This window comes from Papio anubis, chromosome X (genome assembly GCF_008728515.1).
Source record: "Papio anubis isolate 15944 chromosome X, Panubis1.0, whole genome shotgun sequence".
Lineage (NCBI taxonomy): Eukaryota > Metazoa > Chordata > Mammalia > Primates > Cercopithecidae > Papio > Papio anubis.
Genome location: NC_044996.1, coordinates 82,229,273 through 82,301,361, shown reverse-complemented (window position 1 = coordinate 82,301,361; position 72,089 = coordinate 82,229,273). Strand labels below are relative to the sequence as shown.

The window sequence follows — 72,089 nt, the reverse complement described above, 5'->3', positions numbered from 1 at the left end:
TCTCTTGTGGGCATTTAGTGCTATAAGTTTCCGTCTACACATTGCTTTAAATGTGCCCCAGAGATTCTGGTACGTTGTGTCTTTGTTCTCATTGGTTTCAAAGAACATCTTTATTTCTGCCTTCATTTCATTATTTACCCAGTAGTCATTCAAGAGCAGGTTGTTCAGTTTCCATGTAGTTGTGTGGTTTTGTGTGAGTTTCTTAATCCTGAGTTCTAATTTGATTGCACTGTGGTATGAGAGACAGTTTGTTGTGATTTCTATTCTTTTACATTTGCTGAGGAGTACTTTACTTCCAACTATGTGGTCAATTTTGGAATAAGTGCGATGTGGTGTTAAGAAGAATGTATATTCTGTTGATTTGGGGTGGAGAGTTCTGTAGATGTCTATTAGGTCTGCTTGTTGCAGAGCTGAGTTCAAGTCCTGGATATCCTTGTTAACCTTCTATCTCGTTCATCTGTCTAATATTGACAGTGGGGTGTTAAAGTCTCCCATTATTATTGTGTGGGAGTCTAAGTCTCTTTGTAGGTCTCTCAGGACTTGTTTTCTGAATCTGGGTGCTCCTGTATTGGGTGCATATATATCTAGGATAGTTAGCTCTTCTTGTTGAATTGATCCCTTTACCATTATGTAATGGCTTTCTTTGTCTCTTTTGATCTTTGTTGGTTTAAAGTCTGTTTCATCAGAGACTAGGATTGCAACCCCTGCTTTTTTTTTTTTTTGGCTTTCCATTTGCTTGGTAGATCTTCCTCCATCCCTTTATTTTGAGCCTATGTGTATCTCTGCATGTGGGATTGTCTCCTGAATACAGCACATGGATGGGTCTTGACTCTTTATCCAATTTTCCAGTCTGTGTCTTTTAATTGTGGCATTTAGCCCATTTACATTTAAGGTTAATACTGTTATATATGAACTTGATCCTGTCATTATGATGTCAGCTGGTTATTTTGCCCATTAGTTGATGCAGTTCCTTCCTAGCATCGATGGTCTTTACAATTTGGCATGGTTTTGCAGTGGCTGGTACTGCTTGTTCCTTTCCATGTTTAGTGCTTCTTTCAGGAGCTCTTGTAAGGCAGGCCTGGTGGTGACAAAATCTCTCAGCATTTACTTGTCTGTAAAGGATTTTATTTCTCCTTCACTTATGAAGCTTAGTTTGGCTGGATGTGAAATTCTGGGTTGAAAATTCTTTTCTTTAAGAATGCTGAATATTGGCCCCCACTCTCTTCTGGCTTGTAGGGTTTCTGCCGAGAGATCTGTTGTTAGTCTGATGGGCTTCCCTTTGTGGGTAACCCGACCTTTCTCTCTGGCTGCCCTTATCATTTTTTCCTTCATTTCAACCTTAGTGAATCTGACAATTATATGTCTTGGGGTTGCTCTTCTCGAGGAGTATCTTTGTGGTGTTCTCTGTATTTCCTGAATTTGAATGTTGGCCTGCCTTGCTAGGTTGGGGAACTTATCCTGGATAATATCCTGAAGGCTGTTTTCCAGCTTGGTTCCATCCTCCCCTTCACTTTCAGGTACACCATCAAACATAGATTTGGTCTTTTCACATAGTCCCATATTTCTTGGAGGCTTTGTTTGTTTATTTTTACTCTTTTTTCTCTAAACTTGTCTTCTCACTTCATTTCATTAATCTGATCTTCAATCACTGATACACTTTCTTCCACTTGGTCGAATCGGCTACTGAAGATTGTGCATGCATCATGTAGTTCTCGTGCCATGGTTTTCAGTTCCATCAGGTCATTTAAGATCTTCTCTACACTGTTTATTCTAGTTAGCCATTCGTCTAGTCTTTTCTCGAGGTTTTTAGCTTCCTTGTGATGGGTTTGAACATCCTCCTTTAACTCAGAGAAGTTTGTTATTACCGACCTTCTGAAGCCTACTGCTGTCAACTCATCAAAGTCATTCTCCATCCAGCTTTGTTCCATTGCTGGCGAGGAGCTGTGATCCTTTGGAGGAGAAGGAGTGCTCTGGTTTTTAGAATTTTCATATTTTCTGCTCTGGTTTCTCCCCATCTTTGTGGTTTTATCTGCCTTTGGTCTTTGATGTTGGTGACCTACAGATGGGATTTTGGTGTGGATATCCTTTTTGTTGATAGTGATGCTATTCCTTTATGTTTGTTAGTTTTCCTTCTAACAGTCACGTCTCTCAGCTGCAGGTCTGTTGGAGTTTGCTGGAGGTCCACTCCAGACCCTGTTTGCCTGGGTATTACCAGCAGAGGCTGCAGAACAGCCAATATTGCAGAACAGAAAATATTGCTGCCTGACCCTTCTTCTGAAAGCTTCATCTCAGAGGGGCACCCAACTGTATGAGGTGTCAGTCAGCCCCTACTGGGAGGTGTCTCCAAGTTAGGCTACATGGGGGTCAGAGACCCACTTGAGGAGGCGGTCTGTCCTTTCTCAGAGCTCAAACACCATGCTGGGAGAACCACTGCTCTCTTCAGAGCTGTCAGACAGGGACATTTAAATCTGCAGAAGTTTCTGATGCCTTTTGTTCAGCTATGCCCTACCCCCAGAGGTGGAGTCTACAGAGGCAGGCAGGCCTCATTGAGCTGCAGTGGGTTCCATGCAGTTTGAGCTTCCCAGCTGCTTTGTTAACCTACTCAAGTCTCAGCAATGGCAGACGCCCCTCCCCCAGTCAGGCTTGCCACCTCGCAGTTAGATCTCAGACTAGCGGTGAGCAAGGCTCCATGGACATGGGACCCGCTGAGCCAGGTGCGGGATATAATCTCCTGGTGTGCCATTTGCTAAGACCATTGGAAAAGCACAGTGTTTAGGTGGCAATGTCCCGATTTTCCCTGTACAGTCTGTCATGGCTTCCCTTGGCTAGGAAAGGGAAATTCCCTGATCCCTTGCATTTCCCGGGTTAGGTGATGCTCCGCCCTGCTTTGGCTTGCCCTCGATGGGCTGCACCCACTTTCCAACCAGTCCCAATGAGATGAACCAGGTAGCTCAGTTGTAAATGCAGAAATCACCCCTCTTCTGCATGGATCACACTGGGAGCTGCAGACCAGAACTGTTCCTATTCGGCCATCTTGGAACAGACCCTGCTATTTCTTTTTTTTTTTTTTTTTTTTTTTTTGAGAGACAGAGTCTCGCTCTGTCACTCAGGTTGGAGTGCAGTGTCATGATCCTGGCTCACTGCAACCTCTGCCTCTTGGGTTCAAGCAATCCTCCCACCTCAGCCTCCCGAGTAGATAAGATTACTGGCATGTACCATCATGCCTGGCTAATTTCTTTTTTGTGTGTATAGTTTTAGTAGAGATGGTGTTTCACCATGTTGGCCAGGCTGGTCTCGAACTCCTCACCTCAAGTGATCTGCCCGCCTTAGTCTCCCAAAGTGCTGGGATTACAGGTGTGAGCCACTGCACCCAGCCTGGTATTGCTATCGACAATTGAATACTTTTTCACCATTATATTTTCTGATCTTTATTATTGGTATATATGAACCTACTGAGGCAGGGATAAATAAATAAGATTGCATATATATACATATATACATATATATACATATATATATATGCATTTATACACACAGCCATACACAGACACATGCACACACATACATACACACAGTCCACTAAAACAGAAACTTTCAAAACTTGGGACTACTTTCTCCTCAGCAGATCCAGTCTCCTGTTACTTCCTTCCATGATCATATTTCTCCAGATGAGGGAATTATCTCAAGTAGGAAAGGGAACTATTAACAGTCAAGAGTACCAATGCAGTAGGTTAAGAGAAAGGGCTCTACGGTCAGACTTCTGGGGTCAAATTCAAGCTCCACCACTTTCTAACTGTGTGGCATTGGACAAGTAACTTGGTATCCCCATGCTATACTTACCCCGTATGTAAATGGAGTGATAATAATAGCATTTACCTCATAGAATTGTTGCCAACATTACATAAACTAATATAGACAAAGCAACCAAAATAGTGCCTTGGAATAGTTAATATTACCTATGACTAAAATTATCTTGAACATCTCCTCAATCCGTCACCATTCATACCATATAACTTCATGAGTTTTTTCTTTAATTTGTCATATACAAAGTTTTATATACAATCAGTGCATTGTAACAGTTTATATTGAAAATCAATCAATTTTATTTCAAATGTTACCTAGCTATATGTGGCACATATGACATTACTGCCCACATAAGAAGGGAAAACAAATGGATTTACAATAACTTTTGGCTGTTTTGTACTCTGAAAGTGTTCATATACTTACCCTTTTAAACCAAGTGCATCTTTAAAAAATGTTTCCAGAGCATGTTGTTTAGGTTTTTACATATAATCTTACCATTAATATTATTACTACAAACACAATACTGACTTTAAAAAGGAGGGGGAGAAATAAAAAGTATCTACTAAAATATTCAATAGCGAAAGGAGACTAATGGAATTAAGTGGCCCCTTTCTTTATTTTACATTCTAAACAACCATGCTACCAAGACAAACCATTAAAAGGTGTTACTACACTGAGTCATTGTCTTAGTCCATTTGTGTTGCCACAAAGGAATACCTGAGGCTAACTAGTTTATATAGAAAGAGGTTTATTCGGCTCATGGCTCTGCAGGCTGTAGGAGAAGCATGGTGCCAGCAACTGCTTCTAGCGAGGACCTCACTTTGTTTCCACATGATAGAAGATGAAGGGGAACTGGCATATGCAAAGATCACGTGTGAGAAAGGAAGCAAATGGTGGGGGAAGGTGCCAGGCTCCTCTAAACAATCAGCTCTCACAGAACTAATAGAGCAAGAACTTTGTCATTACCATGAGGAAAGCACTAAGTCATTCATGAGGGATCTGCCCCTCATGACCCAAACACCTTCCATTAGGCCCGACTCCCAACATTGAGGATCATGTTTCCACATGAGATTTGGAGGGAGTCAAATATTCAAACCACAGCAGTCTTATAACATAGCTTGCAAATCATGACATTCTAAAGCCACTAAGGCAATAAAAGAAATTTAGCTCGTGCCAGAGTATGATTTCCTCCTCCTACTATCTGTTTTCTCTAGGCAGCCAGGAATCACTAAGAGGAATAGGGAAGATGGGCAGAAATGCCCTCTCTCAGAAGGGAGAGCTGTTAGGGCAGTGATACAGCTCTATACTGGGAAGTTCTATGACCAGAAAGTTTCGAGTTTGTAGCTAACAGCAACAATCCTGCATGGGTGTTAGGCCAAAGTCTAAATACAACCTTGCTTAGCAGAGGCTAAGCAGTTAACTCAGAAGGCTTTGAATTCTTGTTCCAAGACCTACCTTCCTTCCTTCTTTCCTTCCTTCCTTCCTTCCTTCCTTCTTTTCTTTCTTCCATCTTCCCTTCCTCAACAAATATTTATTGAGCACTTACTACATGTCAGGCACTATGTCAGGCACTGGGGATAAAGCAGTGACCCAGAGGTAATAATCTTGATCTTTGTGGAGATTACATTTGAGTAGAAGAGAGTAGACAGTAAACAAGCAAACTAATAAGCAAGATAACTTCAGATAGTGATAACTGCTAAGGAGAATATTAAGAAAGGGGAGGAGGCAGAGGAAGATAGCTGAATAGAAGCCTCCACTAATCGTCTTCTCTGCAGAGACACCAAATTTAACATCTATACAAAAAAACACCTTACAAGAACCAAAAATCGGGCAAGTGATCAGAGTACCTGGTTTTAACTTAATTATCACTGAAAGAATTACTGAAGAGGGTAGGAAAGATAGTCTTGAATTGCTGACATACTGCCCTTCCCCCATGCCCCAGCAGCAGCCACATGGCATGGAGAGCATCTGTGCATTTGGGAGAGGAAGAGCACGGCAATTGTGAGACATTGCATTGAACTCAGTGATGCTCTGTCACAGCAGAAAGCAAAACCAGGCTGAACTTAGCTGATGCTCACCCACAGAGGGTGTATTTAAACCAGATCTAGCCAGAGGGGAATCACCCATCCCAGTGGTCAGAACCTGAGTTTTGGCAAGCCTCACCACTGTGGGCTAAAGTACTCTGGAGTTCTAAATAAACTTAAAAGGCAGTCTAGGCCACAAGGACTGCAACTCCAAGGTAAATTGTAGTGCTGTGCTGGCCTTGGAGCCAGTGGACTTTGGGGGCATGTGACCCAGTGAGACACCAGCTTGGGCAGCAAAGAGAATGCTTGCATTACCATTTCCCCAACCCCAGGCAGTGCAGTTCACAGCTCTGAAAGAGACTCCTTCCTTCCACTTGAGGAGAGGAGAGGAAAGAGGAAAGAGGACTTTGTTTTGCAAATTGGATATCATATAAACCAAAGTAGGATAGGGCATACCCTGGGCCAGAAGGGAAGCTGCTGCCTTGAAGGGAAGGACCTTGTCTTGGCAGTTTTCATCACTTGCTAACTGAAGAGCCTGTAGGTCCTGAATAATCAACAGTAGTAGCCAGGCAGTACACACTGTGGGCCTTGGGTGAGACTCTGAGACATGCTGACTTCAGGTGTGACCCAGCACATTTCCAGCTGTGGTGCTTATGAGGAGAGACTCCTTCTGATTGAGAAAAGCAGAGGGAAGAATAAAGGGGAATTTGTCTTACAGCACAGGTCCCAGCTCTGCCACAGTGGGATAGAGCACCAAGTGGGCTCTTAGGGTCCCCATTTCCAAGCCTTGGTTCTTGGGTGGCATTTCTGGACCTACCCTGGGCCAGAGAGGAGTCCACTTCCCTGAAGGGTGGGTCTCAGACCTGACAGCATTCACCACAAGCTGACTGAAGAGCTCTTGGGCCTTAAGTGAACATCAGTGATAGCCTCTCAGTACCCTCCATAGACCTGAGGCTGTAGTGGCCATGGGGAGAGACTCCTCTGCTTGTAGAAAGGGGAGAGAAGAGTAGGAAGGACTTTGACTTGTGGCTTGGGTGACAGCGCAGCCATAGTAAGACAGAGCAGCAGGTAGATTCCTAAGGTTTTTGACTCTAGGCCTTTGCACCTGGATGGCATATATGGGCCCACCTGGGGCCTTGGGGAACTCACCAGTCTGAAGGGAAGGACATAAGCCTAGCTAGCTTTGCTACCTGCTGATTGTAGAGCCCTAGGGCCTTGAGGGAACATAGGTGGTAGTCAGGTAGTGGTTATAGCAAGCCTCGGGTAAGACCCAGTGCGGTGCTGGCTTCAGGTCTGATTCAGTGCAGTCCTAGTGGTGGTGGCCACAAGAGTGCTTGTGTCAACTCTTCCCCAGAAGGGAGACTGCTGCCTTGAAGGGAAGGACCCAGTCCTGGTAGTTTTCATCACCTGCTAACTGAAGAGCCTGTGATGCAGTAGTAGCCAGGCAGTACACACTGTGGGTCTTGGGTGAGACTCTGAGATGCGCTGGCTTCAGTTGTTATTGGACTTGGGGTGCCCCCTAATGCAGACACAACTGCGGTAACCAAAAACTTAGATCACAATACTCAAGTCTCTTAATAACAGACTGATCAAGCAGAAGAAAGAATTAGTGAGCTTGAAGACAGGCTATTTGAAAATACAGTCTGAGGAGACAAAATAAAAAAGAATGAAGCATGCCCACAAAATCTAGAAAATAACCTCAAAATGGCAAATCTAAGAGTTATTGGCCTTAAAAAGGGAGGTAGAGAAAGAGATAGAGGTAGAAAGCTTATTCAAATGGATAATAACAGAGAATTCTCCAAGCTTAGAGAAAGATATCAATATCCAGGTACAAGAAGGTTATAGAACACCAAGGAGATTTTGTTTTTTTTAAGTTCTGGGATACATGAGCAGGACGTGCAGGTTTGTTACATAGGTAAACATGTGCCATAGTGGTTTGCTGCACCTATCAACCCATCACCTTGGTATTAAACCCCACATGCATTATCTGTTTATCCTGATGGTCTCCCTCCCTCTGCCCCTCTAACAGGCCCCAGTGTATGTTGTTCCCCTCCCTGCGTCCATATGTTCTCATTGTTCAGCTCCCACTTATAAGAGAGAACATGTGGTGTTTGGTTTTCTGTTCCTGTGTTAGTTTGCTCAGGATAATGACCTCCAGCTCCATCCATGTCCCTGCAAAGGGCATGATCTCAGTCCTTTTTATGGCTGCATAGTATTCCATGGTGTATATGTACCACATTTTCTTTATCCAGTCTATCATTGATGGGCATTTGGGTTGATTCCATCATGCAGATTTAACCCAAAGAAGACTACCTCATGGCATTTAATAATCAAACTACAAAAAGTGAAGGATTAAGAAAGGATCCTAAAATCAACAAGAGAAAAAAATAAATAACACAAAGCAGAGCTTCAATACATCTGGCAGCAGACTTTTCAGTGGAAACTGTACAGGCCGGAAGAGAATGGCACGACATCTTTAAAGTGCTGAAGAAAAAATATTTTACCGTCGAACAGTATATCTGTCAAATATATTCTTTAAACATGAAGGAGAAATAAAGACTTTCCCAGAGAAACAAAAGGTGAGGGATTTCATCAACACCAGATCTGTCCTGCAAGAGATGCTAAAGGGAGTACTTTAATCAGAAAGAAAAGGAAATGTATGTAACAAACCTGCACGTTGTGCACATGTACCCTAGAACTTAAAGTATAATAAAAAAAAAAAGAAAGAAAAGGAAATCAATGAGCAATAAGACATCATGTGAAGGTACAAAACTCACTTGCAATAGTGAATACACAGAAAAACACAGAATGTTATAACAACGTAACTGTGGTGTGTAAACTACTCTTACGTAGAAAGACTAAAAGATGAACTAATAAAAATAATAACTACAACTATGTTTCAAGACATAGGCAGTAAAATAAGATATAAATAGAAACAATGAAAAGTTCACTTGGGAGGGACATTATTTCAAATGTAAGTTTATTAGTTTTTCTTTTTGCTCATTCAATTTGTTTATGCAATCAGTGTTAAGTTGTCATGGAAATTTAAAATATGGAAGTTGAAAAATATGTTCCTGAACAACCAATTAGATCAATGAAAATTAGAAGAGGCTTGAAAATTTATTGACTAAATGATAATGGAAACACAGCATATCAAAGCCAATGGGATACAGCAAAAGCAGTACTAACAGAGAAGTTTATAGCTATAAGTGCCTGAACAACCAATTAGATTCAATAGAAAAGATGAAACAAACTGAAAATTTATTGACACAAATGATAATGGAAACACAGCATACCAAAGCCAATGGGATACAGCAAAAGCAGTACTAACAGAGAAGTTTATAGCTATAAGTGCCTACATAAAAAAATAGAAAAACTTTAAATAAACAATCTAATGATGCATCCTAAAGAACTAGAAAAGCAAGAGCAAACCAAACCCAAAATTAGTAGAAGAAATAATAAAATGAGAGCAGAAATAAATGAAACTGAAATGAAGTAAACAATATAATAGATAAATGAAATAGTCAATGTTTTGAAAAGTTAAACAAAACTGAAAAACCTTTAGTCCGACTAAGAAAAAAATAGAGAAGCCCAAATAAAATCAGAGACGAAAAAGGAGACATTACAACTGATACCACAAAAATTCAGAGGATTATCAGTAGCTACTATGAGCAACTATCTGCCAATACATTGGAAAACTTAGAAGAAATTGGCAAACTCCTAGACACATACACTACCAAGATTAAACCATGAAGAAATCCAAAACATGAACAGACCAATAACTGTTAATAAGATCAAAGGTATAATAAAACATCTCCCAGTAAAGAAAAGCATGGGACCTGATAGCTTCACTGCTGAATTTTACCAAACACTTAAAGAACTAATACCAATCCTACTCAAACTATTCCAAAAAAATAGAGGAGGAGGGAATACTTACAAACTCATTCCATGAGACCAAAACCAGAAAAAGATACACATATAAAAGAAAACTACAGGCCAACATCCCCGATGAACATTGGTGCAAAAATTATCAATACAATACTAACAAACTGAATTCAACAATAAATTAAAAAGATCACTCATCCTGACCAAGTGTGATTTATCCCAGGAATGGAAGGGTAGTTCAACATACACAAGTCATTCAGTGTGATACATTATATCAACAGAGTGAAGGACAAAAAACATATGATCATTTCAATTGATGCTGAAAAAGAATTTGATAAAATTCCACATGCCTTTATGATAAAACCCTAAAAAAACTAGATATAGAAGGAACATACTTCAACATAATAAAAGCCACATATGACAGACTCACAGCTAGTATCATACTGAATGGGGAAAAACTGAAAGCCTTTTACCTAAGATCTGGAACATGACAAGTATGCCCACTATCACCACTGTTATTTGACATAGTACTGGAAATCCTAGCTAGAGCCACCAGACAAATTGCTCTAGCTAGGACTCCCAGTATTATGTTGAATAAAAGGGTAACTTGACTTCTTCCTTTCCCATTTGGTTGCCTCAAGCAAATAAGAGGCAACCAAATGGGAAAGGAGGATGTCAAGTTATCCTTTTTCGCAAATTATATGATCTTATATTAGGAAAAACCTAAAGACTCCACCAAAAAAAACTATTAGAACTGATAAACAAATTCAGTAAAGTTGCAGGATACAAATCAACATATAAAAATCAGTAGCATTTCTATATGTCAACAGTGAACAACCTGAAAAAGAAATCAAAAAAGGAATCCCATTTACAATACCTACAAATAAAATAAAATATCTAGGAACTAACCAAAAAAGTGAAAGATCTCTACAATGAAAAGTATAAAACATTGATGCGAGCAATTAAAAAGGACACCAAAAAATGGAAAGATATTCCATGTTCAAGGACTGGAAGAATCAATATTGTTAAAAAGTCCATACTACCCAAGGCAATCTACAGATTCAATGCAATCCCTGCCAAAATACTAATGACATTCTTCACAGAAATAGCAAAAAGAAAAGCAAAATCCTAAAATTTATATGGGACCACAGAAGACCCAGAATAGCCAAAGCTATTCTGAACAAAAAGAACAAAACTAGAGGAATCACATCACCTGACTTCAAATTATATTACAGAGTTATAGTAACCCAAACAGCATAGCACTGGCATAAAAGCAGACACATAGACCAATGGAACAGTATAGAGAACCTAAAAACAAATCCATACACCTGCAGTGAACTCATTTTCAGTAGAGGTGCCAAGAAGTTACAATGGGGAAAGGACAATCTCTTCAATAAATATTGCTGGGAAAACTGGATATCTGTTCACAGAAGAATGAACTAGACCTCTATCTCTCACCATATACAAAAATCAAAGGAAAATGGAGTAAAACTTATATCTAAGACCTCAAACTATGAAACTGCTAAAAGAAAACATTGGAGAATGATATGGTTTGTCTCTGTGACCCCATCCAAATCTCACCTCATCTCAAATTGTAATCCTCACATGTCAAGGGAGGGACCTGGTGGGAGGTGACTTGATCTTGGGGGCAGTTTCCCCCATGCTGTTCTCATGACAGTGAGTAAGTTTTCATGAGATCTGATGGTTCAAAAGTGTTTGGCAATTCCCACCCCCACTCTCCTGTCCCTGTGTAAGACGTGCCTTGCTTCCCCTTCCTCTTCCACCATGATTGTAAGTTTCCTGAGGCCTCCCCAGCCATGTGGAAATATGAGTCAATTAAACCTCTTTCTTTATAAAGTGCCCAGTTTCAGGTAGTTCTTTACAGCAGTGTGAAAATGGACTAATGCAGAGAAACGCTCTAGGTCATCAATCTGGGCAAACATCTTTTGAGGAATACACCACAAGCACAGGCAACCAAAGCAAAAATGGACAAACGGGATCACTTCAAGTTAAAAAGCTTCTTCACAGCAAAGGAAATAATCAGCAAAGTGACAAGACAACCCACAGAATGGGGGAAAATATTTGCAAACTACTCAGCTGACAAGGGATTAATAACCAGAATATATAAGGAGCTCAAACAGCTCTATAGAAAAAAAATCTAATAATCCAATTTAAAAATGGGCAAAAGATTTGAATAGAGATTTCTCAAAAGAAGACATACAAATGGCAAACAGGTATATGAAAAGGTGCTCAACATCACTGACCATCAGAGATATGCAAATAAAAAACTACAGTAAGATATCATCTCACCCCAGTTAAAATGGCTTTCACCCAAAAGACAGGCAATAACAAATGCTGGCAAGGATGTGGAGAAAAGAGAACCTTCATACACTGTTGGTGGGAATGTAAATTAGTAGAGTCACTATGGAGAATGGTTTGGAGGTTCCTCAAAAAACTAAAAATATAACTACCATAGGATCCAGTAATATCACTGCTAGGTATATGCCCAAAAGGAATGAAATTGGTATATCGAAGAGATATCTGCACTCCCATGTTTATTGCAGCACTACTCACCATAGCCAAGATTTGGAAGGAGCCTGTGTCCACTCACTGATGAATCGATAAAGAAAATGTTACATGTATACAATTGAGTATTAGTCAGCCATAAAAAGAATGAAATCTACCAAGCATGGTGGCTTATCCCTGTACTCCCAGCACATTGGGAGTCCAAGGTAGGAGTATTGTTTGAGCCCAGGAGTCTGAGATCAGCCTGGGCAACATGGTGAGACTCCACCTCTACAAAAAATAAAATAAAATAAAATTAGCCTGGTGTGGTGGCATGCTCCTGTAGTTCCAGCTACTCAGGGGCTGAGGTGGGAGAATTGCTTGATCCTGGGAGGTTGAGGCTGCAGTGAGCTGTGATCACACCACTGCACTTCAGCCTGGGCCACAGAGAGAGATCCTCTCTCAAAAAAAAAAACATTGTGTTAAGTGAAATAAGCCAGGCATAGAAAGACAAGCTTCACATGTTCTTATTCATGGGGGCTAAAAATTAAAACACTCAACCACATGGACATAGGGAGTAGGAGGGTGATTACCAGAGGCTGGGAAGGGTAGTGAAAGTGGGAGTGGAAAATAGGAATGGTTAATGGGTACAAAAAATAGAAAGAATGAATCAGATCTAGTATTTGATAGCACAACAGGGCAACTATAGTCAATAATTTAATTGTATATTTAAAAATAATTAAAAGACTATAGCTGGATTTTGTAACATGAAGGACAAATGTCCGAGGGGATGGATACCCCATTTACCCTGATGTGATTATTACACATTGTATGCCTGTATCAAAACATATATATGTTTTATGTGTGTGTATATATATATATCAAAACATATATATACACCTACTATGTACTCACAAAATTAAAAATTAATAAAGAGAATATTAAGCAAGGGGAAGTGATAGAGAGTGGCTGAGGGCTTACTTAGTGTGCTCAAAGAAGGCCTATCTTACAGAGCCGATACTTGAGTTGAAATATTGCAAAGGTACAGAAGATTATTCCAGAAAGTGCAAAGGCCCTGAGGTAGAAATGAGAAGAGCATGTTGAAGAAACAGAAAGGCCAGTATGGCTAAGATTCCTGCCACAATGTCATTCCAGAGGTTCATTTGTGTGGTCAGTAAAAAGTCTGAATGTAGTCCATAGGGACTTGTTGTGGTTTCATACATAACATGACATTCCTCCACCTGTACCACATGATACCCCAGTGCCTGAATTCAAAGCCTGGTCCAGATGTCTTGAATGACTGCTATGTTTAACCCAGAATCCTTTGATTTCAATAATAAGAGATGCCATTGCTGTCCCTTCCCTGTACTTTGCATCACCACTTGGTCACTGCCTTGAGAACTGCCAGGCTGCCCTGCAGGATGCACCTGTGATGGATGCAGGCTGTACCTCTGCTGACAAACAGAGCTCATTAAGGTATAGGGTGCAAAACATTTAGGGAACGTGGTCTCGCTCTCCTCCTGACCCACCTGCCCTAGCCAATCCTAATATAACTAAAGAAGTTATTACTGGCCCCATTCCAAGTCTCTGAAATTATTAACCACCCCTCCCAACTGCCTCAACATTACTATGTAAGTATATTTCAGATGGTTGTCTGTGCTTCTATTGAGAACGCTGCTCCTTGCTGCACTTCACTACTACAAATTACTTATATTACAGCTTTTACTTTTTTATTTTCTGTCTTTCCTAACTAGAACGTAAATTCCATGAGACAAGGGATTTGTTTCTAATTTGCTGCTATATTTCCAGTGCCTACCACATAGCTGGTGCTTCATAAACATTTGTTGAACGAATTCTAATTATAGCTTCTCTCTCTCTCTCTCTCTCTCTCTCTCTCTCTCTCTCTCTCTCTCTCTGACAGTGTTTTGCTCTTGTTGCCCAGGCTGGAGTGCAATGGCACGATCTCGGCTCACCGCAAAATCTGCCTCCCTAGTTCAAGCGATTCTCGTGCCTCAGCCTCCTGAGTAGCTGGGATTACAGGCATGCACCACCATGCCCAGCTAATTTTTGTATTATTAGTAGAGACGGGGCTTCTCCATGTTGGTCACGCTGGTCTCCAACTCCCAACCTCAGGTGATCTGCCCACCTCGGCCTCCCAAACTTTCTTGGTTTTATTTTATTGTTGCCTTTCGAACTTCTTAAGTTGGGCACTTAATATATAAATGCTCATTCTTTCTTATTTTCAAATAAAAGCATTTAAGGCTATAAGTATCTAAGTATAATCTTCCTTTGCTGCACCCTGTAGATTTTGATGTGAGATACTTTTATTAGCATTCAGTCATAAATATTTTCTAATTTACATTATAGTTAGTTCTTTGACCCATGAGTTAATTGGATGTGTGTTTTCAAATCTGTCTCTCTATATATTTAAGTTGGGTTTTCTTTTTCTACTGACTTCTTAGTTACATAGTGACCAAAGAATACGGTCTTTATATTTCATGTGTGTCTTTTATAACAACATATAACTAGATTTGTGTCTTTTTTTTTTTTTTTTTTTGAGACGGAGTCTCGCTTTGCCAGCCTGCCAGCCTGAAGTGCAGTGACACGATCCTAGCTCACTTCAACTTCCGCCTCCGGGGTGCAAGTGATTCTCCCACCTCAGCTTCCCAAGTAGCTGGGATTACAGGCGCGGGCTACCATGCCCAGCTAATTTTTGTATTTTTAGAAAAAACGTGGTTTCCCTATGTTGGCCAGGCTGGTCTCAAACTCCTGACCTCAAGTGATCTGCCTGCCTCGACCTCCCAAAGTGCTGGGATTACAGGCATAAGCCACTGTGCCCGGCCCATGTAACTAGATTTTTTTAAACTCAACTTACAATTCCAGTATTTTAACTGGTAGATTTCATCCAATTACATTTATTTTGATCATTGACATATTTTCTGTTAAATATTCTCTTTCTGATATTACACATAAACCATATTAAAATGCCTTTCAATAAGTAAAAGTCGCCATTTTTAGATACAAGGAATTCTAATTAGATTGGCATAGTTAAAACCACAAATATAAGTAAATGTTGCTACCTTATCTTCAGACCTTGCTTTAAGAGGCTAATGAACACAAAACACAGATGAGTCTCACTTGGCTCTGAAACAGTGAAGGGATTCCCCAGTATTTAAATATATTCATGTAACCATTTATATAAATTTGAATATAAAACCAATCTCCACTAGTGTTTAAGATTGAAAAGTTGAACATTACTATTCAAATCTAATCATACCTTCAGAAGGGGAAGTCAGTGATAGCATTTACTGAATTCGAATTACTATTAAAATAAAAAAAATCACCTTCATTTAACTCCAAGCCAGTGTTAGTTAAATCAGGACTTCCCAACGAAAATATTCTGTCAGTCATTCGTGATCTGAATTCTGGTGTCTGACATCTATTAAATTATGGTACACATAAAAAAAATTCATGAGATCTGTCAGTAAAAATGAGGTAGTGGCCAATTATTTTTATTTTTTTAAATTATACTTTAAGTTCTAGGGTACATGTGCACAACGTGCAGGTTTGTTACATAGGTATACATGTGCCATGTTGGTTTGCTGCACCCATCAACTAGTCATTTACATTAGGTATTTCCTCTAAGGCTATCCCTCCCCCAGGCCCTCACCCAAAGACAGGCCCTGGTGTGTGATGTTCCCCACCCTGTGTCCATGTGTTCTCACTGTTCAACTCCCGCTTATGAATGAGAACATGAGGTGTTTGGTTTTCTGTCCTTGTGATAGTTTGCTGAGAATGATGGTTTCCAGCTTCATCCATGTCCCTAAAAAGGACATGAACTCATCCTTTTTTTTATGGCTGCATTGTATTCCATGGTGTATATGTGCCACATTTTCTTAATCCAGTCTGTCATTGGTTGACATTGGGATTGGGTCCAAGCCTTTGCTATTGCAAATAGTGCCACAATAAACATACGTGTGCATGTGTTTTTATACTAGCGTGATTTATAATCCTTTAGGTATACACCCAGTAATGGGATCTCTGGATCAAATGGTATTTCTAGTTCCAGATCCTTGAGGAATCGCCACACTGTCTTTCACAATGGTTGAACTCGTTTACACTCCCACCAACAGTGTAAAAGCATTCCTATTTCTCCACATCCTCTCCAGCACCTGTTGTTTCCTGACTTTTTAATGATCACCATTCCAACTGGTGTGAGATGGTATCTCATTGTGGTTTTGATTTGCATTTCTCTGATGACCCATGATGATGAGCATTTTTTCACACGTCTGTTGGCTGCATAAATGTCATCTTTTGAGAAGTGTCTGTTCATATCCTTTGCCCACTTTTTGATGGGGTTGTTTGATTTTTTTTCTTGTAAATTTGTTTAAGTTCTTTGTACATTCTGGATATTAGCCTTTTGTCAGATGGGTAGACTGCAAAAATTTTCTCCCATTCTGTAGGTGGCCTGCTCACTCTGATGATAGTTTCTTTTGCTGTGCAGAAGCTCTTTAGTTTAATTAGATCCCATTTGTCTATTTCGGCGTTTGTTGCCATTGCTTTTGGTGTTTTAGTCATGAACTCTTTGCCCATGCCTATGTACTGAATGGTATTGCCTAGGTTTTCTTCTAGGGTTTTAATGGTGTTAGGTCTTACATTTAAGTCTTTAATCCATCTTGAGTTAATTTTTGTATACAGTGTAAGGAAGGGATCCAGTTTCAGCTTTCTACATATGGCTAGCCAGTTTTCCCAGCACCATTTATTAAATAGGAAATCCTTTCCCCATTGCTTGTTTCTGTCAGGTTTGTCAAAGATCAGATGGTTATAGATGTGTGGTGTTATTTCTGAGGCTTCTGTTCTGTTCCATTGATCTGTATCTCTGTTTTGGTACCAGTACCATGCTGTTTTGGTTAATGTAGCCTTATAGTATAGTTTGAAGTCAGGTAGCATGATGCCTCCAGCTTTGTTCTTTTGGCTTATTGTCTTGGCTATGTGGGCCCTTTCTTGGTTCCATATGAACTTTAAAGTCGTTTTTCCCAATTCTGTGAAGAAAGTCAGTGGAAGCTTGATGGGGATAGCATTGAATCTATAAATTACCTTGGACAGTATGGCCATTTTCCCGATATTGATTCTTCCTATCCATGAGCATGGAATGTTCTTCTATTTGTTTGTGTGCTCTTTTATTTTGTTGAGCAGTGGTTTGTATTCTGCTTGAAGAGGTCCTTCACATCCCTTGTCAGTTGGATTCCTAGGTATTTTATTCTCTTTGTAGTAATTGTGAATGGGAGTTCACTCATGATTTGGCTCTCTGTTTGTCTCTTAATGGTGTATAGGAATGCTTGTGATTTTTGCACATTGATTTTGTATCTTGAGTCTTTGCTGAAGTTGCTTATCAGCTTAAGGAGATTTTGGGCTGAGACAATGAGGCTTTTGAAACATACAATCATGTCATCTGCAAACAGGGACAATTTGACTTCCTCTTTTCTTAATTGAATATCCTTTATTTCTTTTTCTTGCCTGATTGCCCTAGCCAGAACTTCCAACATTATGTTGAATAGGAGTGGTGAGAGAGGGCATCCTTGTCTTGTTCCGGTTTTCACAGGGAATGCTTCCAGTTTTTGCCCATTCAGTATGATATTGGCTGTGGGTTTGTCATAAATAGCTCTTATTATTTTGAGACACATTCCATCAAGACCTAGTTTATTGAGAGTTTTTAGCATGAAGGTCTGTTTGCCATCATCCTGATACCAAAGCCTGACACAACAAAAAAAAGCAGAGACACAACAAAAAAAGAGAATTTTAGGCCAATATCCCTGAAGAACATCGATGTGAAAATCCTCAATAAAATACTGGCAAACCGAATCCAGCAGCACATCAAAAAGTTTATCCACCATGATCAAGTCGGCTTCATCCCTGGGATGCAAGGCTGGTTCAACATATGCAAATCAATAAACATAATCCGTTACATAAACAGAACCAATGACAAAAACTACATGATTATCTCAATAGATGCAGAAAAGACCTTCGGTAGTGGCCAGTTATTACTCATTAGTAGCATTTTTGAGATAAGCTTAGAAGTCTGCCCTTTCTGCCTTCTTGATGCCAGTGAAGATCATTTTTGTTCCAGGAATGTACTTCTTGGGATTCTCCAAATACTCCATCAGTGTATCCTCTCCCCAGGTGATGCCTTTGTTCTTATTGGCATCTGTGTAAGAGAATTCAACAGCCTGACCTGTCTTCTACCCAAAGAGGTCATGGAGGTCTGGCCCAGGCTTGTGCTTGACTCCCTCTTCCACAGTGTGGCACTGGGCACACTTTTGAGCAAAAATCTTCTTGCCTTTCTCAACATCACCCACATTTAATTCTCTCTTTCATTGCTGGCACTATGAAGTTTCCCGCTGGGAAGCCAGATGTCCTGCCCTTTCTCTGACATACTATTCATTTAGTCATATCATGTACTTTAATGCTTTATATTTACCTTGATTTTTATCTTTTTTTCATTTTTTCTGTTTTCTTTGCAAGTACTTTAGTTTTTGTTTTTCTATTTCTCCTTCTACTGTTTTATATGTTTTATGCTTTATCCATTCTTTAAAAATTTTTAAATTTACAATAGACAAATAACATAATAAAATTAAAAAATTTTAATTTACAGTTGACACATAATAGTTGCACATATTTATAGGTTATAATGTGATGTTTCAATGCATATATACATAGTATAGTGATCAAATTGGTAATTACCATATCCATCACTTTAAACATATTTATAATTTCTGATAAGTATTAACAACATTCAAAATCTTCTCTTCTAGCTATCTTTTTAATTTTTAATTTTAATTTTTATAGATTTAGCAGGCACAAGTGCAGTTTTGTTACATGGATATATTACCTAACGGTGAAGTCTGTGTTTTTTGTGTAACCATCATCCAAATAGTGTACATTGTACCTATTAATTTCTAGCTATCTTAAAAATTACAATACATTGTTATTTGCTATAGTCGTCGTGCTGTGTAACAGAACAACAGAACTTTTCTTCCTGTCTAACTATAACTTTGTGCCCATCGACCAGCCTCTTCTAGTTTCCCCCACCCCCAACCCCTGTCTCCTCTCCCCAGCTCCAGGTAACCACTATTCTACTCTCTACGTCCATTAAATCATTCTTTTTTTTTTTAGATTCCACATATGAGTGAGATCATGCAGTTTTTGTCTTTCTGTCTCTGACTCTTTTTCATTTCATGTTATGTCTTCCAGGTTCATCCATGTTGTCACAAATGACGAGATATCATTTTGTTTCATAGTTGAATAGTGTGTGTGTCGGGGGTGAGTGTGTGTGTAACATTTTTTTTTTATCCACTCATCATCAAGTGGGCAGTTAGGTTGATTCCATATTTTGGCTATTGTGAATAGTGCTGCAATAAACATGGGTGTACAGATATCTTTGTTTGACATACTGATTCTATTTCCTTTGTATGTATACTCAGTAATGGGATTGCTGGATCATATTGTAGCTCTATTTTTAATTTTTTAAGAAACTTTCATACTGTTTTCCATGGTCGCTGTACTAATTTACATTTCTACCAGCAGTGTATGAGTTCCCTTTTCTTCGCATCCTCACCAGCATTTGTTAATTTTTGTCTTTTTAACTACAGCCATTCTAGCTAGGGTGAGGTGATATCTCATTATGGTTTTGATTTTAATTTATCTGTGATAATTAGTGATGTTGAGCATTTTTTCATGTATCTGTTGGCCATTTGTAGGTCTTCTTTTGAGAGATGTTTATTAAAGTCTTTTGCCATTTTTTAATCTCATTATTTGTTTTTTGCTATTGAGCTGAGTTCCTTTTTTTTTTTTAAATTTATTTATTATTATTATACTTCAAGTTGTAGGGTACATGCATAACATGCAGGTTTGTTACATATGTATACTTTTAAAGCATGTTAGTCTGTGCTGCACCCATCAACTCTGGCCATTTACATCAGGTATAACTCCCAGTGCAATCCCTCCCCCATCCCCCTCCCCATGATAGGCCCCGTGTGTGTGATGTCTCTTCCTGGAGTCCAAGTGATCTCGTTGTTCAGTTCCTGCCCAAGGAGTGAGAACATGCGTGTTTGGTTTTCTGCCCTGTGGATAGCTCGCTAAGAATGATGGTTTCCAGCTGCATCCATGTCCCCACAAAGGACGAACTCATCCTTTTTATGGCTGTGCATAGTATTCATGGTGTATATGTGCCACATTTTCTTAATCCAATCTGTCACTGATGGACATTTGCTGATTCCAAGTCTTTGCTATTAGAATAGTGCTGCAATAAACATACGGTGCATGTGTCTTTTATAGCAGCATAATTTATAATCCTTGCATATATCCCCTCAGTAATGGGATGGTTAACATATGGTACATCTATAGTTTTAGATCCTTGAGGAACGCCACTGTTTTCCATAATGGTTGAACTAGTTTACAATCCCACCAACAGTGTAAAAGTGTTCCTATTTCTCCACATCCCAGCACCTGTTGCTTCCGACTTTGAATGATCGCCATTCGGGAACTGGTGAGATGGTATCTCATTGTGGTTTTGATTTGCATTTCTCTGATGGCCAGTGATGATGAGCATTTTCATATGTCTGTTGGCTGCATGAATGTTCTTTTGAGTGTCGTCTGTTCATATCCTTTTGCCCACTTTTGATGGGGTTGTTTGTTTTTCTTGTAACTGTTTGAGTTCTTTGTAGGTTCTGGATATTAGTCTTTGTCAGATGAGTAGATTGCAAAAAAAATTTCTCCCATTTGTAGGTTGCCTGTTCACTTGATGGTAGTTTCTTTTATTGTGCAGAAGCCTTTAGTTTAATTAGGATCCCATTGTCAATTTTAGCTTTTGCTGTCGCTGCTTTTTGTGTTTTAATATGAAGTCTTGCCCACATGCCTATGTCCTGGAATGTGCCTACCTAGGTTTTCCTCTAGGATTTTTATGGTATTAGGGTCTAACATTTTAAGTCTCTAATCCATCTTGAATTAATTCTTCGTATAAGGAGTAAGGAAAGGATCCAAGTTTCAGCTTTCTACTTATGGCTAGCCAATTTCCTAGCACTATTTATTAAATATTAGGGAATCCTTTTCCCATTTCTTGTTTTTCTCAGGTTTGTCAAAGATCAGATGGCTGTAGATGTGTGTGGTATTATTTCTGAGGACTCTTGTCTGTTCCATTGGTCTATATCTCTGTTTTGGTACCAGTACCGCTGTTTGGTTACTGTAGCCTTAGAAAAGTAGTTTGAAGTCAGGTAGCTGATGCCTCCAGCTTTGTTCTTTTGACTTTAGGATTGTCTGAGATGCGGGCTCTTGTTCCATATGAACTTTAAAGCAGTTTTTCCAATTCTGTGAAGAAACTCATTGGTAGCTTGATGGGGATGGCATTGAATCTATGTAACTACCTTAAAGTAAAAGGGCCATTTTCATCGATATTGATTCTTCCTATCCATGAGCATGTATGTTCTTCCATTTGTTTGTGTCCTCTTTATTTCACTGAGCAGTGGTTTGTAGTTCTCCTTGAAGAGGTCCTTTACATCCCTTGTAAGTTGGATCTCTAGGGTATTTTATTCTCTTTTGAAGCAATTGTGAATGGAAGTTCATTCATGATTTGGCTCTGTGTTTGTCTGTTATTGCGTGTATAAGAATGCTTGTGATTTTGCAATATTTAATTTTGTATCCTGGAGACTTTGTTGAAGGTTTTATCAGCTTAAGGGAGATTTTGGGCTGAGACACAATGGGTTTTCTAAATATACAATCATAAATATCTGCAAACAGGGACAATTGATTCTTCTTTTCCTAACTGAATACCTTTGATTTCTTTCTCTTGCCTAATTGCCCTAGCCAGAACTTCCAAGTAACACTATGTTGAATAGGAGTGGTGAGAGAGGGCATCCCCGTCTTGTGCCAGTTTTCAAAGGAATTTTCCAGCTTTTGCCCATTCAGTATGATGATATTGGCTGTGGGTTTGTCATAAATAGCTCTTATTATTTTGAGGTAATGCCCATCAATTTAATTTATTGAGTATTTTAGCATGAAGGGCTGTTGAATTTTGTCAAGCCTTTCTGCATCTATTGAGATAATCATGTGGTTCTTGTCTTTGGTTCTGTTTTATATGTGCTGGATTATGTTTATTGATTTGCTTAATGTTGAACCAGCCTTGCATCCCAGGGATGAAGCCCACTTTGATCATGGTGGATAAGCTTTTGATGTTGTTGAACTGGTTTGCCAGTATTTTATTGAGGATTTTTGCATCGATGTTCATCAGGGATATTGGTCTAAATTCTCTTTTTGTTGTGTCTCTGCCAGGCTTTGGTATCAGGATGATGCTGGCCCCATAAAATTATGCTAGGGAGGATTCCCTTTCTATTGGATTGAATAGTTTCAGAAGGAATGGTACCAACTCCTCCTTATACCTCTGGTAGAATTCAGCTGTGAATCCATCTGGTCCTGGACTTTTTTGCTGGTAGGCTATTAATTATTGCCTCAATTTCAGAGCCTAGCCACATGTCTATTCAGGATCTCAACTTCTTCCTGGTTTAGTCTTGAAGAGTGTAAGTGTCCAGAAATTATCCATTCTTCTAGGTTTTCCGTTTATTTATGAGGTGCTTATAGTATTCCCTGATGGTAGTTTGTATTTCTGTGGGTCGGTGGTGATATCCCCTTTATCATTTTAATCATACATTTGATTCTCTTTCTCTTTCTTCTTTATTGTCTGCTAGTGGTCTGTCAATTTTGTTGATCTTTTCAAAAACCAACTCCTGGATTCATTGATTTTGAGGGTTTTTTATGTCTCTATCTCCTTCAGTCTCTGCTCTGATCTTAGTTATTTCTTTTGCCTTCTTGCTAGCTTTGAATGTGTTTGCTCTTGCTTCTCTAGTTCTTTTTAATCATGATGTTAGAGGCCAATTTTTGATCTTTTCCGCTTTCTCTCTTGTGGGCATTTAGTTATAAATTTCCTCTGCAATTTTTCTTTAAATGTGTCCCAGAGATTCTGTATGTTGTATCTTTGTTCTCATTGGTTTCAAAGAACGTCTTTACTTCTGCCTTCATTTCTGCTGGTGTACCCAGTAGCCACCTCAGGAGCAAGGTTGTTCAGCTTCCATGTAGTTGAGCGGTTTTGATTGAGTTTCTCTTAGTCCTGAGTTCTAGTTTGATTGCACTGTGGTCTGAGAGACAGTTTTGTTATAATTTCTGTTCTTGTACATTTGCTGAGGAGTGCGCTTTACTTTCACCTATATGGTCAATTTTGAGTAAGTAATGATGTGGTGCTGAGAAGAATGTATATTCTGTTGATTTGGGGTGTGGAGTTCTATAGATGTTCATTAGGTCTGCTTGCTGCAGAGATGAGTTCACCTCCTGGACATCCTTGTTAACTTTCTTTCTGTCTCTGCTGATCTGGTCTAATGTTGACAGTGGAGCGTTGAAGTCTCCCATTATTATTGTATGGAGTCAAAGTCTCTTTTGTAAGTCTCTAAGGACTTGCTTTTATGAATCTGGGTGCTCCTGTATTGGGTGCATATATATTTAGGATAGTTAGCTCTTCCTGTTGAATTCATCCTTTACCATTATGTAATGGCCTTCTTTGTCTCTTTTGATCTTTGATGGTTTAAAGTCTGTTTTATCAGAGACTAGGATTGCAACCCCTGCTTTTTGTTCTCCATTTGCTTGGTGTAAATCTTCCTCCATCCCTTTATTTTGAGCCTATGTGGCTGTCTCTGCATGAGATGGGTCTCCTGAATACAGCAGACTGATGGTCTTGACTCTTTATCCAGTTTGCCAGTCTGTGTCTTTTCATTGAGCATTTAGTCCATTTACATTTAAGGTTAAGATTGTTATGTGAAACTTGATCTCCGCCATTAAGGATATTAACTGGTTATTTTACCAAGTTAGTTGATGCAGTTTCTTCCTAGCCTCGATGGTCTTACATTTTGCATGCTTTTGCAATGGCTGGTACCGGGTTGTTCTTTTCCATGTTGAGGCCCCTTTTCCAGGGTCTCTTTGTGGCAGGCCTAGTGGTGACAAAATCTCTAAGCATTTGCTTATCTGTAAAGGATTTTATTTCTCCTTCACTTATGAAACTTAGTTGAGCTGAGTTCCTTATATATTCTGGGTAGTAACTCCCTGCCAGATGCATAGTTTGCAAATACTTTCTCTCATTCTGTAGACTGTTTTTTTTTTTTCACTTTATTGACTGTTTCCTTTGCTGTGCAGAAGCTTTTAAGTTTGATGTAATCCCATTTGTCTATGTTTGCTTTTGTTGCTTGTGCTTTTGAGGTCTTATTTAAAAAATCCATGCCCAGTCCAATGTCTGGGCTTAAGTGCTTCCCCTACATTTTCTTCTAGTAGTTTCATAACTTGGGGAGCCTACATTTAAATATTTAATCCATTTAGAGTTGATTTTTGTATATGGTGAGAGATAGAGGTTTAGTTTCACACTTCTGTATGTGTATGTCCAGTTTTCCCAACACCATTTATTGAAGATACTGCCCTTTCCCCAATGTGTGTTCTTGAAGCCTTTGCCAAAAATCAATGAGCTATAAATGCATGGGTTCATTTCTGGGTTCTCTATTCTGTTCCATTGGTTTATATGTCTGTTTTTATGCCAGTACTGGGCTATTTTGGTTACTATAGCTTTGTAGTATATTTTGAAGTCAGATATTGTAATACCTCCAGCTTTGTTCCTTTTTGCTTGAAATTGCTTTGGCTATTGGGGGTCTTCTGTCTTTCCATATAAATTTTAAGATTGTTTTTCTATTTTTGTGAATAATCTCATTGGTATTTTTATAGGTATTGCATTGAGTCTGTTACTTCTATTCTTTTAATAGCTACCTTTAAATTTTACCATTTATACTTAAACCAAGTTTAATCAATATCTCTAGCTTCCTCCTAAGTGATACAAAGACCTTCTAATGCTTTAATGTCCATCACTACCACCTCTTCCCCACTTACTTATTATTTTTAATAAGTAATTTAGTTCCACCCTTTTATAAATTCCCCCAACTTAGTCACTATTTTTAGTGTTTCATATAGGTAATGGTTGTTTATGCTTATCTAAATTTCACAAATTTCTTTGCCCACTATTTTTTCTTTCATCTAATTCTTCCTTCTGGAGATTATTCTAAAAAATCCTTTAGTGAGGATCTGATTTTACATTTCTGAAAATGTCTTTATTTGGCTCTTATTGTTAAATATTAGTTTGTCAAACACTAATCTTCTAGTTTGCCATATTTTCCTTTGGCACTTTGAAAGTATGATTCACAGGATCTAGAACTAGAAATACCATTTGACCCAGCCATCCCATTACTGGGGATATACCCAAAGGATTATAAATCATGCTGCTATAAAGACACATGCACACGTATGTTTATTGCAGCACTATTCACAATAGCAAAGACTTGGAACCAACCCAAATGTCCATCAATGACAGACTGGATTAAGAAAATGTGGCACATATACACCAGGGAATACTATGCAGCCATAAAAAAGGATGAGTTTGTGTCCTTTGTAGGGACATGGATGCAGCTGGAAACCACCATTCTCAGCAAACTATTGCAAGAACAGAAAACCAAACACTGCATGTTCTTGCTCATAGGTGGGAATTGAACAATGAGAACACTTGGACACAGGAAGGGGAGCATCACACACTGGGGCCTGTTGTGGGGTGGTGGGAGGGGGAGAGGGGTAGCATTCGGAGATATACCTAACGTAAATGACGAGTTAATGGGTGCAGTACACCAACATGGCACAAGTATACATATGTAACAAACCTGCACGTTGTGCACATGTACCCTAGAACATAAAGTATAATGAAAGAAAAACTTCAAATAAAGAAAGAAAGTATTATTCTCTTATCTTCTGACTTTGTGAAGACTTCTCAAGACTACAAGAGCAGTCTTGAGAAGTCTTCACAAAGGCAGAAGAGCAGTCTTGAGAAGTCTTCTCTTTGTTTATGAGTCATTCCTTTGGAGGTAATCCATCATCTTTGTCTGGCTTCTTTTCAGATATTCTCTATCTTTTTTATCACCATATGTCTATGTGAGGCTTTCTTTGTATTTGTGCTGCCTGGGATTGGCAGGGCAGTTGTAATTCTTGAATCTAAGGATTCATGTCATTCATCAACAACAACAAAAAATTATCAGCCATTATTCTTTGGATCTTGCTTCTCTCTCATTTTCTCCATTCTCTCCATCTAGAAATGCAATTATATCTTCTCATTCTGTCTTCCATATCTTCAAATTTCTCCTTTACAATTCCTATCTCTTTCTCTGCTGCTGCTGCATTCTGAGCAGTTTCTTCAGCTATGCATTTCAGATAATGAATTTTCTCTTTATTTCCATCTAATTTGCTACTTAACCCTTCCATTAAATTTTAACATCAATAATTACATTTTTTATTAATGGAAAACTTACTTGGTTCTTTAAAACATTTTATCTAGACTTCCAGTTGAGGAATGATAGTGTAGATTCATTCATTCATCCATTCTCTCCCTGCTGGATGCAACTATAATCCTAGAAACAATGCAAGAGGCAACCAAAAGAGAGCTATGCAAGGTGAAAAGAGGATGATGAACTAGTTTGGGACCTAAGGACTTGAGGAAAGATGCAGCAGGGTATCTAACAATCCCCCACCCAACAGAAGAAGTAGACCCAGGCCTATCAGCAATTGACCTCAACCTAGCAACAGGTATCCCAGGTAGATTCATTTCTTTCCCAGATGGAACAGGATTCCCAACGACAACCCCAGGTGAACTTGGCAGCACTGGCAAGGGGGATCAGTGGGGATTCCCTCTGACAATATGTGGACAGTGGAAGCCTCTCCTGCTTCACCATGTCCAAGAACCCCCTCTTTCAGGGAGAGACAATGGGCAACTGGAAGCACCAGCAAGGGGGACCATATCATATCAAACAACCTGGAACTGGAAACCTCTTTGTCTCCATGATCTGAGACTCCCCTGCCCCACCAAGAGATATGGTCCAGGGGCATCAACAGGGAAAATTCCACTGCAACAACCTGTCTGGAGCTGGAGGAACTCTCAGTCTCTCGCAGACAGGGAAATCATGCTGCAAGAAGCACTGGGCCGGGAAACACTGTTCTTCTCCACAGGGCAAGAGATTCCCTTTCATACCAAGCAGCAGGTGGCACTGGTAGCCAGGAGGATCCCACCATAACGAGAGCCTTCTCCCAGATATTGTGCTAGGTTGTAAACATAAAAGAAATATTATATTATTTTAAGTTCTAAACATAAAAGAAAAATTACTAACTTGTACTTAATCTGAATCTAAACTTTCTGCTCCTCAAAAGACATCATTAAGAAAATTTAAAAGTTAGCCACAAACTAGGAGAAAATGTTCACAAAACAGATATCTAACAAAGGACTTGTATCCTGAATATATAAATCTTTATAAATCAGTGGTTCTCAACTGGGGGTGATTTTTGTTCCCTGGGGACAGTTGACAATGTTTAAAGACATTTTTGATTGTCACAACTGGAGGGGGTATTTTCCTAGTAGAATCTAGTAGGCAGAGGCCAGGGATGCTGTTTAAAGCCCTACAATGCACAGGACAGACCCCCACAACGAAGAATTATCTGGCCCAAAATGTCAATAGTATTATATTGAGAAACCCTGTTATATAAATCAGTAACAAAAAGACAGACAACCCAATTTTTTAATGGGCAAAAAACTTGAACAGATACTTCACAGAAAAACATACATAAATGGCCAATAAGCAGATAAAGGGTGTTCAACATCTTTGGTCTGAAGAAATGCAAATTAAAACCACAAGAAACCACCAAGCAACAACCAGAATGGTAAATAAAAAGTTTACTAATACCACATGTTAGGGAAGATGTGAAACAACTGGATCTTTCATACATGGTAGCAGATACAACAATTTGAAAAGGAGTTTGGAATTTTCCTGTGAAGTTCAACGTACACCTACTCTATGACCCAGCTATTCTACTCTTGTATATTTACCCCAAAAATATAAAAATTTATGTCCACAATAAGACTTCTACAAGAATGTTTATAGCATCTTTATTCATAATAGTCCTAAATTAAAAACATCCCAAATGTCCATAATCAACAGGAGAATAAATAAATTGTAGTATGTCCATACAATGAAATACTATTCAGCAATAAAAAAGGGAAAGAAATTCAAAACCATAATGAGGTATTACTTCACAACCATAGGGTGGCCATAATCAAAAAGTCAGATATTAACAAGTGTTGGTGAGGATGTGGAGAAATCAGAACTTCATATGCTTCTGTTGGGCCTCAAAATGGTGCAGCCACTTGGAAAAGAGTTTGGCAGTGCCTCAAGAAGTTAAACACAGACTCACCACATGATCCAGCAATTCCACTCCTAGGTATATATCCAAGAGAAATGAAAATATATGTCCATGCAAAGACTTGTACATGATTATTTATAGCAGCATTATGCATATTAGTCAAAAGTGGAAACAAAATGTGGTATATCCCTACAATGGCATATTATTCGGCCATAAAAAGGAATCAAGTATTGATACATGCTACAACATGGATGAACCTTCAAAACATTATGCTAGGTGAAAGAAATCTCAACCACAAAAGACCATATGTTATATGATTCCATTTATATGAAGTGTCTATAATAGGCAAATCTATAGAGACAAAAAGTAGATTGATTGGTGGTTGCTTAGGCGTGGAGACAGGGGTTGTGGCTGGAGGTTGATGACTAAGGGGTATAGAGTTTCATTTTGGGATGATAAAAACTTTCTAAAATCAATTGTTGTGAAGGTTCTAGAATTCTGTGAATATACTGTACTAGAAATCATTGAATTGTACACTTATATGGGTGAATTGTGTGGTATGTAAATCACATCTCAATGTAGCTGTTAGCAAAAAAAGAGAATGAAGTATGTGATAAACAAACGTGTAGAATATAAAACATGTCATAAAACCAAAAGAAGTAGACCCCAAAGAGTATATACTGTGTTGTTTCATTTATATGAGATTCTAGAACAGGAAAAGTAATACACAGCATCAGAAACCATATCCATCATTGCCTGTGTGGGCCAAGGACTAACTGAAAGTGAAAATGAGAGGACTTTCAAGTGTGATGGAAGTATTTTACATCTTGATTTTGAGTGATAGAAATAGAGAGCACACATTATTAAAACTCACTGAGTTGTACACTTAGGATATGTGCACTTCACTGTATGTAAATTTTACCTCAGTTAAGAGAAGATACAGGAGACAAGTGACTCAAGAAAGGAAGAGAAGAGAAATAGAAGACAGGAAGAGGGGAGGGGAAGAGAGGGAGAAAGGAGGGAGCAGACTTAGGAGATATTTATAAAATAGAATCTATAGATTTGGCATCTGGTTGGATATAAAGAATCAGAGAGAGAAGGGACTGCAATAAAAAGGTGGCAGAGTAATAGTCTATAAGAATCCTAACTTTAAAGCCAGATAAATGTATAAGAGACTCCTCCAAGAACTAGCTGTGGGATCCTGGGCAATCATCTTACTTCTCAGAGCCTTCCTTGGTTTATTCATCTGTAAAAATGATAACAATTCATCTTTCATGAATTTTTATAAGGATTAATGAAATAATACATGTAAAGACCTACAGGAATTCCATTGTGACTCCCAGAGTTCTGACTCGGCCCCTAGACAGGTCCTGCTCTGCCTCTGGAATGAGATAGTGGTCTCAGATACAGGAAGGAGTTGTGGAAGGGATATTCAAAGAAAGGAGCCCAAAGTGAGGATGAGCAGCAGTTTCCCAGCATGCTAAGGGCTGGACTTGGGGCCCAGGACAAAAGTCACTAGATCTACTTTTTTTTTTTTTTTTGAGATGGAGTCTTGCTCTGTCGCCCAGGCTGGAGAGCAGTGGCACAATCTCGGCTCACTGCAAGCTCCACCTCCCAGGGTTCACACCATTCTCCTGCCTCAGCCTCCCGAGTAGCTGGGACTACAGGCACCCGCCACCACGCCCAGCTAATTTTTTGTATTTTTAGTAGAGACGGGGTTTCACCGTGTTAGCCAGGATGGTCTTGATCTGCGGACCCCGTGATCTGCCCGCCTTGGCCTCCCAAAGTGCTGGGATTACAGGCGCAAGCCATCGTGCCTGGCCTAGATCTACTTTTAGGTGACATCTTCCCACCAGATTCTCAAGCTGGTAGGTGGGATGCTGGTAACAACCTCACTCTTCTAGTTCATAGTCTGAGAGGCATATATCCTCTAAACCTCTTTTCTTACTTCTGCCTGGGCCATCAACCTTGGCCTTGGACCCCATTTTTCTGGCTTCATGGGTAGAGTGGTACTCTCTCTGACAGCAATGGGACATTTCCCTGGGCTCTGTGGGGGAAGCCTACATCTTTTGTATCTGATCAAAATCCTGCTTCCTTTTCCATCCATGTTTTAATGTCCAAAGGTGTGCAAGGTACAGAGGGTGGAAAGTCTGGGCCACCTCTGACCTATCAGAGCTACCAGGCAAAGAGCAATAGAAGCTGAGTCATGGTTTCTGGATTAGCTTTGAGGAGTAACTTGGGAAGGGTCATGCTCCTCATGACATGGTTGCTCGGGGATCTTAGGGGTTTTAGACTGATGATTTTTGAGACTGTAAGAGAAGTCATCCTGTTTCCAGTGTTTTGAACCCCTTCCTTCTCCTATGACTTCCCACATCCCCAGATGAGCTGAAGTGAGCAGCACCACCTCCCAGTCATGACCCCGAACCTCATCAGTCCCAGGATTTGACTGAGTTTCGTCCTGCCTGTCTCAACAGAGAGCAACATTCCCGAAGCACTGCAGAGGGGGTGGGGGTGGCTATAAGGAGCTGGAGAAAGTGGCCAGAAATTTGGGATTCTGACAACCTTTCATCAGAAGTCACCTCAGGTGAGGAAAAATAACCTCAGTTACCATGTGGGGGCAGCAGAGGCCAATTAAAAAACCTGGAGCCTGGACTAGGAGCTCCTGGGTTAAAAGGTTTGGATCGGTGGGCAGTCATGTCTGGAGTCTGCTCAGTCCCAGGCCAGCATTACCTCCCTGCAGGCCAGCGCAGACCTGGCCCAATGTGGGGAGGGGGTGCTCCAAAGTGCAGTCAGGGAAGTCCAAGAAAAGGAAAGGTTCCAGGACAGTAGGGCAGCCTTGAAGACCCAAAATGCCATAATAGACAAGTCCAAAGCATGGTAAGGGAAGAGAGTAGTTATTTACATATAATTTTGTTCAGTCCTTACTGTGAGTATGCGCAGAAATCTCTCCCTCCCTAACTGATTCTCACACAGATACATTCTTCTCCAGTTTTGATATTCTTGGCTGACCTCTCCTAGCCTAGAACTCCTGCTCAGAACAGCTACCTCAGCTTCTGTCCCAGATCACCCTAGCAATGACTTTTTCCATGTCCACCATGCTGGCCTTTATTGCCTGGAAGAGCCACCTTCTTACCTTTATGGTCTATGAATTTGGGGTATCTGGATATTGTAAGAATGCAACTCAGGGATTTAGGGAAGAGTGTCATCCTCCCCCTGTGTACACAAGAAGGGTGAGTCATCAGTGATTTCTTGGGGAAGAAGGTGAGGTTGGTAACCAGTGCTAGCTTGATTTGTTACAAAACTCAGAAAACAATGGCTATCTACATTCTACAAATGAGCCTGAAAGCCAGAAAAACTCCAGAAAGACAAAGCCTTACTGGGAAAGTCCAAAAGCAAGCTCAGACTTCAGAGAAGAAAGAGGGAGCCTGTTAACCGACATGTTGGAGTCTGAGATGCCATCCACTCTGGAGACCACATACCTGACAGAATAAACAAACCCAGATATGAGTTTAGACCAACCAGTGAAGGTGCTGAGCATCTCGGAGGAATGTCCTGGAGAAGCCTCACTGTTTTTCCTCCTACGCTTCCATACCCATGTGTCAGGGTCAGACCAACTACGAGTGGTCTCCTGGCTTCCTTCCTGCAGGCCTAGAGACTTTCATCCTTAAAGCTACCATTAACACTCTATCCCTTTGGGTGGGTCATGTCTCTCCTTTGGACTGGGTCAAGAGTGAGAAAAAGCTGCCCTGGCCCTCCCAAAAAGAGAATTCTAAAGACAACCCTCAGGTAAAGGGCTCTACTGGCCATCATGAAGGCAAAACAGGACAGAAGTAACAAAACCAACATGTTGCACATACTAGATTTGGTGAATTGTTACAGTGGAATAAATGTAAAGTGACACAGGATCCACCTTCCAAAGTCTCCAGATAGTTGGAAGTTGGGCTCTATCTCCTGATCCCTTCTACGATGGCCACTGAAAGCTGCTAGGCTTCTTTCCTCTGCACTCTTTGGAGGGAGATCATCTCCCTGTAATCCCCCCACCCACATTTCGCCCAACCCATACCTGAAGCAAGGGCATGCAGGCCTCTTTTCTCTGCATGAGGAATCTGTACTTCAGAGGATGTTCACCCTGGGGAATGAGGAGGAGCACCCAACCCACAAGCCTTTGCTATACATAGAAATCTTCCCCTCTGGGAGTTTCCTCCCAGCAGATAACCAGACTTAATAACCTGCTGGTGAATGTGTCTCAGGCAGCAGAACAGAATAGAAAGACACCATGAGAGAAGAAAAAGGGAGGGCTTATTCTCTCCAACAAAGAACAGTTCAGGGAGGACTAATATGTACTGAGGACCATATATAAGACACTTTAAGGTCATCATGACATTTTTTCTACACAACAACCTTATGAAGTAACTATTTTCCCCCTCCTTTTTTAATTGATACGAAAACTGACTCTGATTCTTTGTGCTCAGAAGTGCTAGGCTGGGTTGTAAACCCAGACCTTCCTGATTCCAAAGTTTATGCTGTTTTCAAATACCAAAGTGCTGCTTTCTGAAGAGGGTGGGAGCTGATTGAGGCAACTGCGAGATCACTGGACCAGGACCCAAACCACAGGAAGAGAACCACAGACCCTCCAGGAGACAGGACAGCCACAAAGCCGAAGTGTTTTGGCTTTGTGGAGGGTGTATGCCAGAGTATTGCCCTCCCTCCAACACAGAGGCAGTAGAGGAGCAGGTTGTTGGAGAAGACCCCGAGTCCGGGAAACCCAGGTTTTCCTTGGGCCCAGAGTCCCAGGTCACACATGGGTCAGTGTCCAGGGTGACTTGGACTCTAGTGCTCAGTCCAGATTTACTGCCTCAAGACCTCTACTCAGCTCCCTTCTATACTTAGCTCTACTGATGACAGGAGATGAGTCTGACAGTGACTTCACACTGAGTTGTGGAGGATGGAGCTCTTTCCTTACCCCCGGCCCTACCTTTCACCACTTTCAGGAGGCAGTTGCCTCTAGTGTGATGAGACAGGAAGCTACAGAGAGGGGCTTTTTGGCCTTGACAAGCAACCTGCACCAGATCCAGGACCAGGAGCCTTTTGGCCAAGGCCTTGCCCTGCCTGGGAAGCAGACTCCAGAGAGGATCTGAAGAACAGTGCTAGAGGGGTCCCATCTACCCACTACCAGATGGAAAATCTACCTCTGTCTTGACAGGTAGGTCTCATGTTCACCCATTAAAAAGTACTCAGTGAAGAAAGAAGCTGCTTCTCCTGAAAGGAGAAACTCATAGCACTGAAGAGAGAATCTCCATGGAGGAAGCAGCTCTAGTTTTTCCCCAACTCTGGCCCTTTGAATTTCTCCTTTCCCCTTAGGGCCCTAGGTCTCCCTCTGATCTCACCATCGTCACTTCCTTGGTAAAACAGAACTTGGGGGCTCCAAGGTTCAAGCAACGAATATCTTAGGGAGGAGGCATGCAGGAGAGAAGCTCTCATTCCCAGTACCCCCACAGTGAACTCCATGGTAGGGCTTGGTCTCTTTCTTTTTGCCCCTGCTGTCACACACTACACACTACATGCCCCATGGATGTGTCACTCTCTTTTTAAGATTCTGGCCTGAGAGAGGCACAAAGCCCATCTTTGGCTTTCCCTGGGAACAGCAGAGTGAGCAGGAAGCAACTGCACAAAGAACTTTTTGAAGCAGTCTGGGAGAAGGAGAGGGCCATGCCAGAAACCCAAACAGTCCAGCTTTCATAGCACATGTCTCAGAGCCAGCCACAGCCAAGTTTTCTCTGAGACTCACACATTCTGTCTGTACTATATTCAGGCTCCAAAGCAGCAGAAGGCTGACTCCCTTCTCCATTCCTGACCTGTGCTTCCAGGGTAGGCACCTCTTACCTCCAACCTCAGGGAGCAAGTGTTTGAGGGCTGGGTTCCCTCCCTGGCCAGTACTACAGAAACCTGAGTTACAGTCTTCTTGGAGTCCTCCTCAGCTCTGGTTCCCTCTCTGAGGAATGCATTTCTTTTCCAGGTGATCCTTAGGACTCAGTTGTTGATTGATACCATTTATTATCTGACAGTTCAAGTGAGTGCCAACCCCTTACACTGAGGGGTTTGGCTATGACCTTTACAGGCCCCACAGTCTGACAACACTGTAGCCCTATGAGACCTTTAACATCCACATATCGAGAGTTACCCACACATGTACAACAAGGGTCTGATTTCATCAGAGTTGGTATCTCAATTCTTTGTACTGTGAAGTGTGGGGATTTGCATTCAGTCAAAAACAATAACCTTTATTAAAAACTCTTTGGATATACCTGAACCACTGTACTTTCATCCTTGCCATGAGAGGCATAAGGAAATAGCTTTCAATTTAAGCAGGAAAAATGAAAATTGGAAACAAGATTTCCAGTGAATCTTGAAACTGAGAGAGCTTTGAAAATTAAAGACCCTCTACCTATGGCAATCTTTAACATAGGAAAAAATGGTCCTCCAAAGTATGAACTAGAAGAGAAGCTTCTGTGGGAAGGAAAGAAATGAATGAGGTAATCTCAACGGGACTAAAATCCTAAAGTGCCTTTCTCCATGGCTTTTCCATCCTAGAGGGTGTCTGAATTCCCTTTGCTCAAGCCACCCTCTCTATGCATCAAATCCTAGAATCACAAAACCTTGGATGGCAAAAGCTTTAGAGATATCTTATGGCTATATCACCATAAGCAGTCATTCAACTTCTCCTTAGATATCTGCTTGAAGATACCTTCATTGAGAGGAATTCATTATCTCTGGAGGCACATGAGAGAATAACCTTCTGTTTCTACATGTTGTGGGTCATGTTTGGTATTAAAACACAGGCATGCTAGCAGATTAATTGAGGTAAAGTCATACTCCTCTAATGGAATTGGGATGTTCTCACTTTCTCACTTGAAATGTCTATTAATTAATTAATTCTAAATACAGAGCATCTACACGCTAGGCATTTTGTTTGCAGCTAGAGAAACAAGGAGGAACAAAAACAGACATGGTTCCTGTTCGATGGATTTTGGAGTGTAGTGGGAGAGACAGTGATTAACCAAGGAATCACGCTAACAAGGGTGTAAATGCATCTAAGATAAGTGCTATGAAGAAAGGAAAAGAGTTCTACAAGGGATCTAACAAGGGAACCTGACCTAGCCTGCAAGAACTAGTCGAGGAAACCTTCCCTGAGGAAGTGATGCTGGAATTGGAATCTGAGTATTAAGTAGGATTAGCCAGGCAAAGTGGCTAGAGGTAGGGAGTAAAGAGAATGTTTCAGGCAAAGGAAACAGCATGTGCAAAGGCCCTGTGGCCAAAAAGGCATGGCATTTGGAACTCAAAGGTGGCCAGTGTGGGCCAGGCATGGTGGCTCACACCTGCAATTCCAAAATTTTGGGAGGCCTAGGCAGGAGGATCACTGGAGGCCACTCTCAGGTATTCTTTTAGAGCAACACAAAATGGACTAAGACATAAGATTATTGGCTAAGAGTGACAGGGTGGACACAGGGGTTGGAGGTTTAAGAAAAGAATGGAGAATATTTGAAATAGTCACCCTGGAGAATGAAAAGTACTAAAGAAATTTAGTACCTGCTTGGATTGTGAAGCAATGCTGAAGGCTTGACTGACATTGGTGATTTATAGTGGAGCAGGTCTCGTTTGTGACAATGCAGGTGGGTGGCTGAGGTAGAGTGGAAGAGATGGGGCAGTTTAGGAACCAGGAAGCCCAGGTGATGGCTGAATCTTAATTTGTACACTGAAGTCCCCTAGGATGATGGCGGGCCTTGCAGTCAGGGGTGGGGAAGCCAGTGAGACAGAAACCAAATCCTTCATTTGGTTTCAGTAGCTGCAGGGTCTGTACACTCCAAGCTCTGGAGTAGTGGTGAGCCTAGAGGTAGCCATCTCGGTACCTTTGTGGTCTAGAGTGGGATGGATCCTAGGGTGAGGCCACTCTGTCAACTTAGGGATAAGGTCAGATTCCTCATATTAGAAAGTAAAAGTGAAAGGGCCCAAGGTGGGTTAAAATGTGAACATTTACTTCTCTTGGTTTTGACTGAGAAGATATTAAAATATCTAGGAGGAATCTCCTGGGTTTAAGTCCATGTCTCAGCCCCATCTCTCTCAGCTCACCCACAGCTGCCAAACAATCAAGAAGTTGAAAATGTTATTTGGTGTTTGAATCTTGGCAATTACCCAGAATCACTAAGTTTATTCTGAGAAGAGATCAAGTAGTCATGAACTCCGGAACCAGACTGCATGTACTCAAATTCTGCCTTCGCCACTTGCCAACTGCATGACCTCAGACAAGTGACTTAACCTGTCTGTACCTCAGTTTCTAGAAAATAGAGACAATGGTAGCTCTACCCCACATAATTGTTGTCATAGAGGGTTAAGTGGCTTAAAATATGTAAATACTTAGAACAGTACCTGGTGCATGTTCATTTTTATTGTTATTGACTCTCTCCCAATTCACTCAATCTCTCTCTCATTCACTCAATCACTTGATACTACCCTGCTTGTTGGAATCTCCCTGGCTCTGAACCCTAACTGAATAACTACTTTTGATCCTTCCCCTATGCAGGTTCTTTCCCAGATCTGTTTATCTCTAGACCAAATAAGCTTGGGGCCTTCAAATGTTCCTCGTATGATGTGACCGCTAGTGCACTAGCCCAGTGACTCACCTTTGGGCATCTTGCATCTTGTCATTGTATCCTAGCTTAAATGGGTTGTCCAGAATGGAGCACAGTGCTCCAGGTAGGACATGACAAGTGTAGGGAAGGGCAGAACCATCTCTTCTCTTGTTCTGGTTCTCTACTTCCATTAATGCAGCCTAAAATCTAATTACCTCTGTTGGCAGCACCATCACTCTGTTGGCTCACATTGACTTTACAGTCAAATCAAGGACTTTTTCACATGTGCTGTTGTTAAACCAGGCAGGGCTCTTCTATCCTGTGCTAGAGGAATAAACCCAGCTGTAGTTGCTAGGAGAAAGTCAAGTCTAGTAGCCAAAAGCCCAGTGTCTTAGGGATTTAGTTCAGGCAAGCAATTGGTGGTTAGGGTTCGTGGCAGATGCTACTCATTGCCTGCCTAATAATGATTTTTCTCTTCTTCCTTACTTATAGAATTCCAATTTTGTTCAGGGCAGCAGTGTGCCCAGCTAAAAGTACTGGATTTCCCAGCTTCCTTTGCAGCTAGGAATGTCCATATGACATGGCTCTAGTCAGAGATGTAGGTGGATGTCACTGGAGTGGATGTTGCATTTGGAATAAAAATGTAGAAGATCCTTTGTCCTTAGCCTTCTTGCCCTCTAGCTCTTTCCCTTCTTCTTGTCTAGAATGCAGACATGAGGCTTAGAGCTGCAGCAGCCATGTTGTGACCACGAGGCAAAAAGCAAGTGGATGAAAGCCTACCTTAAGATGGTGGAGATGAAAAACCAGGGTCTTGATGGCATCATTGAACTGCCACATCAGTCCTATCTGGGCCATCTGTCAAGGAAATTTTTGTTGAATGAGACAAATAAACCTCTGTCTGTTTAAGCCACTATTGTAGAGTTGTCTGGTATTTGCAGCCAAAAAATATTCCTAATTAACATAGTAACCCTACATAACAGAAAAACTGGGGTTCCAAATGGAGGACAAACATGACTATAGGAATCCAGAAGGGGAAGATATGTAGAAATATAAGCGGGCAGTCAGGATTAGAGGAGTCTGTCAGTGGGCCACCAGACCTCTCAGCCACTGGGTTAGGGCTCAGGGTCAGGACTTCCTTCCTGGATGGTGGACTGAAAGAGCATGACTGGGTCTAGGCCTTGACAGGGCACTGGTAGAGGTAGGTAGGCAGGGTTTCTGACTGAGAGACTCAGATACAGGACATGAGACAGAAGGTTAGGGATCAGAAGTGGGGAATGAGGTAGAGACTCAATGGAAACTTGAGATTGGACTCAGATCAGTGGTGAAGGGACAACTTGACGCTGAGTTTCAGTGTGCATACCCAGGTTACTTCAATCCTTCCTGTCTTAGGACAGGGATAGCCTGCAAATAGGAGAGAAATTACTCCAACTATGAAGGGAGGATCCAGGCAGAGCCTGACAAGCATCATCTCAAGCTGCGCTTTAGCCATCCTGACACTCTTCTTACAGATTCACCCTTAATTACATGCCCTTCTTTCCACCTTTTTTTCCCATGACCTTTTAAGATCTGAGCTTAACAGAAAGCTCCTGATGCAACCACATTGGTCGCTTTAAACAGCTCCCACTTTGTCTTCTTCCTAATTGTCAGCATTTCAGTGCAAGAAACCTTCCCCTTCTCCCTCTCCTTCAAGTTGTCTTCCCCTCTGCCTGGTTTGAGGGCACTCTATTGCTCTTCTTGTGCAGTCTGGGCCCCCTCAGGAGTGACCCGCCTCCATCCCCTGGTTTTAGCCTCCACTAACCCGGGAGCAGGTGGAAAGAAAGAGCTGAGAAGAAGGACTGGCCAGGGCCCACCAGCTCTGGGGGAGCAGTAAGCCACTCCAGTCCCCCTCCCCACCTTGGCTATTCTGCTCCAGGGGACGATTAAGGCCAATGCCTTCCCTTCCCCCATCCCAATTTCTTGGGTCATCTGGAGTGAGAGAATGAGAGCCTCTTCTGACTGTTGGTGTGCTAGCACTTCTTCTTTGTGTGCAGCGGGTACTGTGTGGGTAAGTTATTGTTATATTGTGCTTCTGTGATAAATGGACCGTTGTGAGATACTTTTCGCCCTGTGTGTGCTTGGGGAGAGGGAGGGAGTCTTGCCTGAGTGATTTCTCACAGAAAGCTCCAGAGGTGCTCAGAGCTGATAGCCTAGACCTGGCAGGCTGCTCTTTCATTGGCATTCAAGGGTGTCAATCACTGTGGCCCTGCCAATCAGCTCCGAACTAGGTATCTGTAAGCGATTAGCTTTCTTTGTTAAACAGAACACTGAACCCTCCAAGGACTAAACAAAGAATGGCTTAGGAAAGACAGTTCCTAGGTGGGCAGGGGCAGTCGTGCCAGTGTCACTAACTGGAACTCTTCGATTTCATCCTCCTTTTGGCCCTGCCTCCTAGCTTCTTTCAATTCTACTTCTTTCATTTCCCTCCCATGTGTATTTCTTTTCTCTGTCTCCACTGCTGCTGTCTTTGTTCAGCCCTCAACACCTCTCATCTGACTACTAACCAGTCTCCCAACTAGTCTCCCCGCCTGCCGTCTCACTCCCTCCAATCCAGTCTCCATGCTGCAGTCAAATCCATCTTCTAAAAATACAAGTCTGATCGTGTCACCTCCTGCTGAAAACCTTTCAGCCTCTTCCATGGCTTCTAGTGCCCTTGGGATAAAGTCCAAACTACTTAGCATGGCACCCAGGGCCCTTCATGATTTGGCTCCTGCCAAATCCTCAGCCTCATTTTGGCAGTGCTCCCACTTCACACCTAGTCATGATAAACTACTTTGCAGGTTTCTGAACATACCATTCCTGGCGTTACTTCTGGTCCTTTACACATAACATTCCCACTGCCTGGGACATCCTTCACACACCACCTTCTTTGCTACCTGTCTAGCCAGTCCTTACTCATCCCTTAAGGTTTCACCTAACCTCCTTCAGCTCAAGACACATATTTTACTCATGTCTATACTGCTGATGCCTAATACAGCATCTAAGATGTAATAGAGCCTCAATAGATGTTTGACAGAGGAACGAATCAATGAATGAATGACTCAACTCCAGCGGCTGTGTGCAAAATCATCTCTGAGGGAATCTGGCAAAGTTGACTGGTCCCTCCCTCTATGGGAGGGACACCTACCATCCTTGTTGCACTAGGTTGCAATTTCTTCTTTAACATGCCTGCCTCTCTAATTCAACTGTGAGCACCTCAAGGGCAGGGCCATCTGATTCCCCTCAATATCCCACTTAGTCCCCAGCACAGTGCTTGAAACATAATGAAGAAATAGGCCTCCCAAATGCCTGAGAGTTTTGTCCCTTGTCTCATTTCCTGCTACTCTCTTCTGCACAAATTCTCACCATCAATGTAGCCAAACTGCCACACTTGTGGTTTCACAAACATACAAAGCTGCTCCTTACCCCTGAAACTTTTCATCTGCATTCCTTTTATTTGGAATGCCCTTCTCAACCACCGTCCAAATCCTGCTACTTTAGAAACTAGCCTCAATTGTCCCTCTTTCAGAAACCTTTTATGTACCCACCCCAGCCCACCTCTGAGTAGTGCTAACGATGCCCACCCATTTCATTTAACCCTTGGCATCCCTTCGTGTTACTCAGGGGAAAACCAAGACACAGAAAAGGAAAAGACTCTCAAGGGCACACGGCATTTCAGCAGTTGAGTTATTATCCAAGGCTCTAGTTCATGAATCCTCCCACTAGCCAATATACATGTCTTGCTTCCTTATATAGACTATAATTTCCTTTAAGGAAGGAATGCCTTGGCTCTTTTATCTTTCCAGGGCCTTACTGGAGTGTTAAGAGAATTCTAGAGTCAGACTGAGTTTCTTTCTTAGCTGCTCCGGTTACTTTAGGCAACAACCACAGTAAACCTCAGCTTCTTTGTATGCAAATGAAGATAACAGTAGTACCTATCTCACAACACTGTTGTGAAGACTGGATGACGAATGCATGCAAAATGTATAGAGCAGTACATAGCACATAGTACACGCTCAATTAAGGCTATTTTCTTTATTGTTATTATTCTTAATATTAACAAACGCTTGCCGGCAACGGTTGACAAAAAATTACAATGTGAGAGTTACTAGGAGTGAAAGGGAGGGAGGAAAGCAAGCCGACCACAGAGCCAATGGAGTCCAAACAAGGTTAGTGGCGCGGCAGGACATTTGTACGTCTGAGTTCCTAGTGCCATGTGACTCTGTGAGGGCCCCAAGCACATGGTTCCATCCGGGCGGCGCAGCTTCCCTAACTCTCCGTCAGCTATTCTCAGCAGCCTGTAGGGGGAGCCAGAAAGCTAGGACGGGGGCTGATGCTGGCGTGGGGGGAGCGAGTAGGGGGTGGAGGCTGCTGGAAATATTCCTAAGGGCAAACACCGACACCCCACCACTACTATCTCAGCCCACTGCCTTGCCCCCTCCGGGACGCTCTCCAAACTCAGTCCTCCTCAGCCCCTAAGCTGGGAGCTGTCCTTCAGCACCAAGGGCCGCCTTGTCCTCGGGCAGGACGGTGAGGGCGACGGTGGAGTTAGGGACACTGGACTGGTCCGATCCGCAGCCGGCTCGAGCGTCTTCCAGTCACGGGGACGGCGGAGGCGACCCAGGGAGGCAGCAAGCAGCTACGAGATGCCTCCTGCCCCCTGCCTCCAAGAATCACCCTCAGAAGTCCCCTAGCCCTCGGGGGAGTGAGGGACGGCCTTGGGGAGGAAGGCGGGCGCCCGGGTTAGTGGGGGAGGGGAAGCGCCGGGGCCTGGGACTCAGCGTGTGGCGTGTGCACGCGGGCAGCGGGCGGATGAACGGAGGCGCTGAAGTGAATGGAGTTGGGGGTGGACTGGAAACATCCCCAAACAGCACCGGCTGCGGCCGGCGGGGGCTGGGGGGGGGGGGGGGGGGGGGAGTCCTGAGGCGCAGGCGCAGTCGGGGCACCAGTCCCGCTCCCTCCTCCTCTCCGTGCCTCTTTCTCCGCCCTGCTCCCCCCTAAACACACTTGCACACGGGCTCTCAAGGTGTTCTCCGCACAGCGGAAGATGGCGACAGACTGAGGGGGCATGGCCAGCGGGAGCCACGGGGCCGTGCCGCTCGGCTGCCGCCACAGCGGTGCGAACGAGAGGCGGAAGCGAGAGGCGCACTAAGTAAAACCCGGTGTCCGCGTCCGGCGCCTGTGGCGCTGCCGGGAGCCAGGTGGCCCGCCCGAGCCGGAACTCCAGGAGCAGCCGGTGCGGAGCCAGAGCGGAGCCGGCCCGGGACTGGCCCCGGCGAACACCCGGAGCGCGAACGAAGCCCGAAGGGCCCGGCAGCGGACCGGCCGGCCGGCCTAGGAAGGCGCGAGCGAGGCAGGGAGCGGCGCGGAGCGGGCAGCGGGCGGACGGGCGGGAGCGGAGCGGAGCGGCGCGGGGCGAGGGGAGCGGAGCGGAGCGCGGCGGCGGGGCCCGCACGGCGGCGCTGAGGGGCGCAGAGCTGCGCCGAGCCGAGACGGCCGGTTTGGAGTGCGAGCCGGGCGGCCGCCGGCGCGGAGTGAAGTGGCGCGGAGCCGAGGGCAGCTGAGGGGCCCGACACTATGAGGAGTGCGGCGCCGCCGCCGCAGCCGCCACCGCCCCAGTGCCCCGCACCGCCCCCAACCGGGACGCCTGGCAGCGCCTAGCGGGCCGGGCGGCGTCGCCCGGGCTGAGAGCGACGGAGCGCGGGAGCGGCGCGGAGACGGCACCAGAGCGCCCCGCGACTCCGGCCTGAGCGGGGCACCGGGCCGGCCGGCCTGCCTCACCATGCAGCCCCCGAGGTAGAGCCTGGACGGCGCCGAGGAGCGCAGAGCGGCGCGCAGCCCGCCCGCCCGAGACGGCCGTCCGGCCTCGCGCCTGCCTACTCCCTCCAGCCCGGACCCCCCTGAAATATGTTCAGGGGCGCTTGGATGTGGCCCGGGAAAGACGCCGCCGCGCTGACTATCTGCTGCTGCTGCTGCTGCTGGGCTCCCAGGCCGAGCGACAAACCTTGCGCCGACTCCGAGCGGGCGCAGCGATGGCGACTGTCCCTGGCGTCCCTGCTCTTCTTCACCGTGCTGCTCGCTGACCATCTGTGGCTGTGCGCTGGGGCCCGGGCCCGGCCCCGGGCCAGGGAGCTGAGCAGCGCCATGCGGCCGCCCTGGGGGACCGGCCGGGAGCGGCCGCCGGTGCCTCCTCGCGCGGTGCTGCCGCTGCCGCCGCCGCAGCCCGGCGAGCCCAGCGCGCCCCCGGGCACCTGCGGCCCCAGATACAGCAACCTGACCAAAGCCGCCCCCGCCGCCGGCTCTCGGCCGGTCTGCGGCGGCGTCCCAGAGCCCACTGGGCTGGACGCAGCTTGCACCAAATTGCAATCTTTGCAGAGACTTTTCGAACCCACCACCCCGGCTCCCCCTCTGCGGCCCCCTGACTCCCCTTCCCGTGGCCCGGCCGAGTTCCCCTCCGCCAAAAAAAACTTGCTCAAAGGCCACTTTCGGAACTTCACTCTCTCCTTTTGCGATACCTACACGGTCTGGGACTTGCTGCTGGGCATGGACCGCCCCGACAGCCTGGACTGTAGCCTGGACACCCTGCTGGGGGACCTGCTAGCCGTGGTGGCCAGCCCGGGCTCCGGGGCCTGGGAGGCGTGTAGCAACTGTATCGAGGCATACCAGCGGCTGGACCGACACGCTCAGGAAAAATATGACGAGTTCGACCTCGTGCTGCATAAATACTTACAGGCGGAAGAGTACTCAATCCGGTCCTGCACGAAAGGCTGTAAGGTAAGGACTGGCTTCCGCAGCCACAACAGCCGCCCTGGGCAGCGGCAGCGGCAGCGGCAGCGGCAGCGGCAGCAGTGGGATGGGAAGAGAAAAGGAAGTCTCCCTTTCTACCCACCCCACCACTCCCACTGTGCCCAGTGCAGCACTAACCAGTGCCACCCTGGGACCCTCCCTAGTCAAGGGGCCTCAGGGATTCAGGTCAGGTAACCACCTGGCCAACTTCTATTAATTCCGGATTTGGGCACCTTAGGCCTGGGGCTTCTTGGAGACCTGCCCCCTCATGAGTGGGGAGGGGCCACGGGGCCCTGGGCTGACAATGAGGTGGCAAGAGGGATTGTGCTCCCCCCAGCCTCCATCCTCAGCCAGCCATGCCCCCCTCCTTTCCGAAGCTGGAATTGAACGTCCTGGGACTGGCTGGTACAGGGGGAAGGCCAAAGACGGGAGGAAGAATATTTGGCAACCAAACTCTCACCCTTTGGCTTCTGCCAGTGGCTGAGAGGAGGAGCACTCCTGGTGGTGGGACACACCAAACTCTTGACCTTACGTGACCTGAGGTGGCTGGCCATAGCCGAGGCAGGTCAACCCCAGGGGGTGCCTGTCTTCTCCCAAGGAAGTCACCTGCAGGCTCTACTCCCCTGACAAAGGAAGGAGCTGGGAACAGGGAACAGCGACTGGTGGGAAGGGCACTGAAGGTTGGTGCATTCTCATACAAAACTCCTAGTGCCTTCCCAGCACCCCAGGGTGACAGTGGAGGGAAAACTGGCTTTCTAGCTGCTGGGGATAGGTATCCAGAGGAGAGGCGAGGCAGCTGCAGAACAGGCCCGCCTAGGGAAGAGCCGAGTGTTAAACTTCTTGATCCTCGGCGGGGTTGCTCTGGACAGTTAGGTGGGTGAGGGCTGCAAACATTTGGGACTTGATGCTACTGCCCTGCTCACCCGGCCTGGCCAGGTGACCTGCCTTTGGGAGGAAAGAGAACAGCAAGGTCAAAGGGTCAAATGACAAGGAGACCGGGAGGGGTGGTGACCTCACACATCCTCGAGCTGGGGCCAAGAGCTGGAGAGTGAGACAGTTGCTTTCTAGCCTAGCTCGTCTCCCTCCAAGACTTTGGGGAGGGGCAGAAAGTGTCCTTTTCCATCCAGCATGGCCCTTGTGGACTTCTGCAGGGCTTCCATGCTTTTGGCGGGTTCCCTAGGGATTGGGGGCAGAGGGTTGGGCAGGAAAGGGGTAGTTCCTCGCTCCTGACTTCACTTTCTCCTTCTCCTTTTTCCTGCTCTCGTAACCTAGCAGTCTCCCTCCCGCCTCCCTCAGCCTCAGCTGACTCACTGCCTCACTCACACTACCAAATGAGATATTCCACTTCTTAAAGGTGTACAAGCAGATAGACACACACACTGCCATACACCATCACCACCACCCTGGGCAAAGTCACATAGACATGCAGAGAGGTCGTCACACCCACAAACAGTGTCACAGAAGCAGATGCCGTGTCACACACACGCACATCTCCCCATGGTGTCAGAGACACGCAGGCAGAAGTACTGTCACATGAAGAAGGACACATTTTGTCTTAATAGAGACACATACCCTTGATGTCAGCCACGGACACATACACTCAGTGGGAGCAGAGAGACAGGGTCCACAAGCAGATGGAATCGAGGATGTCTGTTTGTTGTGGCCCTCTCTTCAACCCCATGGCCCTGTTTTTTGTTTGTTTGTTTGTTTTGTTTTGTTTTTTTCCTCAATCACCAGTATGGATGAGAGGCACACCACAACTTCCCCACGGGGTTTTCTTCATGTTGTAGTTGATTCCGATTTCTGTCTGGACCTGAACTAAATACAAATCTCTCATGTTGACTGTTTTACCAAGCAGTGTGACGTAGAAGAAATATATCTGATCTCTCTGATTCAGGCGGCCTTATCACCTCTACCTCTTGTAAGTGGTATGACCTTGGGCAAGTCACTTCACTTTTGTAAGCTTTCATTTCCTCATTTGTAAAACAGGGATCATCATCCTTGCTCTGCCCACATCCTGGGTCTTTTGTGGGGAGAAGGTGCAGATGTATTTTGTAATAAGAATATAACATCTGACATTAATGTAATGCTTAGGGTTTTTCCGCCCCTCTCGTGTATGTTATGAGATCAAGGAGGCTGGTGATACTAACACCATTACTCCCATTTTACAGATGAGGAAATTTAGGTGCAAGGGGATCAAACGGTTTGCCCTAAGGTCACTCAGATAATGAGCAGGAGTGCCAGGACTCCAGCCCACCTGTTTTGGTGCTAAGCTGGTGCTTTTGCCATGGCCTCACATCAAGTTCCTGATGGCCCTCCCTCCTCTCCTTTGTCTTCTTGTCTGTCTCTCTCCAGCAAACCAGTGAACTCCTCCTGCTCTCTTGCTGCCTGCTGTGCTGGCAGAAGGGCAGTGCGAGCTCCACAGCTCTCTTCCTGCCTTTCCCACCCCTTGTCCAATGCTCTCTCCCTCAACTGAGGCCAGACCCACCTGGCTCTCGAATCCAGCTGTATGATGGGCACTAAGGGAAAAGACAACCTTGCTACCCTTCTTGGACTGTAGGCTCCTCTCTCCTCAGCCCCTCACCCCACCTCCCTGGCAGGCCTTAGTTGCCATTCCCCAACCCTGTTCCTGGGCTCCAAGCCCTCCTGTCCAGTCCCCACTCCAAATGGGATCCCTGGGAGATGATGCCCCACCCTCAGAGCTTCTCCAGAGTGGAGAGCCCACAGCCCCAGGCCAGGATGAAGACGCTTTCTCTACTTCTGGAAACCAAGCTGGGAACCTCTGTTCCAGAGCCAGGTGACCCCCTGTCCCCAGGGCCCTGTCCTGAGTGCATCAGTTAGCTCTTCCCTGGGTGGCCCCGGAAACCCTGTTCTCTGCCTTTGCAATATCTGCCCCTGTTTCAGGCCACACAGGGCCCCACGAATCATACCTGTCCTCACTGCTGCCTGTGACACCTCCCAATTTAGTACCAGCTGCAACATTTCCTTAATGTGTGACTGACTTCCTCTCACACAGCAGGGCAATGTTAACTTAGGCAGGCCGATGCCCTTCCCCGCCCTGGCCTCTCCCAGCTCCTAGGGTCATGCTTCACCTCTCTCTTATCTCCCTGTGCATCCCCCCAAGCCCTGTTTCCTCCAACCCCCACCCCACTCTCTTGGACCTAGCTAGGGTTACTGGACAACCACCTCACTCCCCCATGCCTCTCCAGCCTCCCAGTTCTGCCATGCTTCTGCCTTTCTGATTGCCTCTTCCCCCACCTCTCTCTTTCCTACTCTCTCTTCAGAACATTCAGACTAGGGGGAGTGATGGAGATGGGGGCAAAATCCTGACTTCTCTCAAAGCTATTGATCTGAGAGGGAATAGAGGCCCAAGGGAAGGACAGTTCTTAGCTCTCTCACCAGCCATAGGGTTGCATTAGTAAAGATGAGTACCAGGGAAAGATGTGATAGTTCTGCTCTACTCCAGACTGACCCAAGCACACCTGGCAGACAGCATGTTTGATTTTGGGTCTCACACTGACTGCGCTGAGGAGGAGGCAGGAACCCATGTTCTTCTGGAGAGAGTAGAAGGAGGTGTTTCACTTGGAGAAGAGGCGACTCAGGCAGACATGCTGTCTGACGTCACACCTCAGAAGAGTTGACATGGTATAAATGAAGAAGCATGACCTGCGTAGCCCCAAAGGGCTTTTGTAGTTAGAAAGTCCTAGGTTAAAACGTAGTTCTTTTATTTATTACCTGTGTAACCTTGAGCTAAGGACGTCAACTCTCTGAGCCTCACTTTTCTCACCTGTAAAATGGGGCTAATTCATTGTAACAGTCCTGCGAGGTCATTATTAATGAGAAGAGTCTTTACAGTACCTAGACCTGCCATAGCAGAGTTGCTCAGTTTCTTCCTTTCAAAAAAGGAACAGACTGCCTTAGGAGGAAGTGAGTTCCTCCTCCCAGGAAGTATCTGGCCCGGTACAGGTGGACCCCTGGGGAAAATGCCATGGAGGCAACTCTAACACCAGATTTTGAGCAGAGTTGGACCGGGTGACCTTTGAGGTCTATTTCTGCCTGGATTTTAGGCCTGTGAGCAAAGCTTGCTCCTTGAACAGCAGCACTGGATGGGGAGGGCTGGGGAAGGAGGTTGGTCCTAACACCCACACAAAGAGAGGGGGTGGGGGGCTGCCAGAGCCAGCGCCTTGCCTTCTGCCCGTACCCGCTGGGGCCCTGCTCTTCCTCCACTCCGGCTGGCAGCTGTTTCTGCCTCACTGCCTTCCTCTCTCCTCCCACCTGCCACAGCTTTCCTGCCAAGCAGGACTCCTTGCTAACACTGGGTATGAGGGGTGCTGAGAGCAGGGAGCTCAGGGCACTGGGTAAAGGACAGGAGCCCCAAGTTGGCCAGTGGTCTCTGTTACCATCACACAGGCTTGCAGTCAGGGAGCAGTGCCCCACAGGCAGCCTCCCTGACCCAGGGCTCTTAGAGCCAGAGAGGTGCCCTGGTCCCTGTTTGGGGGTAGAGGAAGGGGCAGGCTGTCAATAAACAGCCTCTTGGGAGCCATGGCAAACCCTGCCCTGGGAGAGGGGCCTCCAGATCCACAGAAGCTCATCTCGTCACCAAGGAATGTGAGCATGGGGTTCTGGGAAGGAGCAGGAACCAGGAATCCTGGAGCAGGGACAGAGAGGAGGCAATGTTTATAGCTAGGACAAGGACACAGTGAATTAAGACTGGGAGTGGGAAAGTGGCCTCATGCTGCTCACACCTTTCCAGACCCTTCACGCCCACCCTGACCTGCCCCAACTCCAACCCCCATATTCTTCCCACATGTTAGCTCACACCCAACATGCCTATCCACTTTCCAATGATCCTACAACCTTCCCAATCTTCTACTTACCACCCTAGGCTTTTCCCAAGTCACACCCACGCCTTACTCCCTCTACCTATAGTCCTCCAACCCCTGCCCCTCCTGACAGTGACCTCTACCCCCTTTCACCCCAACTCTGGACCTCACTCCCCACCTCTTTCCTGTCAACAGTCAGCCCCTCACATTCCACCTTACTCCCCCTATTCCCATCTCCCACCTGACACCCCGCCCAAACCTTTACTCCAAGATCCCACACCCTCTTCTGGCCCTCATGCCCCTTGGGTGTTGCATCACTCACACTCCACTCACACTTTACCTCCCTTTTCCCCATCCCTTGTCTTGCTCCCTTTCATCTTCTGGTCCTGTCTTCTGCCCTCTTTCCTCCTGCCTCCCCCTCTCCCTCTCTGCTCTCTTTCTCCCACTTCTCTTCTCTCCTTACCATTCAGGGTAGACATGTACATGTGTGCATGCACACACAGACACACATCCCCCAGTCTTCTTCATGGCTACTTCCCATCCTTCCCGCAGGCTGGTGCCTGACTACTACAGTCACCATAGCAACGGGAACCTCCAGGAAGGATACACTGGTATCTCCTGAAGGTGGGGGTTGGGGGAGTTAGGTGGAGAAAGGGAGCCTAACAGCCTCCCGCCCATTACCATGGTCTGGCAGGAAAAGTCTTCTGAACATGGTGAAGGTGGAAGTGAAGAGAGGGAAGACAGTGGGTGGGACCAAGATCAAAGGAGGGTCAAGAATCTCCCAACACATCGTAAGCATGAGAGGGTGCTTCGAAGCCATGCAGGTGCATGCTGGTCCCCTCTGGATATGTCAGTACCCTAAGGAAAGGGTATACCCACTTTTTTACATGTGGGGAGGGACATCGGCTGACACCTCAGACTCAGGGGTGGGAGTGTGTCCTAGAAAAACTTCTCCTTTGGGGCAGTTCTTCTGTGCCCCCACCCTCTGAGGCTGTTTACCTGCTGTGTGCCCGTGCAGACTGGGCATCAAACCTGCCCTTCCCAGCTCATTTCTCAACCACATGTGGATTCCAGCTGCTAGTGTTAACTGAAAGCCAGGGGTGGCCCCTGCTTCTGGGGGTCTGGACAAATCTGGACCACTACAAGCACCATTCTCCAATGCTGGCCTGGTAGGTCTCTGGGGAATGGGTATGTTTGCATTTTGTGTGATTACAAGCACACAGACCAGAGTGTGTGCAAGAGGCCAGGGATGCTGGACCAGCCTTTTCTCCCTGGGCATAAAAGTGGGTTCAGTAAAGCCTGAATTTTTGATACTGTGAGCCAGATAGGTGCTTAGAGGGGAGAGCAAGGGCACCAGGCGAGCTGCAGCTGGCTCTGGAGAGGGAAGGAGTTACTACGGAGTGACAGGGACTGCCAGGGCCAAAGCTCCTGCTGGAATGCATTCTGGGGAAAGTAGCTGGAACCTGAGCCACAAGTCTGTGGGCCAGAAGATGAGGCCAACTGGCTGCAAAGATGAAAGAGCTAAGAAAGGGGAAGGAAAGAAGAAAATTGTGAGCTTCGAGTGCCTAGGAGATGCCAGGGGCTTTATATATGTTCATGAACTCATTTAATCCTGGCAGTCATCCTAGCAGGCAGGCACTATCATCATCCCCATTTTACACACGAGACAACTGAGGCTCTGAGGTGAAGTGACCTTCCCAGGCCACGTAGCAAAAGGACTGGCATACAAACCTAGGTCTGTCTGTTCTTTCTCCAGTGCACAGATGCATGAAGAAAATGCTAATAATCTCCTCCAGCTGTCAGAGGTAGTACCCAGCTGGCTACTGAGAGGCTGGGCTGAGAAGCTGGACGGACTGAAAGGGAGGCCCAACAGAGCCTATTGGCAGCTTAGAGGTCCTCTGGAGTGGCCCAGATCCAAAATGAGGACCCACCAACATCCTCTTTGTTCAATATCCCAGTCTCTTGTCCTTGAATCCAGTGACAATCACTGTTACCTTCCTGGAATAGCAACAAGAGAATGGGCACAAGGAAGGAACTGTAAAGGAGACAGGAGGACCTGGGCTCCTCTCGCCTGGAGAGAAGGTATCTCTGTTATATTCTCAGCCGCAATCTGCTGGAGGGATCAAGCAGAGCAAGAGGGGAGAAGGTGCAGAATATTAACCTAAGTTAGTCCCTAAGCAGGCCTAATGCAGGCCTGAGACCCTGGCCTCCACATCCACTGCACCTCAACATGTGCAATTTCTCCATATCCTTGCCCATGCTGGTAGAGCTGGAAGGGAAAACGACTGCAGTAAGACTGTCGCCCCAGAGTCTGCTGAGGCCTGGCGTGGACTCTGGATGCCCAGTTCCCATGCAGGGGTTTTGGTGAGCCCCTAACCTTGAATACCTAGGCTTTTTTTGGGGATTGAAGGAAGTGCCAACCCACCAAATTCTGCCAGAAGAGGGGCATTTGGTGGCGGTGGGTGTTACCAATGTTCCCTGTCTTACTTGGTTTTAAGAAGATAGCATGGCTACCTGGCTGATCTGTGAAAGGTGAGCTTGTCTGTTTAGTGTTGAACTCATTAAAACTTCCAACCAAGTTAATCTCTTAGAATTATTATAGTCTCAGAATCTTACAATAATATCTTTTTTTTTTCCCAGTTAACCAAAAAGGTCTTGGAGAAATTTTGGAAAGTAGAAGTATAAAAGGAAAAAAGTCCCAGAGCACTTAGTCTTTTTTTTTTCCTGTGGTAAAATATACATAACATAAAATTGACCATTTCAACCATTTTTAAGTGGACAATTCAGTGGAATTAAGCACATTTGCAGTATTGTACAATCATCACCACTATCTGTTTCTGAAACGTTTCCATCCTCCCAAACAGAAACTCTGTGCCCATTAAACAGTAACTCCCAGCTGGGCGCGGTAGCTCATGCCTGTAATCCCAGCACTTTTGGAGGTCGAGCTGAGCAGATCACCTGAGGTCAGGAGTTCGAGACCAGCCTGGCCAACATGGCAAAACCCAAGCTCTACTAAAAATACAAAACAGCCGGGCATGGTGGTGCACACCTGTAATCCCAGCTACTCAGGAGGCTGAGACAGGAGAGTCACTTGAACTCTGGAGGTGGAGGTTGCCGTGAGCTGAGATTGCGTCGCTGCACTCCAGCCTGGGTGACAAAGTGAGACACTGTCTCAAAAAATAAAAAAAAATTAAAAAAAAATAACCCCCCATTCTTCCCCCCTTCCAACCCCTGGTAAGCATTATTCTACTTTCTGTCTCTAGGAATTTGAGTAGGTACTTCATATAAGTGGAGTCATATACTATTTGTCCTTTTGTGTCCAGCTTATTTCATTTAGCATAATGTGTTCAAGGTTCATCCGTGTTGCAGTATGCACCAGTACTTCATTCCTTTTTATGGCTAATAGTCCATTGTATATCTATGACATATTTTGTTTATCCATTCATTTGTTGGTGGGCGTTTGGGTTATTTCCACTTTTTGGCTATTGTAAATAATGCTGCTATGAACATTGAACATTGGTGTATAGGTATCCTTTGCATCCCTGCTTTCATTTCTTTTGCGTTTATATTAATGCCTAGGAGTAAAATTGCCAGATCATATGGCAATTCTATGTTTAACTTTTTGAGGAACTGCCATCCTGTTTTCCACAATGGCTGTACCATTTTACATTATATTACATTTTATGTTATACATTCTGCACCATTTTACATACATAACAGCAATACACAAGAGTTCCAGTTTCTGCACATCCTTGTCAACACTTGTTATTTTTGAAGTGTTTTCAATAATAGCCATCTTGATATGTGTTACTGTATTTTTACATAGTTGAAACCATAGTGTTTTTTACCCTGCTCTTTTAAGCTTGTTACACTATCTTTTTATATAATTAAATATTCATAAACCTCATTCTTGATAAGTGTACAATATTCCATCATGTGAATGTAATGTAATGTAATGTAATGTATTTAACTAGTCCCCTATCGACATCTATGTTACTTCCAACATTTTACTATTATAAATAATACTGTGATGATATTCTTTGTTCATAAATCTGTTTCAGAACTACGAATCTTTTTTACTAATAAATGCTATCTCAGTCATTTTTTATTTCTCTACTTTGCTGAGTTTTTAAAAATCACAAAATAATGCATGCTCTTTGTACCAAATCTAACAATACAGTGGTTTATAAAGAAAACATTAATGATCCTTCTATTAGCTCCCCTCCCAATCCCACTGCCTGAGGTCCCTGATGTTAACAATATGGAGTGTGTTCTCCTACCCCTCTGTCCAGGCTTACATAAACGTCTACACACAAAATGACTTTTTCTTTCCTTTTGCATACAAATGGGAGCATAGACGTTAATTCTGCAAGATGAAGTTTCAGAGCTAGACTTACAGAATCAAAGAGTATTAACCTTTTTGAGGCTCTTGACATACATTACCAACTTTCTTTCAAATTACTGGGTTATTCTGGTTTATACCCTCACCAAAAGTGTGAGACTAATGCAGCACACTTTTCCAGTATTGGCTATCACATCTTTAAAGCTTTACTAATTTGGTAGTTGAAAAATGGTACAGCATTGGCTTTTCATTTGCATTCCTTAGGTCAGATGTTTGTTTTTCTTGTTTATAGGCCATTTGTCTTGCCTGCTTTGTGAATTGTCTTTTCATGTTTTCTGTTTCCCTTACTGATTTGTACGTGCTTTTTTGTATGTATTAATGATATTAACCTTTTTCTAATCACATTTGTGGCAGATTTTTTTCATTTGTTATTTGCACCATAGAGCTGAGAGGAGGGAATGGAAAGGAAGAGAACCATTCCACAAACTTTGTGTCCTTTATCTTACTTAATTCTTGCATCTGCCTTATGAAGTACATATATATTATTCCCATTTTACAGAGGAGAAGACAGGCTCAGAGAGGTTAAATGGCTAGCTTAAGGTCATCCAGCTAGTAAGAGTTGGAGCTGGGATTTGAACCCACGTCAAATCCAGGGATTTGAATGGCAGCAGACAATGGCACCACCCAGTCTTTGCTGGTGTAATTATACTATCGGTAAAGCTTTGTGTGGTAAAGCTTCGTGCTAGTTCCTTAACAGGCATCATTTACAGAAAAGTAAGGGTACGTAATTTTATTATCTCCATTTTACAGATGAGGAAAGTGTGGATCAGGGAAGTCCAGTAACTTGCCTGAGGTTTTATAAGCAGTATGAGCAGACCTAGGGTTTGGGTTTGGATGGCATGACTGTTTGAGTTTAAAGATGTTTGACCCTGTCTTCCCACTGTATTTGCTTACTCCCTAGGCATCAACTTCTTGGATCCAACTTGAGGCCCAGGAAGGAAAAATACCTTTCTCACAGTCACCAGAAAGTTAGTGGCTGAGTCCCTGTCTCCCTACAGGAGGTGACTTGTCCAAATTCACACAGTTGGTGGCAGAGCCAGAATCTGAAGCCAGCTCTAACTGTCTATCTAACTGGAGCAGGGGCTTCTCAATGAAGAGAATTTGTGGAATATGCTGGGGAGAAGGAGTTGGGGAGAAAGTGGAGTGCATAGATACCCCGAGACTTTTCTGAAGGAATGGACTCTGGCATTGGAGTCTTCCAGGGTGAGGCTACTCTAGAAGCCCCTAGATGGTAGGACCTGGGACAGGAGAACTCACATTCTGAGGCAAGAAAATCTTTCTTCTGAAGACAGCTGCCTTCCCTTCACCAATTGTTAAGATTAAAACAGGAAAAGTGAGCCTTCGGCTCTGGGTAGGAAGCTGATGGGTGCAGAAGAAGCAAAGCAGTGTTTGCCTCTTTTTAACACCTCCATCTCCCAGGGTGTGTGCGTGTGTACGTGTATGTGTGCATATGCGTGTGTGTGTGTGTGTTGAGGAGAGAGAGAAAGGAATACTTTGATTGTGGAATGGAAATGATCATTCGTGGCACCTAATATCCAAATGCTATTCCCCCCACATCTACTTACAAAGAAAACTTTACTCATATGAAGAATGGACTACACAGACTGATTTTTACAGAGTCGCCCCTCCCATCCAGACCTACAAACCTCTCCCTAATTTGATGTGAAATTATGTCAAAACGAGATTTGTTTGAGTCCACAGGCTTCAGCGGTTGTAATGAATTGAAGGGGACCATCCCAAAGGCAATATGAGTATAAAAGTTTGGACACCGAAGTCCAGATTGACCTGACTTCAACTTCCAGTTCAAAATCTGTCTTCTCTGTAGAATAGCTGTTGAGAACTTGAACATGTTCTTTAATCTCTATTGGAATCTCACTTTCCTCACCTTTGGAACTAAAAAATAGGGTTATTATGAGGCTTAAATGCCATGAAGCATGCTAATCTCTTAAGAGCACAGTGCCTGTGAGATGGAAAGTGCTCAAGACAGGCTAGCCACATTGTTATTATTATTATTGACTGTGGACCTTGGACAAATTATTTAAACTCTTTGGTCCTCCCTGTCCTCATCTGTAAAGATGTGTCTCTACCTCAAGGGATGGTTGTGAGGTTTCAGTGAGTTCAGAAATGTCAGGGTCGGCCGGGCGCAGTGGCTCAAGCCTGTAATCCCAGCACTTTGGGAGGCCGAGACGGGTGGATCACGATGTCAGGAGATCGGGACCATCCTGGCTAACACGGTGAAACCCCGTCTCTACTAAGAAATACAAAAAACTAGCCGGGCGAGGTGGCGGGCGCCTGTAGTCCCAGCTACTCGGGAGGCTGAGGCCGGAGAATGGCGTGAACCCAGGAGGCGGAGCTTGCAGTGAGCTGAGATCTGGCCACTGCACTCCAGCCTGGGCTACAGAGCGAGACTCCGTCTCAAAAAAAAAAAAAAAAAAAAAAGAAATGTCAGGGTCAGGTGATTAGAACAGAGCCTGGCATATAGTAAGCACTTAATAAATGGTAGCTATTATTATTCTCTCCTTAATTAGGTGTGTTTAATCCAAATGACTGCTTAATATCTAATTGAGATTGGCAACACTGGGGCGGGCTACTTAGGAGTAGGGAAAGGTAATTTGTGAGCAGGAGGTGAAGTATCTGGGGTGGGAGATGACGAGCCAGAGGATTCTAGTGAGGGAAAGCACAAGGATATGCTTAGATGGGGGAGTAAAGAGGCAGAGAGGGAGATGGAAAGACTCCAAAGTCCTTGATTTACCTCATCACTAAAGACCAAGCACAGCTCACAGTCATCTTTGATCACATCTCTGTTCTCTCCAGCCTCTCATCTTTCTGGCAAGGCACAGCATTTGGAGGAGGAGGTAAAGATCTGTCTTTAGTGATCCCTGGAGAAGGCTGGAGATTGCTGCCTGGGCCTGGGCCCGGGCCCAGGTATAGCTGTATGTGGCAAACAAGTGTGCCTGGGAAGGGGAAGTGTGTGCAGCTCAAGGGAACCTATGGCTGTCACTGTCACACTGGCACCATTCCCATGGTAATCTGCACAACCATTGTGCACAGAAGCTCCCAAAGCTCCCCTCCTCTCATCTTAGTCCTCTGTGTGGCTGTGGGACCCCTCATTAGCTCCGTTGTCCTGATAAATTTACCGTGGTCCAGACAGTGATGATGGTGTAGATGATCCAGGGTAGGGCAGTGCAGGGCCTGGGGCTCTGCAGCAGGTTCAGTGTGGGCTGAGTCTGGCGAGGTTGGTCAGATCAGGTCTTGGAGATTTTGTTTTTTGTTTTTGAGGTTTGTGGCTGCAAAGCAGTTTGTTTTTATTTAAAATTCAGTTTATCAAAGTACTGTATCTTCATAATTTTAAATGGCATGTACAAGCTATATACATATACACACATATATATGTGTACACAGACACACACCTCAAGCCTCACTCTTCAGAGTCAAACACTTGAGACACTCTTGACTGTTTCTTCTGATATTTACCTCAGTATTTCTAAATGGTATGCTAATATTGCTATTTCTTGTTTTTTCTGTTTTAAATATTTGTGTATACACACACATATAGCTAGATATTCACACATACACATATCTACACCTGTGTGTATATATCTCATTTATATGTATCCTTGTAGCTTATAAAGCTTTTAAATTCTATATATAAAATGTCTGTTAAATGACATATATAGATCTCAATGTTTATCATTAAAACAGTAGCCCTCTACTCCACCCCTGAGCCTAAATCTTAAGAATTAAATACTTCCAACTCTCTTAGCTGTTTTCTTCTGATATTTACCTCCACATTTCTAAATGCCATGTCAATATTCTATTTCCCAATTTTTCTCTTTTAAATATCTGTTGACTTTTAAAATGTGATTAGAGGAAGATTTAGTTCTTTTACTCCCAGCAGCACTTAACATACACACATGCTTCCCCTCCCCTCATACATTCAGTATTGGCAAATCAAAATTTCTGGTTTTAACAATATTCCAGTTTATATTACTAGAATTACAAATATTGTTCACAGCTGAGTTATGTAGAATACTGTGATTATGTTTCCTTCCTTGGTCATCTTGTTTGCATGGAGTTAATAATTGCCTCTTGTTTTTTGTTTGCTTAGTTTTCTCATTTTTTGCTGATACATTCCCAATTTCTTTATCAGAACTATAAAATCTCACACAAACACTTTCATAACCCATTATTTTCACTTTTTTTCTTGGAGCTCTCCACCTTGCTCTAGTTGCTAGAGGTTTGGTTTTCAAGTACTTGTCAAGTACCTCCATGTGTATACCTCCTCCACTTATATACCCACCTCCATGTGAGGCCCTGAGGACAGGGGACAGATGAGTAAGATACAATCTGTCCTTGGTGAATCTACAGTCTCATGAGTGTATAATTTATAGAAATGTCTTACCAGAAGGCTCTGTGTTAAGACTGATCTAGGCTGTCCCTTTGGTCCCACACTCAGGCAGCGCTCCTCTTCTTTGTTTCCCATGAGTTACCAGAATGTGATACAGCCCCCCAAAGAGCAAATGTGACCCTAGACTGCATTAACAAAAAGTTTCTAGGACAGGAGGGCTGATACCTCTACTTCACGTTGTGTTGATAAATCCTATCTGGGGATTGTGTGTAGTTGCAAAGGACATGGAAATACAGGGACTCATCTGAATGTGAACAACCAGGCTAAGAGAGGACTGGAAACCACATCTTTTGAAATAGTTGAAAAAAACATTGGGGATGTTTGGCTTCTTGAAAGAGTAGTCTACACATAGCTATCTTCGATTTTATTTCCTCACATTTCCTTTTCAATTTTCTACAGGCTGGTTTCTGCCCCCACTGCTCCACTGAAACTGCTCTCACCATAATGAGACTGCCTCTTAATTCCCCAAACCACTGTGTTCCCATCTAAATCCTTATCTGCTGGCCACTCCCTATTCTTTGAAATTCTCTCTTCCCTTAATTGGCAGAATGCCTCTCTTCTGTTTCTCCTCCGGTCTCTTGAGCCACTCCTCCATCTTCATCTGATTCTTTTCCTCCATCTGCCCCTTAAATGTTAGTTTTTCTAGGGATCTGTTGATCCCTTTCTCTATCTACTCTCCCTAGGTAATGCCATCCACTTTCTAGGCTTCCACAATTGCTGACGCAGCCAGGGTGAGCTAGGTTATGCTCTGGTAACAAACAACCCCCAAATATCTGAGGTTTAGCACAACAAATGGTTACTTCTTTCTCATGATACATGTCTGAAACAGGTCATCAGGGAACATCGGCTCATGATAGTCACCAAAGACCCAGCATGGTAGAGAATCCGACATAACACTGCTTCCACAGTCAGCATCAGAGGGAGGAGAATGTGGCACATCATACATTTGCTCTTAAAACTTCTCCCCAGAAGTGACTCATGTCACCTCAACTCACACTTCATTGACCAAAGCAAGTCATATGGCCATGCCTAACTTCAGAGGATGTGGGAAAGTATAGTCCTACTATGTTCCTGATGACTAAGTCCCTAGCCCCTGATAACTTCCAAGCCTTTATGCAGACCCTCCTTCTGAGCTGACTACTGTGTCCAACTGCCTCCTCAGCATTTCCACCTGGCTGACTCACGTATACCTCAAAGTCAACATGACCCCAAACTGAATTTATCGTCTTCACCCCCAACTCTATGCCTCCTGTTTTCCCTGCCTTAATAAATGAAACTATTCATCCAGCTACCCAAGCCAGAAGCTTGGTCGTCATCCTGGATCTCTCCCTCTCTCTCATTCCCCACATCCTCAAGTAATCCTGGTGATTCTACCTCTTTAACATCTCTTCCCACATCCACCCCCTCCTCCCTGTTTCTCAATTCTGCCGCTGTTGCCTTAGTCGGGGTCCTCATAACCTCTCACTCAGACTGTTGGAATTGTCTCGTAACTGGTCTCCATGCCTCCAGTCTTGATGCCTATACTCCATCATCCACACTTTCAGACAGAAGTCTGAAAAGTTAGTCATGTGAGGGGCAAGTGATCTTTAAGTAGGCAATTATTTGAAACCTATTAAAGGCTCTCCATTGCCTATAGGATGAAGCCCAGCTCCTTGTCAGCTTCCAGAGCATGTCATAACCATGGCCATGGCCTTCCTCTGCAACCTCATCTCCCATTGTGTCCCACTTTGCGCCCTCTAACTATGCTGAACTACCTACAGTCTCTAAACTCAACACTTCCAGGCCTTTATGCCTGCTCATTTCTTTGCTTGAAGTATACTTACTGTTTCCATATTCCACCTAGTTACCTTCTACTCATTTTTTTTTTCAATTCCTAACTCAACCCTCTCCCACATGGAGATGTTTTCCTGTCCTTCAGCCCTCAAAACACAGTTGATCACTCCACCCTTAATGCTACTACTGTACCAAGGAGATACAATGCTTCTTGACTTACAGTGGGGTTACACCGTGGGAAACCCATTGTAAGTTGAGAATATCGTAAGTTGAAAATGCATTTAATACACCTAACCTACCAAACATCATAGCTTAGCCTAGCCTACCTCAGACGTGTTCAGAGCACTTACACTAGCCTACAATTAGGCAAAATAATCCAACACAAAGTGTATTTTATAATAAAGTGTTGAATGTATCATGTAATTTATTGAATACTGTACTGAAAGTGAAAAACAGAATGGTTGTATGGGTACTTGGAGTATCATTTCCACTGAATATATATTGCTTTCTCACTATGGTTAAAATTGAAAAAGTGTAAGTTTCCCCATCATAAGTTGGGAACCGTCTGTGCTACCTATCACAGTGACTTCAAATGATTGATTCATATAATTGTCTCCCCTGCTCCTTGAAGACAGGAATCTTGTCTTACTCATCTCTATTATCTGTAGTTCCCAGTACAGTGCCAGGCACTCAGAAGATGTTCAAGAAATGTTCGCATGGACAAATAATGAGAAAACCAGACTCGGAGAAGTCTAAAAATACCTGCAGGGTTGGCACGGGGGACAGGAAGGTAGCTGTTCCATATGGCACCAGAAGAGTTAGTAAGAGCCGCGAGTGAAGCCACAAGGAGGAATTAGTTCAAAAGAAGGAAGAACTTCTGTAACTGCTAGAGTTATCTGAAGATATGGGCTGCCCTAGGACAGCATGACCCCCTGTGACAAGGCTTACAATCAGAAACTGGATAAGCACTTGGCAGTGATGTTGGAGTGGAAATTCCAAGAGCAGACAGGGCAGTGTTGTGATGGTTATCATGGTCCCTTCTATTCTGGAACAGTCATGAACCTGACTCCTTTACTCACCTGATTGACATGGATTATCTAGGCCCCTTCAGAGCTGCTCCTGCATTAGGGACACTGTTTCTCCACTGGACCAACCGTGTCCAGGCTGGGCCCATCCAGCCGCTGGCCTTTGAGCAGATGGCCCAAGAGGCTTGATGGTGGGAGAGCTTTCTGGAAGTGTGCTGGCTCTAGGTTCTCGCCCTCTTCTCCAGCCATCTCCCCTGCCTTTCCTTCAGGCCAGGCCACTTTGACTCATAATTGCTTAGTCTGAGAAGCAGGACAGCTATTGCTTATTTTTTAGAGCCACTTAAGTAGAGCCCTATCATCCACCTGGATTTGCCCTTTAATGCCTCTAATCCCAGTTTGATTCTACCAATCCCAATGAACTACTTTCCCCAGAGTTACGTCTATGATCTCCTTCCTCTGGTTGAGGAGACTGACTCTGACCTAACCCTGTTCTGATCCAATACTTTGAAAGCCCCGAGTCAGGACTAGGAGCACTTGGCTCTTTTCAGACCCTGCCCGAGGGGGTCCCTCACACACTTCTCTGTGTGCTGATGGATGCGGTACAAAGAGGCATCAGGTTAGCAATCAGGTTGCCTCCCTTCGAATCATGGCTTATAGTTGATTGCTTCCATGCCTCTGACTTGGCTAAGTCGACCCTCTTCTTTGGGCCTCAGTTTCCCCATGGGTAAAATCTGGGAGCGGAGTTTACTGTGGTGTCTGTGCACAGTGGATATCATCCCCATATGTAGCTCACATTGCTGCTTTGCCTCCACAGGCTCTGCGGCTGCAGCTCCAGCTGCTGGTCAAGGGCCCCAGGGGTACATTAGGAAGACAAGCAGCCCTGGAGAGAAGGCCTATAGGGAGGATTTGAATGGGGAAACAGGCCCCAGGGAGGGAAGCAAGTTAGAATCCAAGAAGGAAACTGCTTAACTTCCTGGTTGGCAAGAACTAAAGCTCTCCTCCCCGGAGGGCTTTTCAGTCCCAGAACCAAGGAGCTTGGGATGGCCTCCGCTTTCTAAACTTTCTGGTCCTGAGTCCTGGCTTTGGGATGTAAAAGTCTTCTTTCTAGAGGAGAGTAGGGATGAGGATGCCGCGGCCAGGGCTGCAAGCCTCAGAGCCGGAGGGTAAGGCTCTCTGGATCCTCCCTAGACTGGCAACTGCAGAGCCCAGGAGGGATGGTGACCCCTCTCGTCTTGGCCCTCCCATTTCAGGAGTACTCTGCAGCCCAGCTGGGAGGAGGGATGGGACAGCCTTCGCAGCTTCCTTTTTGGGTTAATTGGTGTTCCCTCTAGTTATTCCCTGCTTCCTTCCCCTCCCAGTTCCCATAGCAACTGGGCTGTAGCAGCCAGAACTTGATTGAGCCCAGCAGTGGCCCAACTGAGGTGGGGAAAGGAGGGCACCGCCAGGTCAATGCTTCCCCCCCCCCCCCCCCCACTGCCATCTCAAGGGTTCAGGATGGTTAAGCTCAGAGGACAGGACATAATTGGAAAGCCTTTTATGCCAGGGCTAGAGTTTGAAGAGCCTAACACGCCAGAGCAGGTCTGGTTCTCCTCAGCTCTCCTCCCCTCCCCACGCCCTGTGTCCTGCCTCTCAAATTTTGGATTCACTGTTGCTGGTAGGATTGTTCCGTAGGAAGAACCCTGGAGTGGAGGTGGGAAGCCAGGTTTCCAGTTCCTCCCAAACCGATGGTTCTCAACTGTGGCTGCATACTAAAATTGCCTGAGGTATTTTGAAAAACTACAGATGTGTAGGCTCCACCCACAAGGATTCTGACTTAGTTGGTCTGGGTGTGATGTGAGCCAGACAGGAGTATTTGTGTGTGTGTGTGCATTTTTAGACAGGGTCTCACTCTGTTGCCCAGGTTGGAGTGCAATGGTGTCATCTTGGCTCACTGCAATCTCCGCCTCCTGGGCAAAGGTGACCCTCCCACCTCAGCATCCTAAATAGGTGGGATCCAAGGTGTGCACCACCACACCCAGCTATGTTTTTTTGCAGAGATAGGGTTTCACCATGTTGTCCAGGCTGGTCTAGAACTCCTGGACTCAAGCGATCCGCCAGCTTCAGCCTCCCAAATTGCTGGTATTACCAGCATAAGCCACCACACCCAGCCCAAGACAGGAGTATTTTTTTGGCAGCTCTCTGAGTGATTGTGATATGCAGCCAGAGTTGAGATCCTGGAGAACAAAAGAGCTCCGTGGTTCACCCAAAACTGACTGTTGTCTTGTTCTGAAACATTTCTTTCCCTGCATCCCTTGCCTCCAGCAAGCCCCAAAACTCTCCTAAGCCGGGCCCTCCTGGCTTCCCTCCATCCTTGTAGACAAGTGCCCAGGAAGCTGTGACTGCCCAAACAACCTCCCCCTGTCAACCCCTGGCTCAGTCCTAACACTAATGAGACAGGGCAAGCTACCTAGGTCCATCTAAGAAACAGAGCTGCAGAGTCTAAGGCAGGCTTGTTGCCCAAGCTGTAACAAACACTGAGAGCCAGATCTTTCACCTGAGAAGGACCCCAGCCTACCTCTGAGGCATGAGGGATAGCGATGGCCTCCGCTGGCCAGCTGTGGGGCTGAGGAATTGGATTACCTCTGAGCCCCGTGTCACTCTTCTTCCTCCATTCCCCTCATTAGCTCCTTGCCTGTTCCTGCTTCGCCACCCACAGGCCTGGTGTCCTCCCCAAGCAATCTGCTCACCCACTTGTTGTCATGGTGACTCTGGCTGGGGGTGTGGGGACTGAGTGGGGAGGTCGTCTAATTAAGGAGAAAGGCCACACTCCCAATGTCAGGCCACCCCTCCCCCTTCCCCAACCTACCCTTGGCTGGCTCCCTCCCTTCCTCCCTCCAGGAGCAGATGAGAGGAGCGCCCAGCCACCATAGCCTGTTACTGGGATAATTGCAGTTGCCTGGGAGGAGGGCAGGAACTCCACTGGGGCCTTCTCACCTAGGAGCTGGAGCATTGAACTAGAAGAGCCCAGAAAGAATTCCACAGGGACCTCTGAGTTGCACTGATGGATGCAGGGTTGGGAGGGGGCCGATTGCACACATTTTGGGGTGAGGGTCAGGCAGGCTCTGGGTCCAGGCTACAGATATTGGGGCAGAGCCTGTGGACAGAGACTCATCTTGGCACTCAGGGGCTCAAAAGATGGAGGGAAGTCTCTAAGGTACTGGGACCCTTAGTTCTTGTAATTTCATGTTCTTTCCTGCCTTACTTCTGTTTCTTTCTCCTCCCCTTCTTGCGCTCTCTTATCCCTCTTTCTTACCTTTGCTTTCTTACGCTCCCATCTTTCTTAGCCACTCTTATTCCATCTTATTCACCCCCTGCTTGTTCTTACCCGTCTTTCTTACTCCCTCTTTCTTACCGCCTCCTCTTAACAGCCCCGCTTACCCCTATCTCACCCTCTCTTTCAACTTATTTCACCCTCACCTCACTCTTAACTCTTCACCTCCCTTACACCCTCCACCTCTAATTCCCTGGCTGTTTCTCCCAACCCTGTTGTTTCCTACCCCCACTATTCCTACCATTCCTTACCCTCTCTTTCCCATACACCTCATGTCTTCCACCCCTTACCCCATCTGCCACTCTCTCAATCCCCTCAGGCCCCTCTCTTCCTGCCCTCTTTTAACCCTCCAGCTCTCTTACCCTGCCTCCTATTTCCACCTGTTTTTCTACCGCCCTTTCACTCCTTTCCCATTCCTTTTCATATACTCTTTTAGCCCAATAATTTCATATTTAGGAATTTATATAAATAAAATTTAACACAAGTGTGTGAGAGATGTGTGTATAAAGATAATCACTGGAGCATTGTTCATAATAGTGAAAACGTGGAAATAAATGTCCATGAACAAGAGATCACCAATGCCCTTTTCATTCCATTCATATAAAACCATTCTCTGTTCTCTTAACACACCATGAATTTGTTTGCCGACATATCTTTGCTTAAGCTATTGTCTCAGCCTGGAATGCTTGTTTATGTCATCTCTACCCACCCCATCTAAAATCCTGATTTGAGTCCAAGCTCAACTGTTTTCCCATCACTGAAATCTTCCCCTGCTTCTCTACTTGCTTCCCTCCATTGGTCCGTGGTTTGAACTCTCTTGTGGTATAGATCATATGCCATAGATTCAAGTTAGATGTGTCTACCCATGAAACTGGAATTTTCATGAGCATAGGGACATGTCCTCATTTAGTTGTCCTGTTCATTCATTCAACAGATTTTTGAAAGTGTATATTGTGCCGAGTACACAATGGTTAATAAAGCAAACCCATGTCTGCTTACGTGCAACTCACATTTTAGTGGAGCTGACAGGAACCAAACAAGAGTGCAGAGAAAGTAATACTTGTGGTGAAGAAGCAAGGAAAAGAGAATAATGAGGGTAGCATCCTTTGGTGAGAGGGGTAAGGGAGACCCTCTCTGAGGAGAGGACATTTAAACTGAGACCTGAAAAATGAAAATGACCCAGACATGTCAAGAGTAGGGGGAAGAGCATTCCAGGCCAAAAGAACAGCATGTGCCAAGGCCCTGTGGTGGGAACAAGTAGGGCATGTTCAAGGAAAAGAAAGAAAATGAAGTTGGAGAGAAAGACAGGAGCAAAGTTATACAAGGGCTAGAAATCTGTGGTCAGAAGTTTAATTCTAAATGCATTGAAGGGTTTGGAGCAAAGGAGTAACATGAGTCAATTGCGTTTTGAGACCCCTGTTCCTCCTGTGTAGACAGTGGATTGGAAAGAGCAAGGGTGCAGGTGGAGAGGCCAGATGGGAGACTGTCATCCAGGTGAGGGATGATGATGGTCTGCCCAAAGGCGTGGATGTGGAGCTACAGTTGGCATGCCTTGCTGATGGACTAGATGTGGGGAAACAGAAAGAGAAATGAAGGCTGACATCTAGGTTTCATGGCACTCACTGAAACGGTCAAGACTTGAGGAGGACAGTGGATTTGGGATTAAAAAAATAAGATCTACATTTTAAAATTTATAACATGTTAAATTTGAGATGCCTGTGAAATACCAAAGTCCCAAGCAATGCTTTGCTCTTTGGGGGATTGGTTAGCAACACAACCTACCCCATCACCCACTAGTACCCCCCTGCTTTGGAAAAGGCCAGTGTGGGATTGCATTGCCAAAGTCCATGTTCACAGCAGTTATTTGTAGTTTAGTGAAAATGTTTAAAGTAAGTATAAGAAACTGACAGTGCTTCTGAAACCATGTTGCTCAGAATATGATAGAAGAGCCTCCTGCAGCACAGTGACCCGGACCTGGCTCAGAAATGCAGATTCTGAGCCCACCTTCATCCTCTTGAAGCTGAAACAGAGGGAGACGTCTGCATATTTAACAAATGCTTCAGGGGGTTCTGAGGCACACTGAAGTCTGAGAACCATTGCTGTGAGGAACAACAATGAACCTAGAAAGCGCCCCTAAAGATACAGGACTGGATGTGGGTGGCGAGACAGAAACAGGCCAGGTGCATGAGAGCCATCTGGGCATCTGTTAAAATGCACATGCTGACTTGGCAGATCGGGGGTGGAGTCTGAGATCCTGCATCTCTCACAAGCTCCTAGGTGATGGTGATGGTGATGCTGCTGGTCCAGGTCCACACTTTGAGGAGCAAGGACCTAGATCAGTGGTTCACAACTGGAGACAATGCCCCCACCCCAGGGGAACATTTGACAATGGCTGGAGACATTTTTTTTTTCTTTTTTGGTTTTCACAATAGGTGAGGGGAGAGAATGCTACTACTGTGTAATGGGTAGAGGACAGAGATGCTGTGCAATATCCTGCAGTGTACAGGACAGCCACCACAACAAATAATTATCTGACCCATAATGTCAGTAGTATCACTGTTAAGAAACCCTGGGCTTGATGATAACCAAAGAGTATGGAGCAGGGAACCTTTCTTAGCTAGGACCCAGTGCCTGGTAGGGGTGGACTAGATGAGGGACAGGAAGCATACCCGCGAAGTGAAACTGCAAAGCAGAGGTTCCAAATGAAACATAGCAGTGTGTGTGATGTCTGCTCCATGCCAGAGCAGAAGCCAATAGGGCAGAGCATGGATCAAGTAGAGCTCAAAGGCACATGTGGTGCCTGGTAAGGCAAGTTCCTGTTTTTTTGTTTGTTTGTTTGTTTGTTTGTTTTTTCATTAAAAATAACCCCTCACATTTGCGTTACACTTTACAGTTTACAAAACATTTTCATATGTGCCATATTATTTCATCCATACAACACTCTAATGAGGTAGAGCAAGGATTATTCTTTCTTGAATTTAGAAACTCAATACCATCAGCCAAAGAAATGTTTGCTGAATTGAACAGAACTGACATTTGCCTCATTATATATAGGTAGTCTCAGACAAGTCAGAGACTTCCTTGGACCAAGTGTAAAATGACAGGGTTGCACGGAATGATTGGTAAGGCTCCTTCCAGTGCTGACCTTCCAGTAATTTTGTGATCTTCGCCAACACACAAATGCTGAATCTTGGATGACTGCAGACTGGGGTGCTTGGGAGCACTGGCTATGAGATGGGAGATCTTAGGTAAGATGTAGTGGCCTTGATCCAAGCCCTTCTTCCTCTCTACCCACTGGAATCTTGGGGTTAGGTTGGTGAGGCCCCCTTGAGAGACCACAAGTAAGTCTCCCCATCCCTCTCCTCTGAGGTGAGAAGGGGCTGGCACATGGGCTGATGCTCTTTCCTCTCCCCACAGGCTGTCTACAAGGCCTGGCTGTGCTCAGAATACTTCAGCGTGACCCAGCAGGAATGCCAGCGCTGGGTGCCCTGCAAGCAATACTGCCTGGAGGTGCAGACCCGGTGCCCCTTTATACTCCCCGACAATGAGGAAATGGTGTACGGAGGGCTCCCTGGCTTTATCTGTACAGGTAAAGGCAGGGCACTGGGGAAGAGGGAGGAGGCTGGGGGCCCAGGACAGGCATCAGGTCAGAGGAGCTGGGAGCAGGGAGAACAACCGGGGAGTCAGGTGAGAAGAAGGCCAGTGGCTGGACGAATGGGCAGTGAGGTCCCCAGGTGGGGATAGGGCCAACTGGAATAGGGAAAAAGACCAGAGTGTCTTTCTCTGCCCAGGACACTCCCAGGTAGTCATCCCGAAGAAACTGGCTGGGGTCCCCAGGAAAGAAGGACTCAGAAAGGGCAAGTGCCGAGGGCTGGGGGGAAGGAGCCTTAGATGAGGCTACTTGAGCAGCCCCAGCTCTGGAAACTTGCTCCCTAGGTAAGGCATAGCTATCAGCTCCCCGAGCACCCCACCACACCTTCCTTATCCATTGGCAGGGTTGCTGGATACTTCACCAAAGCGTCCGGAAACCAAGTGCTGTGACGTGCAGTGGGTCTCCTGTGAGGCGAAGAAGAAGAAGTTCAAGGAGTCTGAGGCCCCCAAAACCCACCACCAGCAATTCCACCACTCCTATTTCCACCACTACCACCAACAGTACCATCACTACCACCCCCGTCATGAACACCCCCACCGCGTCAGCAACAAGCCCGCCCTGCTGCCGGTCTCTGGGGGCTCCCGCCTCAGCCCTAGCAGGATCCGGCTCTGCGTCCTTGTTCTCATGCTCCTCCATACCGTGGTGTCCTTCTCCAGCAACCAGGGTGGTGGGGGATTGGGGCTGGAGACACTGCCTGCCCTAGAGGAGGGCCTGACACGGGAAGAGTGACAGTAGGGAGGGAGGACAGACCTCCACCACACACTGACATCAGCTCCAGCTCCCCCAGGTGGGGGGGAGGGGTCCTCCCATGGGAGGTATAGGATAAGGGGGGGGCGGGGGGAAATGGGGGAACGACACATCCCCCCCAACCTACCCCCACCCCAAAATCAGCTCCAACAGAATGGCCAGAGGGTCCCAGGGAGCTGCAAAATTCATCCGGGAGAAAAAGGCAGGAGCAGCGGGTGACCCCTCCCAAGCCCCCATCTATGGGGCTTAGAGAAAAAAGGGAGGAAGTGGGGACTGGATATGCCCACCCCTGCCAAAAGCCCTGACCCCAGGGAAGGATGCTGCTCACCCAGCCTTGGCCCTGCAGGGAATGTTGGGGGGCACAGAGGGGAGAAGCTCTTTCCCCTACTCCACATTCCTTTTGTTGCCAAGATCCTTAATTCCCTCCTGCCCACATCCCTACAGGCGACGGCAGACAGTGCAATGGCCCTCCTGCCACTTCAGCACACCTTGCCCCACCTGGGACCATCACACGTGAAGCACCAGGCTGGGAGATGAGGTGCACACAGTTGCAGCTAGGTCGGGGCCCCAGTTAAGCTGTGCCCCACCACCCTAGGCAATGAGGGGCAGGTAAGGGGTACAGAATGAATGGTGAAAGAGAGTGAAGATAGAGAACGGGGAGAGGAGAGGAGAAATGTGGACAGAGGGCTTGAAGAGATGGCCGAATAGGCTACTGCCACCCGGCTTTGGGAAGACAGTTGATAAGTGTTGAGGTAGGCTCGAGAACTGCTCCCCAAATCAGTGAGTTGCATGAGGAGCCCTCTGGGGAAAGAGCACAGGAACTGAGTTGCTAGGCCTCAAAACAAAAGGCTGCAGGCACATGGTTAGACTGCCGTTGTCTGAAGGACCATATCTTACAGAAGGTGCACATACTCCCAAGGGCCACTCTTGCCCTGGAGATCTTGGCCTTGGGGTCAAAGATATTTCCATTTCCGATCTCCATGGGGAGGAGGGACTTAAGCCCAAGTGGGTCAGGCCTGGCCCGGGTCCTCATACTCCCCCATCTCGTCCCAGCCCAGGCCTCCATGAAGGAGAACCTGGTGGCATTTCCCCAGAGCTCTCCAGAGATGAGCCTCCCCTATCCCCACCCTGTCCCCGTCCCCAGCCTACCAAAGAGTATTCACACCTTTCCATCCCTGACTCCATGGGTTACTGTCCCAATTGTGAAACACCCAGACTCCTCTTCACCCTGTAGCAGGGTCTTCTGCTCCAGTCACCCCGGCCCCTTGCAAGAGAAAGTCCAGGGACTGCCAAGAAGACCCTTTGACTAAAGATAATGTGCTGTCATCTCTTGGCTGAGAAACTGTTGAGTCAGGCTAGAGGGCTGGACAAGAGAAGAGGCATTGAGAGCCCCCTTGGGGGCCATTAGCCTTGCTCTGGTCTGCTGTGTGGGGGTGGGGAGTAGGGGGCATCCCACATTGCCTGGGACATCTGAATGCTGATAAGAATGGACAGGAAAGGGAGCCAGAGCTGTATTCCTGGGACAGGCCAGGGAGCCTTTAGTGCCAGCAGGGCCTGTGTCCTGGGATGCGATGCTAATGAGTGAATGGAAGGGTGGGCCTGGAGCTTCGTGAGAATGAAACCAAGAAGCGGATGGGGAAGGAAGAGCTGACCTTGGTCAGCTTAGGGATGAGTGGAGAAGGAATCATTCATGGGCCTCAGCTGGGTCCCAGACTGATTACATGAGACTGGGGAGTCCTTCCCTGCCAGTTTTCTCATTTCTTACAGCCTATCCCCCAGCCCTACCCCTGTGCCCTGCCCACACACTCCCCTGTTTGGCCCTCAGCACTTCGGGCCTGGTCACATACCCCATCCCTAGTGATCTTTTCAGCTGGGGAGGGGAAGAGGTGCTGGCTCCTTTCCGGACATGCTTATGTATAAGTAAAGGGGCAGGTGCTTGGGCTCCAGAGAGACCTTAGGTACTGCCTTCTAACTCCTGCATCCTCAGCAGGGGAAAAGGAACTGGGAAGTAAAGGGGAACCATATGGCCCCAGGGAATGGACCCTTGGAGACTCCCATCCTCTCTTCCCCTTCACCAAGTGCCCAGGAGACCCCTGGCTCAGACCAGCCCAAGGCCTTGCCCAGTGGCAGGGGAAAGGGGCACCTCACTCCACCTCAAAGTCATTTGACTGCCCCCATCCACCCCACCACCCTAATCTTCCACCACCTCTCCGGCTGCCCCTGCCCTCCATCACAGGCAGCAGAGCCGGGCAGCTTTCTTATGCCATTTTCTACACTGTGCTTCATGAGTAGGACTTTCTTGCACTAGTTCTTATGACTGAGTCTCCAAACTGGTTTCCTAGTAGTCCCCCATCCCTTCCTCCCTTACCCAGCTATGATTCAGTTGTCTCTGCCCTCCCTCTTAGCCTGCCTCTGTGTTTCGGTGAGAGTCTCTGTATGTGTACTGCTTTCTGTTTTGTTGCATTGTGGAGCAGAGGCCTCTCTGCTCTTGTTTAACCCCATAAAGAAATAAATGGTAAGACTTGATGATAACCCTCCCTTCATGGATTTGTTCTGTGGAGTTGAGCTTGTTGCATTAGGAAAGGCTGTGGCTTGGGGAGGGGGTGGGACCAGAGATGTTGACCCTGTGCCCAGCTCTCTGTCAGCTCAAATCTCAGGAAGAAAGGGTAAACTGTAGTAGACCATTCTAGACAAGGACTCACAAAGCCAGCCACCTGCAGGGATCAGGCAGATCACTGTATGGAGTGAAGTAGGCCGGGTTGGGGAAAAGTGCAGACTCCAATTTGAGTGCTGAGAACTGCAGGACATGTGCAAAGGAGGCAGCTGAAGCCCAGGGTTGTCTTGGGGAATGTAGGTCCAGTGTTGCCAATCTTCTCATTCTTCAAGGGAAGTTAGGACTTGGGATTCTAACATGAAGCCCCCTAATTCATAAATGTTGGCTCAAGTATAAAAACCAACAAACCTATCTCCATGAGGGCTAAACAAGTCTGCAGGCTGTATGTGGCCTGGGGATTGCCAGTTCTTGCTTTTGTTGCAGCCTTTGGTTCTAGTCTGCCAGCCTCATCTCTCCTACACCTCTTCACCAGACCCATCTTCCCATCACAGGAGGAAGGTCACTTGGGGACAACTGCTTGAGGGGTGGCAGACAGGGCTCTCCATCACTAATACTGCTTTTCACATAAATGAGGAAAGGAGAGCATGGTCAGGAGAGAGGCTGGTGTCCTGACTGAGCTGCCAAATTACTTTGCCAAGAAAACATGAGCCCACTCCACTTCCCCAAAAGCAGCATAACATGGAGGTCAGAGCATGGTCTCTGGAGCCAGACCATATGAGTTCCAAGTCTAGCCAGTGCCATTGTTACGGGATCTTTGGGGTGTCACTTTTCTGGTCGAAAACCTCTGTGGTCAGTGACATCTTTGCCCAAGTTCTTGTCCTGCATCCAGGAAGAATGAAGTATGCAGACAAGTGGAGGGTGAGCAAGACAAAGAGGAGCTTTACTGAGTGTTAGAACAGCTCAGAGGGGACCCACAGTGGGTAGCTCCTCTGCAGGCAGGTCATCCTGTCATCTCTGCAGCTCTCAGCAGAGAGGAGGCCCTGGAGAGGGTAGCTCCTCTCTGCAGCTGGTAGTCCTGACATCTCTGCAGGTCTCTGAAGCTCTCAGCAGAGCGGATAGCTCCTCACTGCATCTGGTCATCCTGTCATCTGCTCAGCTCTGGCTGAGCCCAAGGCTTTTATGGGCCTCAGAGGGGAGGAAGTGTGCACCGATTGGCCCACGGGCAGCCATGGGCAGGCCCAGAAAAGGCACCACAAGTTCCCACTCCAGTCTGTGGGACTGGCAGCCTGGCCCCCAGCCTTCAGACCCTCCCTGGCCTGAAGGTGGGGCCTCACCAGGGACCCACCCCCTTTCACCGAGGAACCTATCTGCCTTCTACTGCTGCTCATGGTGTCCGGGCTTGACCCGACTTTGCTCCAAGATCAGAGGGGGCACCGGCAGCAGG

The 72,089-nt window shown here is 45.2% G+C and overlaps 1 protein-coding gene and 1 pseudogene across 1 annotated transcript; one reads left to right on the top strand and one right to left on the bottom strand.

Annotated features, from left to right (window-relative positions):
- Positions 1-18,259: 18,259 nt before the first annotated feature.
- Positions 18,260-33,326, bottom strand: LOC108583675 (annotated as a pseudogene).
- Positions 33,327-42,763: 9,437 nt separating this feature from the next.
- On the top strand, positions 42,764-70,623 carry FAM155B (family with sequence similarity 155 member B). Its single transcript, XM_003917831.5, has 3 exons — positions 42,764-43,939; positions 67,110-67,281; positions 67,688-70,623. The coding sequence occupies exons 1-3, from the start codon at positions 43,073-43,075 to the stop codon at positions 68,071-68,073; spliced, it is 1,425 nt and encodes a 474-aa protein (XP_003917880.5). The 5' UTR covers positions 42,764-43,072; the 3' UTR covers positions 68,074-70,623.
- Positions 70,624-72,089: the final 1,466 nt, after the last annotated feature.

What these genes read in the sequence shown, in the direction of transcription:
- FAM155B (XM_003917831.5), top strand. Translation starts at nt 43,073, where the DNA reads ATGTTCAGGGGCGCTTGGATGTGGCCCGGGAAAGACGCCGCCGCGCTG. An exon ending in CCTGCACGAAAGGCTGTAAG is followed by an intron (nt 43,940 to 67,109) that starts GTAAGGACTGGC and finishes CTCTCCCCACAG; the next exon opens with GCTGTCTACAAGGCCTGGCT. An exon ending in CCCTGGCTTTATCTGTACAG is followed by an intron (nt 67,282 to 67,687) that starts GTAAAGGCAGGG and finishes ATCCATTGGCAG; the next exon opens with GGTTGCTGGATACTTCACCA.